This window comes from Saccostrea echinata, unplaced genomic scaffold, assembly GCF_033153115.1.
Source record: "Saccostrea echinata isolate AGI-Se365-2 ecotype Australia unplaced genomic scaffold, CSIRO_AGI_Sech_v1 ptg000020l, whole genome shotgun sequence".
NCBI classification, from domain to species: Eukaryota; Metazoa; Mollusca; class Bivalvia; order Ostreida; family Ostreidae; genus Saccostrea; species Saccostrea echinata.
The window spans coordinates 1,615,890-1,687,978 of record NW_026889769.1 but is presented as its reverse complement, the minus strand read 5'-3'; the positions used below and the strand labels follow the sequence as shown (position 1 = coordinate 1,687,978).

Below are 72,089 nucleotides of genomic sequence, written 5' to 3'. Positions count from 1 at the left end.
CATCGAACTAGTATATACCATTGCTCTCATCAACTGAGTTGATAAAGCTTTTTTATACAATTATCTTAGAGAAACACGATGTCTTCAATACTACCTTTACAAACCTTAATCTTACAAAAGTTAGATTATCTGATCAGAACTTATATATTGAAAGGGTAGATACACAAATACCAGTAGAAATGATAGTAAATGCACATTACTAGTATGTAATCTGAATGAAATAGAAGACGAATTCTACTTGATGTTACAGTGCCAAACAGGAAAATTAAAGGAAGAAATACATAAAGAAAAATTATCAAAATAGCAGTGTATTTAAATCAATCCAACTATTTAGTGTTCGAAATGTAAGGGAATTAAAGGGCCTTGTGTCTTGCGTGTGTCAATTCAATTAATGCTGCAATAAAATGGATTTAAATGATATCTTCCAAATAATTTACATATCTTGAATTATTTGCTTTTATGTTTATTTGACACTCCATAAATATTTACGCCTCTGTACATTAATTTTCTTCAACGTCCAAAAACATTTTTCATTAGTGTAATGTTATTAGATAATTTTTTAGTAAATATCTGATAACTTTTTCCTTCAGAATTAATCTCTCTCTCCAATCCTTCTGCACAAAATATAAATGAAGATAAAAACGTAGTGATAATTTCTTTTGGCAAATTAAAGACTTGTATGTCGGAAGTGTTTGATAGAGCAGATTAAACACTCATCTTAATGAGAACATGATTGTTCCAAGATTATCTACTGAAATACAACGTATATGAAACACCAAAATTTATATTTACACATGATTTTGTATTGAAACCTCTATGTTATATATTTAGAGAGATTCAGTGATATTTAATCACACCAGTGAAAGCTTAATCCCCTCCTTTCTGGGGTTCACCCTTTCTGGGCCACCTCTGTTTTTAAACTGTGTTCAGCATTCGTTTCTAATCAAATACTTAACACATTACTTATGGTGGCACAAAACATGATAATCACTGCAGATCTAATTCTAACGCTTTTTTTCCTTCCGAGAGCATTTCCTTGTATCTACTTGGTTCTTTTTTACCTGTGCTTGATTTTCATGCACGTGTACTTTAAACAACAATACTTGAAAAATATATTTAAGTTTGGAAGTTTTTGTTATCATTTTGTAAGCACAGTGCTCACAGTACCTCGTTTATTTATTGTGAATAATACGCTGTAAGAAATACTGTGCGAAATTAAAGAAATATTCTTGTTTGAAATAAACTCTTATAGATATTGATGTTTTGACATGTAATTAGTCATTAATAACTCCTCGGTATTGATCTTTGTAATTAGTTCTATCGATAACTCGTTAGATATCGATCTTTTAACCTGTAATTATTTATCGATAGCTCGTTGATATCGATATTTTGTTCTTATTAATTTTTTCGATAGGTCTCAGATATTAATCTTTGGACCTGTACTTAGTTTATTGATAGCTCTTAGAGATCGTTCTTTGCACTTCCTGTAATTATTAAATTAGAAAGAATGAATAACGGATTTCTTGTAATTCATTAATCAGTATAAATATAAATACATGTATTGTCGTTTACTAAATAATGATTGCAAGAAATTCAAATAATGAGAAAACGATAATTATAATTTTCATTTAACCATTATATTTTCTTTCTATTCATTATTTTGTAATATGAAAAGAAAACACATTATAACCGAACGAAACATGTATACAGCTGTACAGAAATTGCCGCATTGTAAGACACATTGTCAAGTATTTTAGTTCCGTTTAAATGTGTGGTAAAATCCTTAGACATGAAATTAGTCCTCTGAAAAGGAAGATTTAAGCATTTCCTTTACTAAAGCTACCAGTATTATATAAAACTTGTTATTGCTAAGAAATCAAGTGTAAGGGGTAAAAATGACTAGTCTGTGAATGCTTCTTGTAAATGGCCTTTTTTTACACAACATATAAAATTGATTTGCCAAAATTCTGTGTTAGACCCCCCACCCCCTTCTCCCCCAAAGCTCATTAACCATTTGTAGAATCTTGACTATTAAGAATAGAATTAAAGTCAAACACTCAGAAAAAAACATATTGAAAAAATACCACCAATACTAGAATTACAGATCACAGAAATCTTGACTTCTTAAAAGACTTGGTCTGTTTCATGATTTCGAGAAAAAGAACATATATTCTGTGCAAACAGACCCGAAAGAAGCAATTTCTGTTGGGAAGGGGGAGATTTAAATCTTTGACCAGCCAAGAAAATTATCATCTTATGATAAGACATTACATGAAGTGCATGTATACTGATATATGTACAGTGTATATGGGAGTTCAATAGCATGAAGCATTCAGTATTTTATTGAAATTATGAGTATATGATCCTGCTGCAAAATATCAGATTTTAAGCTCAAGGCTTTGACAAATACAGGCTTTTGTGATGTGTAAAGGTCACGTGTACTGTCTCCCAGTAATTCATATATCTTCCACTCCTATCCACAAAATCTCAACCATTAGTTCAACGGAAGCCCCACTTACGCATGTATAGCAATAGCAGGCACCTAAATGTGGATTTACAATGTAATATAGTGTTATAAGTGAAAAGAATTATTTAAAATTTAGTACTTGTTTATGAAACTGATTAGGATAAAAACATTCAGTGAACTTTCATGCTAAAATATCATTTTGGTGACCTATAAAAGACCTATATTTTCCGTTTTCACCTCACTGGAAAGGCCAATAATACGTGAAATTCCGAAACAAAGGATTACCACTTCTTGGCTGTGATTGCTTATGTGTATAGAAAAAAGTTGTTCTCTTGTTCTCTTAGTCCATACTTAACTCCTTATCATATACCATACCGTCACAGTATTGAATAGTGTATCCAAGATTAGAGATTGGGGCTTACAATGGAATAATTCAACCTTCTATATTAAATGGTGTGTTCAATTGTGGTGCTTGTATGAAGTGAGTGAATGTTCATCATGAACGATTCGTTGCTTTCTGCAAACAAGACACAAAGAATTATCGACGACCCTGTATTGCTACAAATTGGGAATGACATTGCAGTGCAAGATTACTTAATTCCAAGTCTTATTCTAACCGTTTTAATGATCATTATTGGCATTCCTGGAAATATCCTTATCATTGCAGTTTACATGAAGAGATGGCGAAAATCTACAAGCAGAATATTCATCCTTGCTCTAGCTTTCAACGATTTGTTTAATTGCTTATTCACAATGCCAGTTGAATTGTACTATATCCTAAACATTCTTCAAACTGACGATTCAAATCTTTGCAAAACTTCTCGGTTCCTTACTTTTTGGACAAATGATGGGTCTTCATTGATATTAATGGGCATTGCCTTTGATAGATTACAACGCATTTGTAAACCTTTTAAGATTCAACTGTCTATATCTACAGCAAAAAAGATTGTTGCCGTTTCAATGTTGGCGTCTTTAGCGGTAGCCTGGCCATCTCTTTTGATATATGGAACAGCAAAAGTACCTGTTACAGTTGGCGAAAATAAAATTTATGCCAAAATGTGTTTGTATTCCGATAACATTCGTATAGACCCAACAGTTTTTGTGTTTTTCATAATGACAGGGAACTCTGTGCTTGATGTGTTTTTTCTTGTTGTTTACGGAATAATCTTGTATCATGTCAAAAATGCTGGAAAAGAACTTAGGAAGATGTCTAGAGCAAATCTTTACTCAGACAGCGGATGTCGTAAAATGTCTCTGACAGACGGCAGTAACCATAATTGCTCTCATAACGTGACATCGGTAGAGAAGACCTCAAATAAAGAAATTCAAAAAACGTCCAAAGGAGAAATTAAACCTTCCACTAACAGACGGTCTTCTCCAGAAGAACCACTGACCGCTGCCACGAAACGGAAACTTTTCTCCGAGGGTCGACAAAATCACCTAAGCTACACATGTTATGGTGAAAGTCGCAGAACTATTTTCTCAACCCAAGACAATTACCGTAAGAGAAAAACAACAATTATGTTGTTTGCTGTGACACTTTTATTCATCATATCTTTTGTACCGTATACGGTACTAATGACCATTCGAAACTTCGATTCTGAATTCTACAGTCGCCTAAGTGATTCTGAAAAGACAGCTTATCATTTCTTTATTCGCTCATTTTTCCTATCAAATGCTCTGAATCCCCTTATTTACGGATTCGTAAGTGAACACTTCCGAAGTGAGTGTAAGAGCGTCCTCAAAAACATCATGTGTTGTTAAGAGATGAATGTCACTGCCCGATAAGTGTAGATAAAGAGGGTACTGAGAACTTGTACGTGTGAGTCAATTTATTTGTTCTTTTCCCCACACTTAAGGACGAGATATTATTTTGAAACATAATATAATGTTGTTAATGATGTGCACACACTAAGTGGTTTGATATGATTAATACTCAGAAAGTAGCATATATCATTTGCAGAAAGGCATTTTGTTGAAAATTTTCACACCCCCCCCCCCAACTCAAGTCATTCCAGGGATCCGTGCACATGTCTTTTCATTGTTTGTGATTAGCTAGATTTATTTTTGATAAATGATTTATTCTTCAGTACAGTATAGCTACTGTTCTAGAAAAAAAAATTCAAAATTTAAAACTTCTACTATTGCAACCCTGTTTGTTTGATTTAAGGACCCTCCTCTATATTCACTGCACACTAAAGAGTTCCAATTTTCTTGTATTTTATGCACTTAGAGTGATCTGCCCTTAGATCTAAAATCAAATTAATTGAAATCTACAGCATAATACTCTATCTTTAATCAATGTTTTCATTTTTACTTTACTTATATGTTCTTTCTAAGACCGTGGTTTAGGTAAGGTTGGAACATGTATTACTCATAAAGAAATGCATATTATGAGATATAGTTGCTGCATCTCCATAAATGTTTAAATGAAGCTGGAAACATTGAAGATCATTTGTTATACATGTATTTACATGTAGTTTATGTTTCATTACTATGAACGAAAAATACAATGTTATTGTTTGGAACAAAATCAGATTCTCGTAAATCTGTATAATCATCGCAGTTATACCCGAATATTTTCACTTTCCGTGGTTTCTACATGTATTGATACATCTACATACCATTGAGAATCGGTAATTTGGAGACAGAATGTCATCCAGTCTCCTCTAGCAATTGTAATCGTTTGTATCACATTTTTAATTCATTATGAAGATAAATTTGTGATTTACCTGCTTTTGAGGAATACTCTCTCTCTCTCTCTAAATACTAAATACTACAAGTAAGTATATTTTCATCTTTAATTAATAAATTCAGACTTTGTTTGCATAGTTACATGTATATTCATAAGATTTTTCATTCTTTTTTTGGTGACAAAAATGTAAATTTCAATGTTTTATGATGTTGAAAAAATAAATATCAATAAATGATATATATTGGTAGATTGGATCTTTAATTCGTGAACACAGAACATGCCGAGTAAGAAAGAGTACCACATGGGTGATAAACCCAATACATATTCAATGAGAACACATGTACACAAGTCATCAGAAGATTTAAACTTTCAAAAATAAGTGACGGAAATCTCAATTGCAATAGTACATGTAAGTGGATGCTTTGTAAAGATAATGGAACTAAAGATCTGGGATGAAAAAGAAGCGAAGACAGAGTGGAATCGATGTTAGCTTTGTTGTTACAATTAGTGATTATTTTTTGGTAAATTACTTTAAAGTGTGAGAAAAAGTTTGTGATTACAGAAGTTCGTTGACTTAGATGTTTACTGGCTTAATGATTTCCAGAAAAAATGCGCCTTTAATACATGTAAAAAAGAAATACGCAAAAACATCCCTAACAGTTCTAACTGAGTGAAGTACTAAAAACTAAATGAATAAAAATGAAAAAAAACAACATAAAAACCAAACCAAACAAATAAAACAACTTGTTTATCAAAAAAATTACTGTCTTTAATATCTGATAGCTATATACCAGGGTATCTATGACGTGTAAAACGTTGCATTATTATACTTTTTTGTTATTCCTATTCAAAAATTTTGCTATTCTTATTCTTAAACATATCGTTCCTATTCGATATTAAAATGTGATTCCTATTCGATAAGTTATTATTCTTATGCAAAAAATGTGTTTTCTATTCGGTAATTTATCATTCCTATTCGATAATTTGTTATTTCTATACGAAAACATGTGATTTCTATTTGATAATTTTGTCATTCCTATTACATAATTTTGTCATTCTTATTCGATGATTAAATGGTTTATATTCGATAAACATGTTATTCCTATTGAAAAACATATCATTCTTATTCGAAAACACACAATTCCTATTCGATAATCTTGTTATTCCTATTCTATAAATTGATCATTCTTATGCGACATTTTTTTTTCTTATTCTTATTCAATAATTATGTTTTCGAATAGGAATGATATGTTTTCGAAAAGGAAAAACAAGTTTATTGCAAATAAATAACACAATTATCAAATAAGAATGGTAAAATTGTCGAATAGGAATGACAAAATTATCGAATAGGAATCACATGTTTTCGAATATGAATGACATGTTATCGAAAAGAAAACACACGTTTTCGAATATGAATGATATATTTTGGAATAGAAATCACATTTCTTCCAATAGAATTAACAATTTATCGAATACGTAGATATGACAAATTATCGAATAGGAATTACATTTTTTCGAATAGAATGACATGTTTTAGAATAAAGAATAATATTTTTTTTGAATAAGAATAACAAAAAAGTATAATAATGCAACGTTTTACACGCCATATGTATCCATATGTACAGTACAGAAATACAAATATTATTGCATTTTTATAAATTACAAAATATTATATCTTGATATTTTTAGAAAAACTAAATTACTTCATTATATCTTTATTTCCACAGGTTTGGTAGATTGATTGATTGATTCTATGTTGTTTAACGTCCGAGTTGAGAGATTTTCACTCATACAGAGACATGGTTTCAGAGATACAACTGTAATTGACTTTTCAGTAATATTTTATAGCACTATTCCCTTTTTAAAATTAAAATTAAGAAAAATCTCTTAACTGTTAAACTGTCAGTGTCCTGATGGTTTGGAGTTGTTCTTGATTCTATCAACAAAACTTTCATTATTTACTGATATAACATGTAAAGAGAATGTCGTGGAGTGGTATACTGTCATTGATCAGGATCTGATTATAAACAAGAGGATAGACAGCTAAATGAGTAAAAAGTCGGATTTGAGATCGATTACTGTTCGTTATCTTCACATTTTTCATTTCATCATAACTTGCGGAGCAAAATTTGACAGAAATAGCCTTTCAGTTCGACAATTTTATAAAGGAATGATAGTCATTTATCCCAGTGAAAGTTATCTCTCTTATCAGAGGCTCAATGTACCTGAAGAATTGACAACAACAGGGTTTGCACAGAAAAGAATAATATTAGGTGTACGGGAGTGTATATATAGAAGGAGCCATAACCAGACACAGAGAGAAAGAGGATGACTGGGGAGCTAAGAAAAGGAAAGCTGATGTGATAAGGATCTGTAGCATTCTGAACTTCCATGCCGCAGTGACTGGAAAGAAGATTATGAATGATACTCCTCCAGAATTGTCATATCTTACATAGCTATGATATCTTTATCATACTGTTGTCTTTCATACTATATGATACTAGCAAGTAAAATGCTGGAGAAGTATCATCATAATCCAAAATGCCATTTATCAATCGGATCTTTATATTTAATGAAAACTAAAATTCGTTATAAGATATAAAGCCGACGTGGACGTTAAGAATGCTGGAGATCCTTATCACATAGCTATATGATCTTTATCATCCTGTAATTTAACTCTTAAATGTTCCTCATAAGTAAATGTAATTTTTAGTGTAAAACAAACGGTTTTACATCTCCAGAATTTTACTTATGAGAGACAACAGCTAGTTACAGAATGATAGAGATCAACAGCTATGTAAGAAATGAAAATTCTAGAGAAATTTTGGATGACTTAGATTTTTAAAAAAAAAAGGAAATAGTTTTTGTCTGCAGTTAATTATAGAGATAAATATCATGCTTTCTTTTAACATGTTCTCTCAGATAGTTAGAATGTCAAAACTAATATAAAATTTTTTTAGGGAAAAAAGTAGGGATATTAAGAAGAATTTATTTTTAATCAGACTGGTGGTATGTAAAAGTTGTCACTTACTTCCAGGGCATAAAACACAGACCCCTGGAAATTCCAGAGCTTTATTGACTTCAATTGCTTTGTAGACACAGGTCCGTAGGAAGCAATTTCAGTTTGGGGGGGGGGGGGGGGGCACAGCCAAACATTTTTCAGTTGACAGTTGAGGGGGCACTACCAAAAATTTTCTGACAAGCAAAAAAAAAAAAAGGGCGTCATCTGCCAACTACCAAATATTCCTCGACAAACAAAAAAAAAGGTCATCAGGAGGTTTTATTGAGGGGGCACAAGCATTTAGTATCTATGTTTACTATAGTAATCTATATATTGGCAAAATTATTGGGGGGGGGGGGGCACGGCCCCCCCTCCCCCGTGCCCCCGGTTCCTACGGCCATGAGACAAGTGAGATGATTGAAGAAAGAAATGGTGTGGGGTCTGTGAAAACAGTTGCATCAGCCAAAAAGGAATGAATAAATAAATAGATAATAAATGAGAACAATTTTTAAAAAAAATCAAAACCAAAAAGAACAGAAAAAAATAATATTGAAGTGGATTTTGAAAATAATTTGTTCTGTATTTGACATATTTTTTGAAATGCAGTCTTATTATTATTGCAGAACTACTTCTTATTCAAAGCCTTTGAAACCATGTAGAAAAAAATATTTCTGATATAATTATATATAAATATTAATATGTACATGTATATATTAATATAAATATTAATGAACTGTGCATAACCCAAGGAAGAAAAGAAAAAAATAAAAAACAGGCAACGTTACATACTTTTTTTTTATCCCGATGTTGATATCAAATTCTTTATTTCTTACAGCTCTTTACAGTCAAAATATTTATAGTTGTTTTTAATTTTGTACAATCTATTTGTTCTTTATTTTAAAAATGTATAGCGTGCTGTTGTTAATACGAATGAAATATTCTTCAACTGCAGAATACAAACTAGTGTTTGTGATTATGGATGTTGCCCATGTGCCACCATGTGTGTCGGAAGATAATCCTGACTCTACCCGTCGGTTCCTTAAACTTAAATTTGACAACAAAGAAATAGATGCTTGTGAACATAAGTAACATTCTTAATCATAATTTAAGAAGTTCAGTCTTGCATTCCACCATATTTTAAGTTGAAGTCTACACTTTGCATTTCCTACAGATATTCCCAAACTGTTGCTTCCAAATTTTTCAGATACAAAGAAACCCTACAGTGCCTGGATACCGAGCATCTAAAACAAAATTCTCTTTTAAGTGTTCTTGCTCTTCTTCTTCTTTCAACTACAGTCACGCTAGACACGTCATTACTGGTGATGTTAATAAAGTTGAAAATGAAGACATAAAATCAATCATCGTAAAGGGTCCTAAATACAGCGAGCCCCGGTCTTTCAACTGGCAACAGAACTTCATATTTATTATGAATTCGGCAGAAGATTATGCCAAACGTTTGGCTAAATATGTAAAGGAAGATCCAAACACTTTGTGAGAATGGATTAAATGTTTTAAAAATATATTAAAGAATCGTATTAGAAAGGCAAAATGCGAACCATATATCCTTCCGTTTTCACCAAAAGAATTAGAGAGACTACATGAACATTATGTTATGGTTCCAGCAGTCTAGGCTGGTAACAATATCGTCTTTGTTTGTAAGGCTCATTATTATAACTATATTTTGAAAAAATTATAGTCTGGAAATCCTACATATACTCGGGGTTTATGTCTCTCAGTTGATTTGATACGCAAGAGCATGCTCTACATATGAACAATTTCTAAAACGAGGCAAGCTATTGGTCAACAACAAACTCGACCTAATTTGCTCCTTTAAGCCTCAGTCAGATTTCCCGGCCGGTGGCCGTAGACCGGTGGTAATCGGAGGTGTGAGCGATGCCCCAACATCGGTCCTCATCGGCCAAATAGTCCTTAACGATGATCGTACGGCGAGTGACTCCAGAGGGAATCATTTTTGACCTGCGTCGCACCGATTATTGGCCGGACATCGGATAGTTTTCATCGATCATCCTACAATGTTCGGCCGGTGACGCTCATACATTGGTGAACATCATTCTTACATCGGTCGACTATGGGCCAATGTTTGGTCGAACATCGACCGATGATCGACCGAAGTCTGTTGCACACCACTCACCCCCCACCCCACCCCCCGATGACTTCAGATTCAACGGAAACTGCACGATGCTCGGCCATACATCGGCCGATCCTTGAAAGATGTGTTAATGATGGGTTGCCGATGAGGAGCGATGTGGGACATCGTTTGAGACATCGCTGATTTTTAACTACAACATATTGTCTCCCGATGACCCCCCACCGATTCGCCCGATGGCCTCAGTCACCGTCCGATTACTATGGGTGTCCGGGCCTGCAACCACGCCATTTTTATCAAAAAACGCATCGGTTGCCCATCGTATACCCCAACGCTGGATAATGTGACTGATACTCTATTAGCCGACTTGTTTTTTGTTCCTGTGAAGCAGAATTTATGCAAAAACTTCTACATAAGAAGAAGAAAACACTTGCTGTGGCCTTCATGTAGACATTCAGATATATCGACGACGTTTTAACAATTAAAGTTATAGTTATCCCCATTCATATGTCAACTTGATATATCCCAGTGAACTCGAAAGAAAAGACACCATAGAATCTGCTACATCTGTTTCATATTTGGATGTTTTACTGACTTTAGACGACAAAGGCCAACTAACAACTAAATTTTATGACAAACGAAATGACGTAAGCGTTTCCATCGCCAACTTTCCTTATTTATGTAGTTTTATTCCGCTTTCACCTGCATATGGTGTTTATATCTCCCAACTTATTCGCTGCGTACTCAAGAGCATTCTCTGAATGCAATCAATTTTTAAACCGAGGCATGCTACTCACATAAAAGTTGATGTTACAGGAGTTTCAACAACTTTTTTTAAAGTCAGCATTTAGTAAATTCTATGAGTTATTTGAATGATCCTAAGCAAATATGACCTATCACTTGGTCGTATTTTGGCTGACCTGTTTCATACAAAACACATAACATACTTGTTAGGTCTTTGTTTTTATACTAAATTTGACTACGGAATGTTCATTCTACCTGATCAATACATAGGGTTCATGGCGGGTGTCAACGGTCAACAGGGGATGCTTACTTCTCCTTGGAACCTGATCCCACCTCTGGAATCTCTGGGGGTCTGTGTTTATGCCATGTTCACAGATTTGTAGTGTTCATAGTTTTTATAAGATCGATCACTGTTCATTATCTTCACCTTATTCATTATCCCCCATCAGCCCCCCTCCCCCCAATAGGATTTTCATACCTAAGTATTCACTTGTGTAAAGTTTGTTTATTACCTGTAATTAACAACTGAGATGTAGTATTTCCCTAACACACATATCCATGATAATTTTTTTTTCAAATATCAGTGGAATAATTGAATTATAAATTAATTATTTAGTTTATTTTCACAAAATTACTCTGAAGTTGATATCAGAGGGATACGTTGTTCCTCATTGACAACATTTATGTAGTCTTTGAATACCAGTTCTTCCAATAAACTGGAATTTCGATTCGATCTAATTTGCTCCTTTATTAGCCGACCTGTTTTTATGTTCCTATGAAGCAGAATTTAAGCAAAAACTTCTACATGAGAAGAAAACACTTGCTGTAGCCGTCAACTCGACATTCAGATATATCGACATTTCATCAATTAACAATAGTTGCTTCCTCGGTTACTCGGATGTATATTTTTTTCATATTTGGCTGAATTAAAAAAAATGACCACCAAACTGAATTTTTTGGGCAAAATTCAACTACTTATAACATATTTTTCACTCATATCATCATATTGTAAATGCATTCTAGTTTAAAATCCTGAAGTGGCAATAGAATAGACAATTGGATTAAAAAGTTTCAGAATTTTTATTAGTAAAATTTCTTTTGAAAAAAGAAAATATCATTACACCTTAAAAGACTTTCTAAAATATATAATTACAAGAAATTATAGTTTTTTATGCTTCAAAATGGTAAAAGATGTATAAATGATTAAATCTAGACCTTGAATGAGTATCTTCTCTTGTACATGTGACAAAAAAGTGGCTTTTTGATGGTTATTTTAAATTTTTTTTCAATTCTGGTTTGAAAGTTTTAATAAGAAAAAAATATGAAGCAATAAAATTCCCCCAAAATTCACTTTTTTGTCCGTTCAAGTCAATTCTTTAAATCTAAGCCAAAAAAGAATTGTTATATACGAGTTCTTTTACGAAAAATACTAGATTTTGAAGTGACCCTATGTTACATTATTGTGTTGCACTCCTGACATCTGATATGTATTTTATTTAACATTGTTTTAAAAATTATAACACACAATAACCCATTCTTATTTTGTAAATCAATTTGTCATGTTGATATTTTTCATCGTTTACAGCAGGTTTTTCATATTTTGAAGACCTTAAAACATGATTATTTGCAAAGTGTAACATATATAAATTGTATTTCAAAATATATGTGAAATGATGAAAACTATTCCCTGAATTGACTGTAAAATTTCTGTAATTTGTTGATAGACATAGTGTTTTGAACATCAAATAGTATCAAGCATTTTTTTTTCAACTTATTTTTTAGTAAAGATAGTTAAAAAGCATCGGTAATTATGAAGCAGTTTTGTTGCACTCCTGACTGCAGTAAAGTTTAAAATAAAGACCATAGAACACAAAAATTCATAAAGTGTGGGCAACATCAAGTGGTAATGAAATTGTGCAATACTTATAGTCCAATACTTCATAATTAAAACAGATGAAAGTATTTAAAATTCGCATTTTATCTGGAATTATACCCTATTTTATGCCAAAAAACTAGCTTAAATGTATATTTAGAAGATAAAATATATTTTAAAGCATATTTTCCTTTAGAAGACAAACACAGTAACCCACCAGAAAAACTCTACTCATCATTTTTTCTTTATTTTTATTCTTATTGGATGATTTATAATTCTAACACATTTGTTGCACTCCTGACCAAAAGATTGGGGCCTTTAAAGTAGAATTGTGAAGTGAAAATTACATAAGAACTTGTTCTGTTGTTTCAGTGAAGTTGAGGAGGAATTACTTGAATTTTATGACAATGTTTTAGTGTGTTTATTTTTAACGTTCATTAAAAAAAATCACAAAATAGATAAAAACACATCTGAATTGATAAAATTGAAAAAGGAAGGATTTTAATAATAAAACTGTCAATAATTTAGCATTAAATTATACAAAAAGATCATTATTAATTAATGAATACTTCTAAGCATGAATAGAAGTCTTTTCGTCACACAACTTGAATCTTTAAAACAATGTGTTGTACTCCTGACCATAGAAATATGGATCTGAAGCACAGACAGATCCTGTAATTGATAAATCTATTTGGTAAAAATGTTCTTTGTGTCTTTATTTTCCAAAATAAAAATCAGAAAATCATATAATGATAACAGTTTTTTCATGCTTGGGAGCAGAGCAAAACATCAAATGTTGCACTCCTGACATTTTTGGGTATGCACATATACTTGACTCTCATTAATGCTACTTGTGATTTATATAACATTTTTAAGTTTTAAAATGTATTTCAGTTATTATTTTACACTTCCAAAATTCTTTTTTGTCTTAATTTTCTATCAGAATTTTACAATTGATGTTTTTTTGGCAACACTACATTTTTTCTGTTGCACTCCTGACATGGTATAACATTTTTTTAAACATCAGCCATGACTATAACCTGATTAAACAAAAGTTATGACAGTCCACATTTAAAGCTCAATACTTTGAATATTATCAGGAAAGTCTTTATTTTCAACATGAAGCATTATTTTTTATTTCACAGATCTCAAAAAAATATTGAAATTTCAAAATGTCGCAAAAAGGTGTTGCACTCCTGACAATTTTAGCATCATTTTTGGGCATAACTTTTTTGTTAATTGAGATATCAGTGAGATATTTGGCAGGTATTTAGACAGTATCTAAAGACATATGCTGATACATAGAAATTTGTTTTCATTGCCTGTATTTTTAGTGTGGGTTGATAAATATGCGTTTGGTCATTTATTTTGAATTCACCCATTTCAAAGTGCGTATATTTATTAAAAACTTATCAAAAATGTTATTCAAATATGCACTGTCCATGTCTATACAGTAATTAGCGTCACCTACGCTAGTTAATACCCGTTATCGCCTGTGGCTGTGTACATGTACATACAGTAATTACCGTGACCACTCACTTGGCACTGTGCACAGCTGTCCTCACCTCTTCGTGATAATTTTTGGATGGCTTTCATTATTTGATTTCAATGTTTCAATTGTTTAAATAGATCCATTAATTATTCTTAGATTATTTAATTAGCATACAGTAGCGAAATCGGACATACCTAGAAACACCTCTACCAATTCAAAAGTGAAGAATGTTTAAAAATATCCGGAGATGAAAAAAATCTTAAAAGTCAGCTGTGCATAGTAAATTTAGCGTATACGGGGGGGGGGGGGGGAGGGGGGCATGTATTTAAGGAATAACTGTCTAGTTTGTTGGGTATGCCAGAGCATCAACGGCAGTTGGAAACGTGGGATAATTTATGCATAACGGATGAAGTTGTAAATACTAGTAACAAAAATCGTCATACTTAACTTTCAGAGTTATCACAAAGAAAACATTTGGAAATGTTAATATTATAAGACTCGTGATCACGACAACGATATTCTTTTTCACTAGACTAATCATTACAAAGTTGCGTCCTTCTCTTACGTTGATCAAAATGACATGATCAATTAATACACCAATGACTACAAAATTAATGCTTTACAGTTGTTTAGGAAGACTTTTATTTTTGATACATAAATTAAGTATCAAAAAATCGGTTTCGTTGGGCTCGATGTTATCAACGAAAGAAAACATCGATAGAGTGGGTATACAGGTCAATAAAATCAACAAACTTTTACATTAATACAATTTTTTCCTATTACCCGAGTACTCGATCGGAAAATCGCCCGAGTAACCGATTATCAAATATTGACCGATTTGACATCCATAATTTTTAGGCAAGCTACTGATAGATAAATTGATCTTACAGGAGTTTCAACAACCTACTTTAATGTCAGCATTTTGTAATTTCTATGGTCGTTGTAATGACCTTGTAATGACCAGATATAACCTATAACTGGATCGTATTTTGGCTGACGTGTTTCATACCTATTGTAAGTTCTTTGTTTTGTACTATTTGACTACAGAATGTTCATTCTATCTGATCAATACACAGGGCTCATGGCGGGTGTCAACGGTCAACAGGGGATACTTACTCCTACTTGGCACCTGATCTCACCTCTGGAACTTCTGGGTACGTGTTTTATGCCATGTTCACAGAGTTGTATTGTTTGTAGATTTTTTTGTTATTTTCAATTGTTCGTTATCTCAAGGGTCAGCTGTTTTAAAGAAGATATTTATATAAATAATTTACAGTTTTATACCCAACTTGTGAAAAATAGTCAAGTTTTTTATGAATGAATGGATAGATAAATGAAAATATTAAATGAAAAAATTTTTTAAAAATTCTTCTATACTTTATGCGCAAATAATTCATACCATAATTTAATATAAATAAAATACTAAGGACTAATGAAAAATAGTATTAGGTATGAAGCGTTGCTTATTTTTTCAGAAATGATTTTTATGAGGGCAACATCTGATTTGTTGGACCTAAAGGTGAAAATGTTGCCCGATGCTGCCCTCATACCCAGTCAATAACTGTATATTCAGTTACATTGAAATTAAAAAAGAATTCCACAAGAAATTTATAAAACAAAAAATAAGACTGAATAAACAGTTAAGTAATAGTTACATATATATATAAACTGATCATGATGATACATGTATGTTTGTAGTTAAATGTTATATATGACTAGTGAAAGTAATACAGATAAAACTGTGAAAGTCTAAGAAAACCAAAACACCATTGAAATAGATGATGTAATGAATTCGTGTACAAGTTTATATACTGCAACAGTTTGGTTGTCAGTAAAACTACTGTCTCCGTTCAAATTAAGTTGTAAAGATAAAGGCATTGATAAGTATTGCTCGAGGTTCAAAATTTAAAATGTGCTTATCTTGCAAAAAAATTTCTAACTTCATTAAAATGTTAAATGCCGTTCAGAACTTCTTCCACACATGTCACAACTTAATCTTCCCTTGGAAAACAAATCACCATTCAAAGTTTACAACCAGGAATACAATACTAGTAAGCAAATGTCAAGTTGATTTATGGGAATTTTATTTTAAATTTCAACATAATTCCTGTATTTATCAACAAAAAGCAAATTTATCATTTGTAATAAGCAGAAAGGGATCGTTATTTTACATTTGTAAATTAAAACATATCTATTGACAAAAGGCAAATTTAAATAATTATATTGCAAAAAGCAAAAAAAAAAGTATGGCAATGAACAAGTAATTGACCTCTGTAACTGTCCTTATATTCCAAAATTAAAGTTTCGAGACTTTTTCTCCCATCATTGTTATATTTTAATTTGGATTTTTTTTTCTTAGTAGAGAGATGACTTCCTTGTTGTCGTGTATTATTGATGCAATATACATTGTATATTGCTAAACTTATAGTAGAGACAATCTTAAATACCTAACAGAAGCATTTTCTCTGTCTCGTCTCACGTTTATCATATCATACTGCTTCGTGCATTATTGATTTATAGAAGTATTCAGACTGAGATTAAATAATTTTGGTACCTAACAGACAATGGTGAAGAAATGGAAACAAAAGTTATAATATGTATTAATCAAAAGAGTATTTACTCTTATGTGCAAATCACATAAAAGAAATTTGGGAAAAGATCCCCAAAATATGTGTTCATTGCTTTTAATAACGTTGACATTCAATCACATAAGAATGTATTTTTGTAGCCCTAAGCCAAGTTTGACAAAGATACAGTGTCCTTAGTAAGTTTTAAAGATTTTTTTTGGGGGGGAGGGGGAGGGGGTCAGTTTTTGTTTTATATCAATGAAATATCTTTTACTGTCAGTATGTAAAGTTTTACTGTATAAGTATGCTGTGAAAAATATAGACTGAAAATTTGTGACTACATAGCGTAAATTAATCCCATGCGGAAAAAAACTACGTCTTCAGCATGTCTAATAAGATACAAAAAGAGGGAAAAAAAGAAATCTTAAAATTAACTCTTATCTAATGTAACACTGTGCAATTAGATAAACAATGCAAATAGATCATATTTATGTCATGCAAGATTTATTCATTTATTTGCTACATCTTAAAACACCTAATTTTGACATGTTGAATAACCAATTCGAATCGTGAGCAGGGCAAAAGAAATACCAGAAGTGAATCAGGTATCTAGGAGAACACATTCTCTGTCAAACTGTCACACCCAAAGTAAGTCCTCTGTCTTGATAAAGTAAACAGAGTAGTCCGTAATCAAAATGAGTATAAAGTCATATAATCGGTATAAAACATATCAGTCAATATTCGACCAAATAGTTTAGTTATATTTTCAAACAAGGTCATTGTAACAACTATAGAATTTTGCAAAATGTTGACTTTGTACAAGATTGTTGAAAGATCAATTGATTTGTCACTAGCCTGGCTTGGTTTAAAAATTAATCAGACTCAGAACTTGCTCTTACTTACTGAATCAGTTCGGAGACAAAGCACCATATGTAGATGATAGTAGAATTATTGCATAGGAAAAAGGAAAGTGGTGAATAAAAAAACCCCTTAAACATCCCGTTTATATAAATATTTAGCTTTGTTGTTCGATGGCCATTTCTGTCGAACAGATATGACAAACTCTGTCTTATATCGACTTCACTTGGCTTTATCGACATATGAATGAAAATAACTATTGTTAATTGATAAAACATCGTCGGTATACTAATATCTAAATGTCGAGCTGTATGAGGCGCCGTTTTAATATTTTTAAAGTATTTTCTGATATCAAAAATTCGTTTTCTTGATATCCAAAAATGATTTTCTGATATCATTTTTAAAATTTTTTGAAAGAATTTTTGATATCAAAAAATAAACGAGATTTCTTGATATCAATAATTCGAATTTCTGACATCAGAAATTCATTTTTTGATATCAAAAATTCGAATTTCTGATATCAAAAATCATTTTGTGATATCAGAAATTTATATAGATTTTTTGATATCACAAAATCCTTTTTTTTATATCAGAAATTCAACAAATATTAGTGTTTGGGCTCATACGGATAATCAATTCTCCCCAAGAGTATGGCTTCACTGCGTTTGGGTTTTGTACTATTCTCTAAAGAATGAGTGGAAACTCGAACTTGTATATGTTACAAAATGAGGTTTACAAGTTTCGGTGTTTATGATGTAAAGAAAACTTACTGAATGCATAAAGTGTTAATTACTTATTTAATTTCTACATTTCCTACAAATTTCTTTCCATTACAACTCAAGGGGCTTCAAGACTAATTTGGAATTCGCACATTTGAGTTACTTTTAAGCATTATGAATGCATGTATCAATTTATGTATATTCATTTTTATCTCTGCATTAATCTATACAAAAATTAAAAAAAACATTAGTGAAAACACAAATCACAGTAAACAGAACATACAATGTTGCAGCGGGATCGATATTCAGGATGACTCTAATATGAGTAAACTAACAATATGGAATAAGGGGACATTCATTAATGTAAGTTCTATTTATTTCACTCATATTTTCTGATATCAGAAAATCAATTTTTTGAACTTCATTTTCTGATATCAAAAAATCGATTTTCTGATATCAGAAAATAATTTTTTGATATCAAGAATTCGACTTTTTGATATCAGAAAATCTACATTAATTTCTGATATCAAAAATTTGATTTCCTGTTATAAAAAAATCATTTTCTGATATAAAAGAAATCGAATTTTTGATATCAGAAAATGATTTTCTGATATCAAAAATTTAAATTCTTGATATCAAGAATTAATTTTTGATATCAAGAATTTTTCTGATATCAAGAATTCGAAATATTGATATCAAGAATTCCTTTTTTGATTTAAAAATTACCTCAAAAATATGAAAATGGCGCCTCATAGAACTGAAGGTTACAGCAAACCTTTTCGTCTAGACGTTTTGAATATATTCTGCTTCATAAGAATGTAAAAACAGATCAGAACACAATTAGTACCCATCGGATTTCTAACAGAACAATACTCAAAAAAGGGGAAAAAAACTCATTTAGATATTGTCAATGAGGAACTCCAGCACCTTTTTTTCATATCAAATTCAGAGTACTTCTGTTTGCAATCAGAATGTTTATTTTACAAAATTATTTTGCAGATGAGCAATCACAAAATAGGAAATTTTCTGAATTCCATTTTTGTTGAAGAAACTGTTGTCGATGTTGTTAATAAACCTAGTCTTAAGTTATTGTGAGGAATGGCTTATTAAAGTGTGATATCATTGAGTGCTGGTGACACAAGTATAGTATTTTGTACTACTTGGTCAGCTAGAATGATATTACATACCACTCAATATGAGAGAGAGAGAGAGAGAGAGAGTATTTGAGCTATTTTGCAGTCCTTACATGTTGTTTTGTATGTACATTTTGTTTTATTGATGATTATTTTGCTGAATAACTGTCTCCAATTAATAAAAGTAGTAAATCATGAGTTCTCATTGGCCAGACACAAAATTCAGAGCAATCATCCAAACAGGCCCCATGGCAATAGCTCTTATAGATAAAATTTCAGTTCAATAAAGTCTTCAGTCTCTGATTGCTATTTGTGGTATAAAACTAAAGCATTTCTACATCATTTCGGTATTGTTATTGATTGTTCTAAGGCTTGATAACTCATTTTACACGTGTCCCAGACAGAACAGAGCTGGATTGAAGATAATTTACAAACAATCCCTCAAGAATTACAAGACTGAAAATGTTTGAAGAGTCATTGCAATCTTAGCTCTTATGGTTATTCTGTTCTACTGAAGTCTTTAGTGTACTTTGATTTCAAAGGCAGCGTATACACTTAATATTTTAATTTTTTTCAAGACATGATTTCCGACATCCTTCAGTTCGAAAAAAAATTCATGAATCACGTGTCCTTGTTTAGTATGTTTTAATGAAATCAGACGTAAACTGTCATAATTGTAGGAGGAGTGGTGTAAGAATTTCACATATTTTTTTTTATACTTCTAGTAACCATGTCAACACCTTTTGTCGAAATTAAAAAAAAAAAGATTTGATACAGAATTCTGTACTTAAGTAGGAAGTTTTATTGAAATCGGACCAACATTGAAGGAGTAGTAGCATTTTTGAAAATTTGTTTACATGCTAGCAAATATACGGACTATGGACACATAACCATCGCATATAAATAATTATGCTTTTCTGGTCTTTGACCAGTTTAGTTAAAATTAACACAACCTATGGAGGAGGAATGAAAACACATTTGTATAAGAAAAATGTTGCGATTACTATAGTAATTAATATGTTTTATTCGTAAAGAAACGATATTTTTCTTTGCATTATTTTATGCCCTTAAGATTATCAGATTGAATTTTGGCAACCATTTTAATGCTTTTTATTTTTAGATCAATTGTCAGTAAAGTGTATCAAGCATCGCAATAAGCAGCAAAGAAATTAAATTATTTAATGATATATCGAAAAATCCAGTTTAACTTATACCTTGATTTAGTAAAGTGAACAAACCCTTCCCATTCGGGATATCATCAAATGATATTGATTTAGATAAACGTACTATCTCAATAAATCCCAAGGAATCAATGAAAAGTATATGATATTTCATCTGCAGTATCAGGGCTTTCAATCAAATATTGAGGAGTACCGAACACAGGTACAATGTATATCAAGCTAGTATGTCACTGCTGCTCTATAGAATTCGATTGTCTCGCAGACATCTATTGAACGAACATTACTGGAAATATCACCATCTGAAGAGCATTTTTACACGTTTTCTATATTGATGACACATTGTTATATACACAAAAAAATTTGCACTGGCATTAAGAACCGTTAACAGGTCTAAAATATCCCCAACAGCAGAATACAATAGGAAATAAAAGAAGTGTCCCTCCGCTCTCTGTAGACCAGACAAAAAGGCTGAAATAGCTATGGGGGTCTCAGACAGCACATATATCATAACAATTGTCACAAGCATAAGAGTTGTTTTATTATATTCCATGGAAATCCTTCTGTTATTTAGATAAATGGATCTATTTGTCATCAGGTCTTTTCTCCTTTTCGCTCGACGAAGGAAGTTCACCATGCTCCCACTAAGAAGAATCATGAGGGTACACGGTACCAATTTAAATACCACACCATATAGCCATATCAGAGGCACTTGGAATTCATAGGCATGATCTTCTGTGAAATCTGTTTTTCTGATCCAAAATCCACTCAGATTTGTTGATTCAACATTCAGATCGTAAATTTCGTAATAGAAATAAAACGGCAAAGCTACCAAGATAGTTGTAATGAGACCAAGGATCGTTATAAAATTTGCTATTTTCGTTGTACATATCCTCTTTTGCGTAAAACCTCTACACACTTGAAGATAACGAACTATGGCTAAAGCCAGGGTAAGCCAGTTTGAGAACATGTGAAAGGTGAGGAAAGCATGAAAACTGATCATAACCACATACATCCCACTTTGTGAGTGATATATGCTTTTACTTGGTCCAGAGACGATGAAAAAGTAAGCACTATATATTAAATATGATAACACGGAGAAACCATCGCTCACTCCTAAGGTAGAGAGAAGGGTATCGGAGACAGCTGGAACTTTCCTAGTCCACGCTAAGAAATTAACACTGTTGAGCAGGACTCCTATTGTGCAAATTACAACACACAGGTAGCCATGGACTTTACGATATCCAGAAACGTCATGTTTGACACTTTCCGTCGTATTCTCCATTAGAATATTTTCTCTAAATTATGTGTTCTAACAAAGACCAAGTTAAAACCCCATGTTGAGGTAAAATTCCATTTTTGTTTAGTCTTAATCTCTACATGCGTGAAATTATCTCAGAAAAAATTGTATAATTCCAAATTTATATCTTTTTGTCAAATCAGAAACGCCTATGGAACAGAGCCTTTGTGAAATGACACGGATAGTATATTCTCTGATCAACAGTACAATAGTTCCGAGCAAGTAGTAGCAGAATTGTCTCCATATCTTCCCCAGATATCAATAATTTATTTAGAGTCTATTCACAATTTCTATCCATAGCGTTTTTTTACTTTACCACGCATGAAATCATAATTCAATGGGGATCATAATTAGAAACAAGGATCTTCGTCTCTGCAGCATTCCACTTTATTTGGTTTTCTCTCTTTATTAACTTAACTATTGATTGTCAGCGGATCTTTTATGAACTCATTCCTGTAATGGAATGTTTAATTCGTAAATTTGTATAAAGCGTTAATTTCAAAGAATTGATCTTTAAACTTGTGTCACAAGGATCTCAGTGGAATTGTGGAAAAGTCCAAACCCGACTGTTGAAAATATCATAGAGGGAGCCTTACGAAATCAATTTTATAAAATCTTTTGTGGGAGTAAGGGTATAGGAATAACTGGCAAATGTTAAATTTTCTGTAACCATGCCTGTTTTACAAGCTTAAAACACTCAGTGGATTCCTTGTTAATCATTCTAGGAACTTTATTTCTCAAAGATTTTTTTTTATTTTTGTGTGTAGTTTTGCAATTAATAGTTGCCTTCTTGGCAAATGAACGGAACTGATTGGGGTTTTATTGTGAAAAACTACGAAGAGGAACTCTTTACTTTTATTACAACACTGCCTACACTGACTTCAATGTATGTGCAAAGTTTCAGGAAAATCTACCAGTGTGGTATTTTTATGGACCATCTCAAAATTCAGTTACATCTACTACAGGATTGTATGGGGAAATGCTTTTTTCGCACCTCAAAAACGAATTACAGACATTGTAAATCTTACATTGATATAAGTTATGGCATCTCAGGATGCATTCTACATGTAGACATTTTGTATATGAGCCCAATGCAAACACTTAGGTTTTAACTTTCATTTCAAAGAGTAGATACTAGTTATAATATGTTTCTATAATTTTCAGCAATCAAGTTTTCAATAAATCACTGTTTAATACAATCCATGCTGTTTTTGCAGCGTTTGTATAATTATAATGACATTTTTTCCCAAGGGTATTATTAGTATTCATGCATGTTTTATTCTTATTTTCTATTCCTGTCTATTTTTCTTTGACTGACTATCGTATTAATAACATATAATAATTTATTTTTGAATTTGCACACTGAGACGACGAAAATAAATGTGATCTCGGTGTAATTCAATCGGATTGAAAACATTCATCTGGAATCAATAATTATGATTATTAAGGATGGTTTCATTTAATAAATGGATATCGCATTAAGAAAGTGCCTTAAAATAAGCTATAAATTTTTAATTGTAAATATAATGTAGGAAAAGAATATTGACATTGAAAATAATTCATTCCAAACTCAACATTTCGGTTTGTTCCTATAACTTCGAGTTGCTTTTTATATGTAAGCTTTAACATACTCCAAGATACTAACTGGATGGTTAGGAACATTTCAAATACTCCCAGTCCCAATTTAAACTGGATATATATTTTTTGTGTGTACATAATTGAATACAAATGGAAAAAAATAAACAAATAAAAGCAAAATCATAAACCTATTAAGAAGGTTTTAGGCACTTTGGGTATAATCCTGGAAATATAGGACAGCGTATAAAAAGTAAAATTTCATCAATGTCTTATTTATATTTCTTCATATTCTCAATAAAGTAAGTTTTTTTCATTTACATGATTGTAGACAAACAAAGCATTTGTTGCAAAGGTAACATATTAAAAGCTTTTTATATTCAATTCACTATGTTAACGTTATTTTATACAACTATTTGAAATATTCAATAATTTTTTTTTACCAGGAGTAGGTTCAATGGTTTGATTCTTTCCCTTTAAATAACTGAATTGATAATTTTGTGTTCGATCCTCAAATTTGATATGATTTTTTAAAATAAATTAAAAAGTGTGATACGTTGAAAATTTACAAAGGGATATACAGCTCAAAAAGTTTTTACCGAACATGCGCATGTAAACAAATTAGATGTACATTTTGGAACAAAACAATATATTGTTAATTATCAAAGACGCGAACAAAATTTATGATGATTTTTTTTTTTTTTTTTTTTTTTTTTTTTTTTTTTTTTTTTACAATTTATAGTTTTTACATCGGTTATTGATATTCTACTTATAGTATATAGTTGTTGCCTTTTTGTAAGAATGACAGCCTTATGCGATTAGGCATGCTATGAATTAAGTTTTGGCAGAAAGTTTTTGGAATTGAGCACTATTCTTGCTTTAGTCTCTCTCGCTTTAGTCTCTCTCGCATCTTTTTAATCATTGGCATATTTTAACCTCAGTCTTCTTTTTTATACCCCAAATGATTTAATCTGAGTTTAAATCATGGCTGTTTCCCGGCCACGGAAGTGTCGAAACTGTATTGCAATTGAGAAAAAAATCTTTTGTGCTCAGAAGAGAAACTGAGAGATGATAGTACCAAGTATGCTTGTTGAATATTTCCCATAGCGAGTTGTATTTAATATAAGCACCGTGCCATAGCAAAAGCAATGATATTTCTACACTTCTGTGAATTGGAAACAATCTTGTTTAAATTCATGTGAAAACAATTTGGATCCAATAAAGAAGACTGGTCATTGCTCAAAACATGCTACTGAAGGCACTAAGTAATACACAATCTGTGTAAATTAAATCATGGCTTACCCTTCTATTAAGGCTGTTATTCGTGCACAAAAGGGGATCAACTAAGTGCTAGAAAGTAAAATAGTAAATAACCAATCATTAATTTTTAGCCTAGAGAGTTTTGAGGAATTCTAAGACTATGCGTGCGCACACATCTCCTATATAAAATTTAAAGTAATTACAAAGAAAGGCTCTTAAAAACTATAATAAAATGAAAAAAAAAAATATCATATCTTCATATCTTTGTTCAGTAGCAACATTACTAACATCTTTCAATCCAAAATGGGATTAAATTTGTTAAAATGATTTTTTTTTTTTTTTAAATGTTTTTGAGCTGTAAAGTTGTGTACAAAAAAGGAAATCAATAGGTAAAAAGAAAGGACTAATTGGCAGAAATTTATTACATGTATATAAATGCAAATTCTTATTATTCTTATTACATGTATATAATTTAATTTTGTTTGTATTCTAGCCTCTGATTGGTTAATATCCAAAAAGGAACACAAATTATTTCTGTATAACCTGGTTTGGTATGGGGACACCCCCCCTTGACAACCAGCTGAATCATCTGTATCCATACAATCCTCTCATTTCCAGTCCTCGGGATTGATGGAAAATTCCAGATTTAATAAATGTACCTTTAATTTCAAACGATAACTCGATCTTACCACATGTAACCAAACAACATGGCTGCTAGGCCTATGTATCAGGTTTTACCTCCCCTCGCTTCCCATCACTTCCGTTACTTCCGTTACTACGGTTGTATTATTGAGCGGCAAATTTGAACTAATAAAAAGTAACGAAATTTTACACCCATAGTTATTTAATGATTTTAAAATTAAATTACAAGGAATGACTCTAATTCTTGGCCAAATTATTCGAGTATAACCTGGTTTGGGTCAGTTTACGCTGTTTTATAATCCGCTTCGCGGATTATAAAGCGTAAACTGACCCAAACCAGGTTATACTCGAATAATTTGGCCAAGAATTAGAGTCATTCCTAAAATAAATCCAAATTCTTATGATTTGCAAGTTGTGTACTAGTAAATAAAATTCTCATGTATAACACAGCGCATTGCAAAACACGTTTGAGACAAAGTTCTTGTGCTTGTTTATTGTTTGGTTTTGTACATATTTATATAGTCAAGCGGAATTAACCACATTTTATGTGAAAATAACAAACATATGATACAGACAAGATCAGAAAGATACTGAAACAAGCAACAGACCCTTTTAGGTAGTACAGATAAACACGGTTGTAAGCGGTTTATTTTGCAAATAAATAAATAAAGTTTGAAATTATATATGCATGTTGAATTTAAAAAAAAAACATTTCAAATTTTCAGATGAAATCTAAATAACTAAACGACATACAGAAAAAACACAGAAAAATAAGGTTGAAGTAACAAAAAGTAATAATATAAATACAGATACAGTTAGTGATATTAAAACATGTCAATACACAAGAAAATATGACACTTGCTCTATACAATTAAAGAATACAAACAAACCCATGGAGGGAGGGGGAATGTATAACATAGATATCTTACAATCTTATACTAGTATAACGCAAAAATGTGAAAATAACGAACAACGAGCAATACCACATATAAATCGTGAACAAGGCAAAACACGGACTCATTGAAACACGAGAAGTGGGATCAGGTGCCCGAGAGGAGTAAGCATCCACAACCGCTTTAAGGAAGCGATTGCAAGGCGTCACGTGATCGACTCATGTGATGTTTAAAAAAAGAAAGTTTACGGTAGCCATTTCCGGAATAAGGGGCGTGATATGATTGTGCCAATGAAAAAAAAGTCCATTATATATACATCCTTATAACCCTGATGACAATGGTTGAAATTTTCATATTATGATACCATAAACGTAAGACAAATTATATGTAAAAATTAGAAAAATTCATTGAGCGGATTTTTTTTCAGGACCCTTGCTATCGCTTCCTTAAGTCCTCTGTATTGAGCAGGTAAACGGCGTAATCCATAGTCAAAATATGTATAAAACAACCATGGCTTTAGAATTGGTATGAACCATGCCAGTCAAAATTTGAATCAATAGTAGGATGTATTTGGAAAAAAAGATTATTATAACTATCATAGAATTTGTGAAATGCTGACTTTGAACGACGTCGTTAAAAGCACTAAAACTTTAACTTAAGTTTTTTTTTCAAAAGCATATTTATGCGTGCTGAATCATATGCTAGACATAAACACCATGTGCAAGTAATGGTGGAATATTACATCTTAAAAAGGGTAAGTTTGCAATGGAAATGCTGAGGTCATTCATCACGGTTAAATTGTTAGTTGGCAATTTACGTCTACGTCCTGTAAAACATCATAGGCTGGGAAAGTACGAGAACAGAGAAGAACTTCGAATAATCTGAGGGGATTTGCTTATAACAGACCTCCTGAAATAATATTTATCAACAGGAAGTGATGTGGTTTAAGATTCAAGGTGAAAATATATTTATAAACGTTTCAAAAAGTGATGCTTTCAAAATTTAAGAAACATTTCGGTAAAATGCCATTGGATAAGTTTTGGATATTTTATTGAAAACAAGATTCTAATAGTGTGCAAAATTCGGAGGAATTGTTAATTTGTGTGCATTGGAAGTGCATTTTTAACAAGATTCTAATGCTGTGAAAAATGCGAAGTAATTGATTCCGTGTGCTTGGGAATTACCCTTTTTAGCAAAATAAATTCTAATAGTGTGGCAAATTCGGAGTAATTCTTATTTTTCATGTGTATTGGAAATACATTTTAAACCCCTTTATCTCTTTTGTCCATTGTTTAATTATGTTTAATGCACAGTTGGATATTTAGATATCCAACTGATAGGCAATTGGATATTTGTTTGAATATCCAACTGATGGACAGTTGGATCTCTAAATATCCAACTAGTGATGGTTGAAAATCGGTCAAATATACGTAGACTAATAACAATGGGTGACGTCATTGAAGTTTTTTAACTATTGTTAATTCAATTGACAAACCATCCTCGCTATCTAAATGTTGAATTAAAAGCAAGACATTTCTTCTTCTAATGTTAAGGTTTTTGAAAAAGTTATACTTCTTAAGAATTTTAAAACATGGTTAACTAATAAAGGAACATATTAAGTGCCAATCACTATCAGTATTCCAAAGGTGGTTGGGAAGTATATTAATTGGTGTTTCATACCAATTCTAAGGTCATTGTATTTATACTAATTTAGAGGACTCACTGTGGGTATGACCAGGTCGACGGGGGTACTTACTCCTTCTAGGCACCTGATTCCGCATCTGGTATTTCCAGTGGTCCATTATTTCCTTATTAATAATTCGTATTGTATACAGGATCTACGGGATTGATCAATGTTCGTTATCCTTAATTTCTTAAAGACTTGCTCTCTAAAGATTACACAAATAGTGTGAATGAGAAATGCCGGCATCTTATTAATATAAATAAAAAGTTACAAATTTATATCATTAAAGAACAAATTTCTAAAGTGATTTTTTCAGTGTTAAACATTTTCATACATTGGTTTTGTTCATTTCCTTACTTTTATTTAAGTTTTGACAGAACAAATCTCAAAACACCTCTTTGATGATTGGATTATTGTCAATCAAAAATTATATATATATGATACTGATTGCCTGTGAAACTCCAGAAAAAAATCGAAACACGCAGGATCTAAACTGATCGATCCCTTGCAATTTGATGCAGAAATGTTAGTAATTCAAATTATTAAACGTTAATCGTACTCAAAATATACTATTTTCACCTCTTTCCGGTGAACACATGGTGTATACAAATGGGGTATTATAATTCTAACTGAGGAGGCTGCATATGTCATATGAATGTTTGGAAAAGACATTATTTGGGGGAAAAAATAACATCGAGAACATATTTGAAAGCAGATTTTTAGCTTGCCCTATTAGCTTGTCTCCAAATTGCAGTTGTATGGTACATGTACATTATTTTTATTCATTTATTTGTAAAATTGTCAATAAAAATTGTTTAAACTCTCAGTAATCAGAAAAAATGTGTAAACAACTGAAAAGATACATCCACAAACAATCTTATCATCATGGAAAAATATGAATCAATTAAAAATACTAGAATTTAATCGATAAAGAAAAATCTTTCTAAGTCTTTCAAAACTTTTCAAAAAGTGGACTCTCTTTCTTCCTGGTTTTGAATGATAAATTAGTAAGCTGAGCCTTGTTTGAAAACGGAATAAATCCAACATGATCATATAATTCCTTGCATTCGCTGTCTATAACTTGCACAGCCTCCCACTTCATGCGCATGCGCCATGTTATAGATGTCACTGTAGAGTTTCCTCGGACCGTGTTGTAATATTTCCTATTTTTTCGACCAGCCATCGTATGATTATACACATATTTCTTCATAGAAGGTAAAACTTTTGTATTTGTAAAGTTATGTAGATCGTACATTGATTCCAAGGGATTTTCAGCCAGATATTCATACAGTTGTGTTTTTATTCTGTGAGGAAATTTTAACTTTAAATAATAACTTCGCATGATATCCATCAGCATTCTATTACAAAATGACTTAGCACTTATTCTTAAGTTTGTATCATTCACAAAACGTCCTCGATAACGAGAAAACATAACCCCTCGTGGATCCCTTATAAGGTGTATGACCTTCAGATCTGGAATTAGTTCAAGGAGAAGAGCGACGACTTCCATAGCGAGGCGAATTGTTTTTATAAAAACACTCTTGTTGACACACATCTCTTGCATTTTCATTGTACACACATCAGTTTTATTAGTGATATTTTTACTTTTTAAGCAATCAGCATATTGATCTTGTGTGTTGCTCATAGATGGTATGGTCATGACTTGTAGAATGTGCTTATCAACGTGCTGAAAGTCGCATAAGAATAAGTTTAAAATATTCCGCACTATATAACTTCCATCTTCAAGTTTTGTTTTTGGTAATCTAAAAAAAAGAATATTGTAGTTTAACAAAGCTGTGGAAATATCTTCCTTCATTTTGCTGGGTATCATGCATATAATGATTATGCTGTTCTATTCCAAAGAAGACAGATAAGTATTTTGCACTGGAACATCAAGATTAATCTTTAGCTTTGTGTCTTTTATAAAATTGTATTATATTCTTGATATGTGATATTCTTTCGTGCTTTATAATCAAATGATATAAGTATTTATTACATTTTCAACAGTAAAATACTGTGAATTATTTATTGAATAAGTGATATTCTGTCACAGCGTGAAAGGATACCAAAGTGATATTCTGTCACAGTGTGAAAGGATATCAAAGTAAATAAAAAAAATAAATTCTGGTTTGTCATATGATGGAGATAGTAACTAAACCATCTTAATAGAGACTAAAACTGCCAATTTCTTCCAAAAAATGTTGCTAAAATTCATGCTACAATGTTTTCAATCTCAAAATTGCTAAGCTATGATGCCTCAACAGCTCAACTATGACGTCACAACCTACATGCATGACACTGATTAAAAAAAGTCAGAGGCAATCGGAAATCAAAGAAATTGTAATAAACAGAAAATTATGTTTTCTAGTTGGATACGATAGATTTTTTGATATTTTCATGCGTGCTTCGCACGAAAATATCAAAAAATACTGTCCCACTCTTGAAATGAATTCCATATCCAACTACAAAACATTGAGTGTCCTCTATATATTTAACTTTTTATTTTAAACTGCACTTTAAGTTTATAATGAATTAAGTTTTCTCGTCATAGAAAGAAGGTCATGAATGTGTTGGTTTTAAAATAGGGAAAACCCTTTAGTAGTTTAAAATGCATACACTTCTCTGATTCGTTCATAAATAAAATAACCCGCAAATTACCTGCATCCTTTGTTTGTAAAAGAACATAATTTTGACTGAGTAAAATAAAACTGGTCTGTGAAAGCTTTGAGAGGTTCATATAAATAAAACACATCCGGGGATTGTTGTATGACATCAGCTGTAAATGTTGACCCACTGCGCAAGTAAGTCAGGAGCAAGATTGGGGCTCTCCTGTTTAATGGAGGATCTGTTATATAAAATAATAAAACATGACATAAAGAAGCTAAAACGAGATACAATTAAGATCTACGTACGCATTTTATTTTCGTTTCTCTGAATAAATTGCGCATATCATATGAAAAGATCGCCGATGCTTGTAAGCATATTTAATTTTGAAAAAATAAATTTCAATCATAAAATAGATTCAGGGCAAAAGTAATGCACAAAGCACTTGAATAAAGAAATCAGTTAACTTATGAAACATTGAATATAAATCATTTATTTTCTTTGCAGGAATCATTGTTTGTGGTGCCTTTGAAAAGAGGAACCAGATGCCTAGATATAGTTTCACTTTATTTGTTGCTCTTTGTTAACTTAATCACGCATTTTAAGGATAGAGTAGTTTATAGTATTTGCTATGAACTTAGAGTATTTCCAGATGGCCTACAGAAAATCTTCAAAATGACTATCATTATTGGTATCAAAGACGGGGATAATATTGATAAATGATTAAAGTTTGAAGTAATCTTTACCAAAATCTCCCAAAAGAAATAGTTTAAAGTATCCATGACAGTGTAACTCATGATTTAAACCTACGCGAACCAATCTTGTACACAACTTGAAAATGTTTATGAGCCATCAAGAGCAACCTATTTGTAACTTGGAAAAAATTGACGAAACTAGAAAATGCCTTTACGGAACAAATACATTTTTAAAAGGCACAGTTGACCCGTCCTTGCTGAAACAAAGTAGACTCAGGATCGTAGTAAGCTACCCTTTTTCAGTATAAACTTCTAAACATTCTTTGAAAATTATAACATTTTGGGCCTGACATGAAGTAAAACGAATGCATGTTAGAATTTATAGGTTTGAATTGGAGTCCTAAATAAATAAATTCTCCTAGAATGTCTAAATACGTTGTCATCTTACGAGCTCATAGAGTTCATTTGCAGGCAGATAGATCTATGTAAAAATTCAGTCATTTTCTGAATAAAAGAAATGTAACAGTGTAGGACAAATCCTGATAATACATGTGTAGTGCCAGCTGGCTCGGGGTTCAGGAAACAAAATCTTTATGCTGTAATATTTACATTTTCCAATGTCTTTGTCCGAGATAAACTACAAATATACAAATAAGGTAATAGCTTTATAACCTCATGAAGAGATTTGCTCAGCATGTCACAGAACTGCATACTTTCTCGCTGTCTGTTGCTTAGTAATACACATGGCGGGGATGCTTAGATTTCTTATTATTGAATAAAATAGTTTTTTTTTATTGAATCAAGGATCATGAAAAAATGTAAACATAAGGAAAAACTGTCTGGTTTTTAGCTCTACTGGTCAGAGACCAGAACAGCTTATGCAATAGTAAGGTGTCCGTCGTCCGTCCGTCCGTCTGTCTGTCCGTCTGTAAACAATTTTTCAAAACGCTACTCCTCCTACAGTTTTAGTCTGATTTCAATATAACTTGGCACACAAGTAGACTACACTAAGATACATACATGTAATTCTATGTATGGGTTATGATTTCGATGAACGGTGTTGCCATGGTTATTAAAAATAGAAATTTCCTTGAAATACTTTCAAAACGCTACTCCTCCTACAGTTTTGACCAGATTTCATTATAACTTGGCACACAAGTAGACTAGACTATCATACATAATTCTGTGTATCGGTTTTTGATTTCGATGAACGGTGTTGTCATGGTTACTAAAATTAGAAATTTCTGCGAAACTCTTTTAAAACCCTACTCCTCCTACAGTTTTGGGCTGATTTCAGTATAACTTGGCACACAAGTAGACTATACTAAGATACATAATTCTGTGTATCGGTTTTTCATTTCGATGAATGTTGTTGCCATTGTTACTAAAAATAGAAATTTCCTTGAAATACTTTCAAAATGCTACTCTTCCTAAAGTTTTGATCTGATTTCAGTATAACTTGGCACACAGGTAGACAACACTATGATACAAAATTGTCTTTATTGTTTTTTGACTTTGTTGAATGATGTTGTCATGGTTACTAAAATTGAAATTTCTGTAAAATTCTTTTAAAAGGCTACTCATCCTAGAGATTTATTCTGATTGCAATAAATCTTAATGATACAAAAATCTCAATAAAACAAAAAGAGACTACACCAAGGATCATTATTCTATGTATTGCTGTTGCAAAGTTTCAAGTCCAAGTGCTACTTTTAAATACAAACCAGTAGAGCTACAGTCTCGTCAGAGACTTCTGGTTTGGTTTTATGATGATCAATCAATTTTACACAGGCAAACTGATTGATCTCATCATAAAACAAAAACAAAATACAAAACAAAACAAAACAAAACAAAAACAAACAAACAAAAAACAAACAAACAAACAAAAACAAAAAAACAGACAGTTATTCCTTATTTAAGTATTTTGTAGAATCAAGCAGACCAAATTTAAAATATTTTTTCAAATATCGCCATACAAAAGTGTTATTTAGAGATTAATTCAATAATTAATTCAGTCAAAGTCTGTTTCATGATCTTAGGGACTGATGTACTTACCCTTTGGTATTGTAATATATGGCACTGTTGGTAATGGTTCAAGTCTCAGGTGGGAAAGTACGTGCTTTGTTATGACCCTTGTGGATACAGTTGATAAAATATTTTCTGTTTTACTATCTGCAATTTAAAAGTTCTTAATTAATTTGATAATTTGATGAACAGTACAATCAAGGTACCACATGTACTGAGAAGAGCAAATCCTGTACGACAACAGTAGATATAAAAATCATTATATGTTTTAAGTTTAGAGTAAAATATTAACTTTTTTAAGTGATTTTTTTTATTGAATAACTATTTGAATGTATCCTATTTGAGACGACTAGCAACTTTAGGATATAATAAAAGGTACATATGTATTGAGAGACCTGGTCTTGTCGAATGCTGCTTTACAAGCACGGCGAATGAGTTCTTGATCAGCAATGACTTAAGACCACCAATGCAGGCGAGGGAGAGGGGAAGGGAGGAGGCAAACATAACAAATCTTTTTCGATAGCATGTGCTATTTCAGAAAGATGTTTCATATATTTTAGTATAGGTAATATATTTTCCTTTAATATTCATTTAATAACACATATCTCAGAACTATAGAACTTTTAAGGCCGGAAGAGAGGGATTATGTAAAAGTACAGGTATTTGTACTGATTTGCAACTTGTTTTATTCATATTTTCTATGATAAACTGAGACAAACTGAATTGTCGACGGATTTTACCGTTATTTCCCGATCATGACAAGGAGTACACGGCCGATGTAACCGGTCGGCAGGGGATGCTCACTCCTCCATGGCACCTGATACCACCTCCGATGTTTTGGAGGTCTGTGTTTGCTCTGCTCCTATTTTGTATTGTTTAATGGACTTTTGAGCTTGAATACTGTTCGTTATCTCCTATATTTCATTCTAGATGTTGAGCATGAAGAGCTGAAAATAACTTTAATTTTTAATTTGGTACACGGGATTTAGATTTGTTCAAATGAAGGGCCACGTCTCTTTCTAGGGGAAATGATGAAGAAACTGCGAATTCATAAGTCTTCTGATGAAGAACCGCTTATATAGAATATAGAAAAAAATCTTTAAAGAACTTCTCAAGAACTGCATTAACTGGGCCATGATAAATTATATTAATGGCCTGTCCATTAAGATTATTAAAGCAATGATATGAAATGTTGTATGAAATGTTTCGATCAAGTTCTTGAGGAGGCTGTTATCTAAGCATTCTCTCCAATGCATTCATTTCTTTTCAACTCGTTGAATTATATTCTACAAGTCTCCCGTGTGGGACCGTATAGACCGAGGTCCAATGTTGCAGTAGGTGCTCGTACGAAAAAGATCCCTCGCTGCTCAATGACCCTGAGTGCCCAGTATAGGTTTTAATTTGCAGCCCTCCACCGGCAAGTGGTGGCGTCTCTACATGAGAGAAAAATTCTCGAGAGGGACGTTAAACAACAAAGAAATAAACAAATATATTCTATCGTTACAACGCTTTTGAAAACAAACGATATTCTGCCTAGGTGCCAAAAGTCGTGCAAAGAAAACTAATACATGTATATGTATTTGAGACTTATCAAACCTTTTATGCTTGAATCCCTAATTGCCTCTGTATTTTGTCTGAGTACATCATAAACTTTGATTTCTTAGCATCAATTTCATACCATAAAGTCCTTATTGATCATTCTCATTTAGTTAACTAATCGATGTTACCTTTATATTTAGATACATTGTTCATCAATGCACTTGCAATGTACTTAAAGCATCATTTATAAAGCACTCATAAATATTATAATAGTCGCAGGCCTTTAGGATTTCTCGTTCAAAATGCAGATTACCAAATCTTTAATATTGATTTTACATATACTGATCGAAATACAAAAGGTCTTAAAAACGCTTTACATGATCTGTACATTTACAGGCACATGTTTTATATCATCGATTTTGAATTTTGATGATGAAAAAATCCATTCTTGGGATATAAAGATTCTAGTTATTTATAATGTAGCTAAGTCTTTACAATAGTGCATATGCATGCATAAACTATAGCGCAAAATACTTAACTATTTAACTCAAGATCGTAAAACTTATATGCGTTGCTTAATTGTATGTGCATCTTAGGCATCGATGAGATTTTACATCTGCCTTCCATGAAGCAATGATCAAATACAAGTCCAAAGGGGAGTTCTATGCAGATTACATTAAGTTAAATTGGTAATAAATCAAGGTTCAAAAATTACATTACTCGTCAGCTAAGGATCCGGATTACAGCGGTTGTTCAAATTATTTACATCCCACATCTACTATCCATATAAACAACGATCTTTTATGCAAAAAGAGACTTTTTAAACTGTTTCTATAATGCTTATCATATCATGAAGGGTGTTGAACTGATATTAAGCACAGATAAAGAAGAAAAAATATATTTCTACACACATTTGCTGACTTTAATTATTCATATCAAAAAAATCTTCTTTCACATTCAATCACAATTAAGTTCATTCAAGTCAATTCTGATTCTATCTCAAAATATATTGTATTGAACAATCAGAATGATTATGATAATATGTTGAACAGATTTTCATTTTTCGCTAGCTACAGAATTCCCATACTAAATTGAAACTAAAAAATTTGAATGTTTGAAGATTGAAAACGCCAAGATATAATTGCTTGAAACGTTTGGAAACGCTACAAATTTAATCTTTATTTGATGCTTTATCTTTAATGTGTGCAGCTTGGCGCACAAAAACTAAGTCTTTAACTATTTCTTGTGTTATTTTGTGTAATAAAATTGAAACGTGGAGATAACGAACAGTATTTAAGCTCAAAAGTCCATTAAACAATACAAAATAGGAGTAGAGCAAACAAGGACCTCCAAAAACATCAGAGATGGGATCAGGTGCCATGGAGGAGTGAGCATCCCCTGCCGACCTCTCACACCGGCCATGTGCTCCTTGTCTTGATCGGGAAATAACGGAAAAACCTGTCGACAATTCAGTGTGTAAACAAGGGCCTAACAATTAGTATGAAAAACGTCAGTCAGCATATGACTTAATGGTAGACTGTATTTGCTGACAAGGTCATTGTATCGACCATAGAACTTAAAAAATGATTACTTTAAATGAGACTATTGATACATGTATTATTTTTTCATCAGCTTGTTTGTCAATAACTCACCTCGTTTTAGAAATTGTTCATGCGTAGAGCATGTTCTTGTGTATAGAACTAACTGAGAGATATACACCCCATATGCAGGTGATAAGGGTATATTGCTACATAAGGACGTTGACGATTGAAAAGTTTAAGTCATCACGTTTATCATAAAGCTTTGTTGTTATATTACCATTAATGTCTTTTTCTAGTAAAATATCCAAATATGAAACAGATGTGTCAAAAACGACCCTTTTAAAAATTAATTTCAGTGAGGGTTCCAATTACCATAAATGACAACTAACAAATGCAGTTCTGAAAAAGAAGACATTTTTTGTTTGTTATTGGTTTTTTGGTTTTGTTTTGTTTCTTTCTTTGTTTTGTTTGGTTTTTTAACTCAATTTGCACCGATCTTATTCAATTAAAATGAAATTACTCCCATTTAAACTAGTTATGCTTGGTATTGTGGGGCAGAGATGATTCATATTCATTGCCTTTTTTTGCTGTTATGTAATTCAGAATAAAGAGAAAAGATTATAATTTATCTTCATAAAAGCAAGGCCTTATTACGTAAGAGGTAGGGATATACTACAAGTCATTTTGTCAACAGTCTTACCTTTTGAAAACAGAGTAAAGAAAATGACAATTGCTACCAGAAAGAAAACATATATTCCCTGGCGTCTTCTGAATGGTGTAAGCACTGTACATACGGGCTTCATGTTGTCAGGTGCCTGAAAATGCATATATTCTTGTAACACTTATGACGAATCGAGAGGAAAACTTTGCTTGTTCAAGTTTTGTTGATAAGTTGGTAAAATTTGTATCTTTAATTTAATGAATTAATATTTTTATTGTATCACTAACTTTTTTCTTAGTCCATGGTGTGTTCAGATCCATGCATTTCAGGGATTAGCCTCAACATAATCAATACGCATGAAACTGATTTTTCCTGCCCATGGAACACACGTTAAATGTCACGAATGAATGTAGTAGTACATCCTTTTTACTGAAGAGAAAAAGATGGAGTTCTGAGGACAGGACAAGAGGAAACTTAAAGAGAGGTCAAAAGTGCTCGCCCTACCAAGAAAGCATTTAATTCATATTTTCAACAACAAACGCAACCACAAGCCAAAAAAATGTCATCTATTCGTGCATTTTCATATCAGTTTTAAATTTATGACATTTAATATACAAGAAGAATGTAATGTTGCACATCTTGTTGAATCTTGACAATTAAAGAGCTTTGGTACGATATTCAGTCCGCAGGTGCTCATATACATGTACACCCAGACAATTATACCGTTTTTAAGAGTCCGATTATCTATTTCATATTCACTTTCTTGATATAAAATGTAATACAGTAAAAAACACATAAAAGCTCTCTAACTGTGTAAAACATATGTCAATTGTTTTGAAGTGTATTATGCAATCAAAAATGCTGTTGATTTTAAAATATTTTGATCATAATAGATAACATTAAAATCTGAAGGGGAAGTGCTCGTATTCCGAAAAAGTTGAGAAACTGATGATTCAGAATTTGGCATTCTTTTACTCTGTGCAGTTTTAAATTTTTGTCAACGATTTTTTTTTTTTTTTTTTGATGGGAAGATTTTCCTCAGTCAAAATGATTTGTGAATAAAGGATGCTGTATTCATCATAGACAATATTTATGTAGTCTTTGTAGACTATGTCTTCCAAAAATCTGCTGGAATTCTGATGGACATGATTGTGATCCTTAATTAGTCTACTTGTTTTCATATTCTTATGAAGCAGAACATACTCATAAACTTCTTCCTGAGAGGAAGAAAAGTCTAGTTATAGCCTTCAATTCAATGTTTAGAAATATCGACGAGTTTTTATTAACAAAAGTTAGAATAATTCATATATCAATATATCACAGTGAACTAGAAATATAAGATACAACAGAGGCTGTCCCATCTATTTCAATATACCTGCAGGCGTGACCGTAGGACAGGGGATGCTTACTCCTCCTAGGCACCTGATCCCACCTCTGGATTTTCCTTGGTTCCGACCTGGTTCTTTTGGTTTATATGATTTCATTATCAAATTTACATGGTTATGTCAATGATTGCTGTATAAAGGCATTAGACTAAATTCAAGAAGTGTCTAAATTTGGCAACTCTAATTTCAATTCAGTAATCAATTGATAGACAACCTTTATCCAAACTGATACTGTTTGTTAAATTAGGATCAGTTGTTAACTGGACAAGAAAAAATGCCTTCGATACGTGCGCGTCGCAAACAATGAATTGCTTCCCTTACAACAGAAAGCCAATTGGTAGCTCAGTGCAGTCCAAAAAATACTAAATCTGGTAAAATTATTCAAAATAAACCAAATATTGCCATTATTCAAAGTAGAGTTTTTCTCAATTTAATTTTCCCTTCATTATGGTTGGCACCAACTGATTTTAATTGACTGGACAGAGTACGAATAATGCTAAAAATTGAACCATCGATTTCAACAACTTTTTTCATTAATACTAAAATTTCTTAGGCAGATTATGCTGCAATCATTCATGATCAAAATATTTTAAACAAAAAAAATATAATTATTATTATTAAAAAAAATCATCGCTTTTTTTATATATGTATAATTAAAACAGCTCAATATTTGAGGCAATTCTTATAGTTTAAATCACGGAAATTAATGTAAAATATGTCCAGATGATAGGGCCCTTAAATACGATATGTTAAACCTCACTCAATTTGTATTGGCAAAAGCTGACTGTAAATTGTTCTGAATCTCTTTAATTTGTCAAAATTCATCCAGATTTTAGTCTTTAATTGCAGTTTTATTCAACTTTTGCAAATATTTTAAACACGTTGATTTTACTTTAAGGAAAATGATAATTTAGGTAAAACACTAATAGAAATATAATATTCACAAGTTTCCTTTTTTAAAAACCGCAATAAAATGATTGGGTAGTTACCATGTTGTTATTGAAAGTTACTAGATGTAATGTAACGTTGAATAGTGCATATTTACTGTCATGAAATAAATATAAAAATGAAATTAAAAAAAACATCGCTTGAGGGTTTTTATTTACTTGTTAAAATTACGTAGAAAAAAAATCCAAAAGGTATAATATCCTTAATTTTCAAAATGAACTTTAAGTTAGTTTCTGAATTTACTGCTTTTTCTTTCTTATGTTATTTAACAAAGTTGAGTATACTTTTGTACAGCATTGATTTCATAAATTTGAACAATCGAAAAAATAGCGTAATTTAGCGATTTAATTTAAAATATGGTTCCTATGGCATTGATCTGAAAAAAGCACGGCGTACTCACAGTTATAAAACAAAAAGAAAAAGATTCCTTTTTTAAAATAAAAGGCTTCAGAAGAAATAAAGGTAAATTATGTGACATTATCGAAATGTGTTTGATTTTCATTCTTTGAATTCAATAGGTTTATTCCTACTTAAAAAAATATAAATGTAACTATTTTTCCTTAAATTAGAAAGTGGCTAATTGTCTGTAAAAGGAAATCATGGCATTGGAAAGTTGCATATTTGAGTCACTAATTTACTGCAAAAATAAGTTTAAGTTCTTTGTATTCAGAACTAATTGCTAATTATCGAACACATTCTTGTAATTACCATGCTTTGATTCAGAAAAGTAAAATTTGATACAGTCATGTTTGCACATTTACCATAGTCCACAATTTGCCTCGAGGTGCACATGCATTCATAAATCCACTTTAATTTATGCTAAAAGTAAAGATTATAAATCAAATCATGAAGTGCTGTGTGAGGTTAAGAGCAGCTGTTACTGTGAAAACAAATAATCTAATATAAATTGCTTTTTAAAGCCGAGGTTAAAAATTAAAAAAGAAGTATATGAATAAGGGCAACTCTTGTTTCAATTTAGCAATTGTTTGATTGAATTAATTAATCATAACCTTTTCCAGAACTGATACTTGGGTCAAAAGAGGAGTCTGAAACTAAGACAGTTGTTAACTGGAGAAAAGAACTGCATGCTTTTAGTACGTGACGCTTCCCTCACAATGGAAAAACAGTTTGTTGGTCAATGTAGCTAGTCTCCAAAACTAGTGAATATTATTTTTTCATTTGTATCAGATTTTTTGTTTTCATAGTAATAGCTTTCAACAACTACACATTATACTTCATGATTCGACTTATAATCCTTTACCGTTAGCATAAAATATGATGGATTAATTTACACTTGCAGCTTGAGTAAAATGCTTACAATGATAATTGTTCATTTATGACATATCTGCACTTTACTTACGTAAATCAAAGTATGGTAATTACAAAAAATTGCAAATCATATCGACATATCGATAGCTTTCCATTACATCTTACCACAATGAACCTAATACACTTTTTGTAGTGACTTGAAATGAAATTTTCTTTCTTACTCTCATTATTTCATTTCAAAGATACAATGGAACCAATAAAGAATGATAACATCTGTACTCTTTTTTTTAAAGTAATCATCCTTATACTGTAGTTATAAAGATTTATACTTACTATGAGAAAACTCAGAGAAAATATCCTAATCAAGCACTTACTTAAGATTAACAGATGTTCTCTAATTAATCACTCCTTGTGAAGTTACAACACTGTTAATTAAAATTCAAGTGTCGGATATTTATACCTAAACAGTATACGCGTTCATTGATTAACCAAGCGAAACGCCAAGAAATGTAAACAAGACTAACGTGGCTATTACTATCACTGGCAGAAGAAAGTCGTCCTGAATGCATTGAAATATTACCTAATGAAATATCTATTGGCCGGTGAATGATTTAGCACGGATGACATTTGAGTGTGTGAATAAAAAATGACCCACTATATATTATATTTTTTACGATAATTTTTTTTTGGTGTTTACAAACAAAGCATTTGTTTCGTATTTTATTTAAAGTGATTTTTTTTTGTCTTTTGTTTTTAATATTGACATATTCTAATTGTTCCTTTTTTTAACTATGAAAAGTCGAATGTGTTTCCGATTCTAAAACAAAAAGACAAGATTCAGTTCAAATGCAACTCTTTTGTATTAATAACCTGGGCATTATTTTCTAATGTAAGCTAATTTATCTGTGACCCTGTTCACAGATAACTGTAATCCTTAATGAAAGCTTATAGCTAATTGATTCATTCATTCTAAACCTATAATTTTGTGTATTTTAATGCAAGTACTAAAAAAACAAACTATTTTCAAAAAATCGAAATGACTCAATATTTATTTATATCATCGTATGAAAAGTGAAGATAACGTACAGTAATTGTAGTCAAAGGTCAATCAAAACAATATAAATTATGCGAAGAGCAAACACGGACCTCTGAAAACTGAGATAGGATCGTCACTTTAAAGGAGATTGTTGATATCCTTACATCATCAACTTATTTGTCAATAGCCTGTCTCATTTAAGAAATTGTTCGTATGTAGAACATGCTCTTACATATTGAATTATCTGGGAGACATAGGGAGACATAAACTTCATATGCAGTGATAGTATACTGCTACATAAATAAGGGAAGTTGACGAAAAGAAAGTTGAAATCACCTTCTTCACAAAGTTTAGTTGTCAGTTTGCCATCAATGTCTTTCTCTAGTAAAACAATCAAAGATAAAACAGATGTGTCGAAACTGTGTGTGGTTTGTGTTACTTCGAGTTCAATGGATATATCGAATCAACGTATGGATGACACTTGATATGATTTATTATAAAATGTCGTCGATATATCTTAATGTTGAATTGAAGGACACAGAAAAAGACTTCTTCTTTTCATGTAGACTGTTTTTTAATAAATTCTGCTTGATATGAATACAAAAACAGAAATGCTATTGACAAGGCACAATTAGTACCCATGAGAATTTAAACAGATTGTTTGATGACCTGGTCTCCAAAACCTACATAGCTATTGTCAATCAGAAACTCAAGCATCTTTTTAATATCAAACTCGGAATGCTTGTGTGTAGAATCAGAATGTTTTTGTAACAAAATAAGTTTGCAGGCGACCAATGACAAGGTATGCAAAATTACGAGTTATTTCATTGACTGTGAAGAATAAAATATGTGAAGATAAAGAACAGTGATCGATCGAAAAAAAAGACAAACAATACAAACTTGTGAACAGGCATAAAACAATGACCCCTGGAAATTCCAGAGGTGGGATCAGCTGCCTAAGAGGAGTAAGCACCCCCTGTCGACAGGTCACTCCCGCCGTGAGCCCTTATGTATTGATCAGGGGGACGGAGTAATCCGTAATCAAATTTAATATAAAAAACAAAGGCCTAACAATGGGTATGTAATATTCAGTCATAATACGACCCAATGATAGGTTGTATTTGCTAACAAGATCATTGTAACGACCATAAAATTTGCAAATTTCTTATATTAAACGAGGCTGTTGAAATCCCTGTAATATCAACTCATTTGTCTGTAATCTGCCTCGGATTAAAAATTGATTGTACTCAGAGCATGCTCATGAGTATCGAATAAATGGGAGACATAAACACCACATACAGATGACAGTGGGACATGGAAAGATGACGAGGGAAAAGCTGAAATCTCATTTGTCATATAGTTTAGTTATTTGTTATTTGGCCCTTATCTTCTATAGTCAGTTAAACATCCAAATATAAAACAGATGTGGCAGACTCTGTTTACTGGGATATGTCGAGTCGACATATAAATGGAAGTAACTGTTGTTAACTGATAAAACGTCATCGATATATCTGAATGTCGAGTTGAAAGACACAGCACTTTTTTACTCATGTAGAAGGTTTTGAATAAATTCTGCTTCATAGACATATAAAACAGTTTGGCTAATAAAGGAACACAATTAATGCCCAGCAGATTGTTGGAAAACCTGGTCTCCAAAGACTATAAAGATGTTGTCAATGAGGAATTCCAGCATCTTTTTATATCGATTCCAGAGTACTTATGTTTTTAATCAGAGTGATGTTTTACAAAGTAATTCTATAGACGATCTATCATAAGGTATGAAAATTTCATTGTGTATTTTAATGCACGTAGTAAAAAAAAAGATTCCATTTTTATTGAAGAATCAGTTGTCTATATGATATAAATATATAAAGTTTTTAATTTTTCGAGAGAAATAGTTGTATAAAGTGTAGAATGAAATACAGAGATAACGAACAGAATTCAAGTTCCAAAGTCCATTCATACAATTCAAATCAGGAGCAGAGCAAACACGGACCTCTAAAACATCAGAGGTGGGATCAGGTGCCATGGAGGAGTGAGCATCCCCTGCCTGCCGATCACATCCGCCGTGTACTCCTTGTCATGATCGAGGAAAACGAAGAAATCTATGGATAATTCAGTGGGCAAATAATGGTCTAACAATTGATATTCTTCTTTCATCAAATTGTTTGTGAATAGTCAAACGTTTAATGTTACTGACTTAAGAAAAAATTGTGATTTTAAAAGTTCTTTGGAATTTTTTAGGATCCACATTTGATTTAAATTACTTCTCGATTATGGTGTAGCACAGTTAGTCTGAAGTTTCGCCTTTAGCAGTTAATATTTTTATGAGGAGTAGAGATAGGGGCTTGGTAGAGCACTTGCTGGACCCGACAATGAAACTTAATTTGTTTGTAAGGATTTAATGAAATTTAGGAATCCCGTATACATAGGGTAGATCGAACTCACTTTCGTTGACTGGAATGTTAAAAGTTTTAAAGACTGAAATGTGATTTTGAAGAATATCATCTTAAGAAAGTGAACTCCGGGTGTAAATTGGATTTCCAGATGTAGAATTAAAACCAAGTTCTTCTAAAACAGTTGTAAAAATGAGTCTAACAAAGACGGTATGCTACAAGCATTTTCTGCTGGACATAACATATTGTTCATGTAGTCTTTTTAATTCTTCTATCACTTTTGATTTAATGAAAACGGAAGGATATATAATTTGCATATTGAATTAATCATAACTTCCTAGTCCGATTATTCAATACATATTTTAAAACGCTTAATTCATTCTGATAAAATGTTCTCATCTACCGCTTCATATTTCGCATATCGTCTGGCATAATCATCAACAGAATTCATAATTGAAATTAAGTTCTGATTAGAGCTTTCTGTATTTAGGTACTTTTAAAATTATTGCTTTTAGGTCGTCATTTTCAGCAACATTTACCTCACCAGTAATGACGTGTTCAGCGTGACTATATTTGAAAGAAGAGGAAGAGCAAAAACACCTAAGAGATTTTGTTTTAGATGTTCACGATCTAGGCACTGTTAGGTTTGTTTATAATTGAAAAGTTTGGAAGCAACAATTGGGGAATATATTTAGAAACTGCAGGGTGTCGACTTCAGCTTGAATTATGATGGAATACAAGATTGAACTTTTTCATGATTAAGAACGTTTCTGATTTTCACAGCATCTATTCCTTTATTGAAAGGAAATATTTTGTTTTGAAGTAAGTATTATTTTTAAGAATATACTAGTATTGCTTTCTGATTGCAATTCAATATTGACTGAGCTAGTTTTTATCGACACTCAAACAAAGAGTCCAAAAAAGGATGTAGTCATCAAAAATATACTTTCTCCAGAACATCTGTGTCAGAAAAGACAAATTTTCATGAAAAGTTCTGTTTTGAATTAAGATTCACGTTTATTCAAATAGGACAAGATTGAGGTCACAATAAGGCTTTAGTTTTACGTGGGAAAATGGAACGATACAATATTTTTTTTCTTTTCAGTGATACCGCTAATCACATTAAGCATCAAAAATAGTAATCAATCGATAACATCATCTTTATCATCAATTTTCATCTATTATATATATCTTATTAAATTACAACTACATTCCAAAACATACATGATTGCACCCAGGAGAAAAGGGCCTTATGGCAATTTTTACACATTTTAAGTTCTTCATGGATATTAATAGAGCAAGGTTAGAAGTTGCCAAATCTGAATTTTTATGGCCCTACGTCAACTCTAAGTAGGTTTTTTCTTCATTTATATCAATGATACTTTAACAGGTAAACAATGACGTCACGTTACTTTCGCACCAACGTCAAAAGTTTTCAGAGTGAATATGACTTTCACTTTGCATTGTAATGTTACTACGGTAATAAATGTATGTTATTGAGCATTTCCAGAAACATTTTTGAGTCATTGTCTCTTTTAATAATTGTATAATATGATAATAAATAGTTGTATTAACTATTATCCATCATGCAGTGGTGTATAGAATTATGAGTGTTTGTTCGTTTGTTTGTTTTACATTTCACTATGCTGAAATGTCAGGAAAACCCGAGAAGCAAGTGGCTTCTGTTCAATATCAATTTCTTCTCTCAAAACCAAAGTATTTATCTCGTGTAATAATCGTTTGAGAAACCTGTAGAATTCATTTGAAAATCATCTCATTTTAAGCACGGCTTTCGATAGGACAAGATGTCAATTTTTCTTTCTTTCTTTTTTTTTTTGGGGGGGGGGGGGGGTTGAATCCAGTATAAACGATATCTCTTTCAAAATGTGAAGTTAAAAAATATTTCAAAAAAATTCTCGGGAACAACAATAAAATAGATGCTGCTGGGTAGTGAAAATTTGTTGCTTTTTTGTTTTTGTTTTCTAAATATAATTAGACAGAAAATTTGTGAAATGTAGTGAGTTACCGTATACGCTGTACAACAATTTAAGGACATTAAGTTGATACACAGCATGTTAAGCAATATTCAATAAAAAAAATTTCAAACAAAAAATCAGAAGGACTTCTGCCCGCATGTGGTAACAAAACTTCTTTTTTTAAAATTGAAATGATACACATTTTTTTCAGTCATAGCAAGGAAATTTTTTGAATAATTAATTTTAAGTAAGCAAGTTGATAAATTATAAACAAATGGATGAATAATAATTCACATGCATTAATGAAAGGAACAGATCCAGGATGACCAGTAGTTGGATTGTTTGGGGGGGGGGGGTTAAATGACAGAAACATGCAATACTTGTAGTTAACATGAGTTTAATAGCATACGAGGGTTGTCGTATTTTTAAAATCTTCCTACATTTTAGGTGTGCAGGGGGGATGCCTTCCCACCACCAACCCCATAACCTCCAAATAGGTCATTTGGTTAGGTTTGAAATACTATTGAAATAATTCCTCAATCAGTTTTTGCACCTTGAACTCTCTCCTTACTTACATGTATATGAGCAGGGTCAAATTCAAAACATACAGCGATCATGAGCTCCTCATACCTGGATCTGGAAACTTAACTGCTATCAAATCTAGTTAATTATGAGAAAAATTGCGTCCTAGAATAACGATTTTGTTTGATTTTGTAAAATTAAATGGTTTCAGAAAAACATGTATACACTGGGTATTAATAGATATCGGGTATTTTATTATCATTTCAACAAATTTTATCCGAACTTTGAATGAAATCAATATGTCATTTTTTAAAATTAATATCAAATAGATTTTTCTAAGAAATAAATCATAAATAATTATATATATATGTTGTTGTTATGAATCAATGACGTGCAGATTAATTAATAGAATTTTTTCGGCTGGGGGGGGGATGTAAAAATTAATTGAAAGTTTTATATATCCAGTCAGTTAAATGCGACTGGTTCATAATATTCCTCGACTGGCTGAGTTTTTAAATGACAAATTTTTACGATGTTGCACACATTAAGTACATGTAAATATTGTTATGTGATGGTGTGTGTAGACCCCCCCCCCCCCATTTCTCGCGGCTTCTTTATCGTATGAAATTCCAATGTTATTGTTTTCAATTGTTATTGTATATGAAGTTTTACAATATAAGAATTCCATTCTGGCCCCATGCCAGAGACTTGGATATGCTTATCCTTGTAAAGCTTTACAGATACACTGTACAGGAGTTAGGTCACGGTAATATATAATGACCCTGGCCCTCTTCCCCGGTCTCCTGCACTGCCACAAAAATAAAAACTTGCAAAAATATTCTTAGTCTTTTGTGCAGTATATTTTTAGCATTTAATTTAATTTGTACAGTGCATGTTTAAATACAATTTGATCTTAACAAAATTTATTTCAATAAATCCAAATAACAAAATCAGTCCGTTTACATAATTCAACGGCAAGTTAAGCAATATCATACTAAACCGATAACTGAGATTATTATTTCAATAAGAAAACGAGTTTTAGATTGATAATAGAACTGTAATGACATACAATGCTGAGATTCCATGAATGACAAGGATTACATATATTACATATATTTGACTTTTAAGTAACTAAAAACTGCAGATAAAGCTAAAACCTTTGAACTTTTTTTATGCACACCAACATGTTATATTTTCGAGTTACTGAAAATAAATAGACAGCAAAAGAAAAAAAGATAGAGATTTCTTTTCATAATACGATATTGTTGTGTTTTTGAAAAGTCGCCTTTTCATTAAAGTTTCACATTTCACATTGTATTAATAAACTGGATTTAATGTAACATCTCTCTCTCACTCTCTCTCTCACACAAACACACACACACACATCAGGTATACATACATGTAAACTTTTTTTTAAGCTAGAACAATTAGAACAATTTTATTTCATTCGGTAGTTTTTGTTTGTTTTCAAGTACTTACATCGGAAGTGGCAACAACAAAAATAAGACGAAACAATTTTTTTTTAAATTTCATTTTATTTTATTTTATTTAAATCTATGATCATTATTACCGGAAAAAAAAAATAAAATTCAAGTTATTTTAAAAATTAATTTCATGTTAAAATAAATAGATGCACATGTAACAGATTTAAAAAATAAATGAAAGTCTGGTTCAATGTAGCATCTATTTCTTATTCTATATTTTTCTTCTCTTTCACTTTGACAGCAGCTAGTTCCATGAGCTTTCAAAAATACTTTTAAAGAAAGTATAAATATAATACTTACAATTAAAACGTTTTTTACGGGAGCAAATTTGTATGAGTATGTTGATTTTGAATGGTGTTAAAAAAAAGAAAAAGAAAATCCCTCTCTGGTACCTCTCTAGTATCTCGCTTGTCAGAGTTACCCCTCTTCTTTTTATTTATAGTTCTTAAAAATAATATCACGTCTCTTTTGCTAGATTTTTTGAAAACTTACAAGAATACTTTTCTTAATTTTCTGTTGAAAGAAGTGTGATCAGTTTCAAATTTTGGCAATTAAAGCATTTTACAACAAAAATTTATGCACGATGTACTAATGCTTCAATGTTTACCTGATCGATGTGTTGAGAATGGTGGGGCGGATCTTACACAGGAAAACGATTTCCTCTGCAATATTTTGATAATATACCCGTGTCTAACAAATAACTTCAATTTGTCTGTATATCAAAATCGCATTCGTTCATCCATATTCAATTATCCAGAAAATCGCCTTGTCTGAAGCTTCTATACATGTATAGGAAATGCATACTCCAACATGCTAGAGGTTCACGGCGAGATACTTTTTGACTTGGCGCTGAGGTATATAAGGAGCGTAGGGACGTTAACCGAGGCTCTTACTTGTAGGAGTAAGGAAATGCATAGCCCAGATCAGAGACGTATAAAGGTACAATAACATGCAGTAAAGAAACGGGTCTCTAATAAAATTCTAAATAATTAATTAATATCAGTGGACTAGAAGATCAAGACGTGAATTAAAGATATAAATGAAAATAAATAATTATTTCAAAGTTGAGAACAACGACAAAAGTGAGCTAGACGTGTCAAAACGTAAAACACCCGGATAAAAAAAATCTGCGTCGACGCTCACCGTCTGCAACGTCATATCTTTATGACGTTATTTCTCTGTTTTAGCAAAATTGCCATAAGGCCCTTTTGTCATGGGCTCAATCATATGTTATTAATTAAATTGCAAATTACTGTCATTATTTTTGATAAACATTCAACCACATAAAGTTTTTGTAAAATACATGTTATGCTTTTCATGAACGTATATATCTGGTATTAATTATAATTTTCTGTTTACTACATTTTTCTGTTTGGTCTCCAATACTGTCTTTTTGTAACATCATATCATAAAACGGTGACTCATAGCTGAGCGGTTGAGACCCATAGCTAAGAGATTGTGAGATCGAAAACAATGTAAACAGAGATTTCAACCACATATATGGAAAAACTTCGACAGATTTTGTCTCTGTCAGGATGGTTTATTTACCCCCCTCGCCCCCCCCCCCACACACACACACACACAACAGGCCAGGGAATATTTTTAACGACACTCTTTGTGAATGGAAGAAAAATCGAGATATTCTGATATTCTTTCACACAGCGACAAAATATCACTTTCATTTAATAAACAATTAGCAGTATTTCACTGTTGAAAATGTGATAAATAGCGGGATCCAGTCGATGTTCTATCAAAAAATAACCTTTCCTTCTCACGAAAAAGTTACAACAGTGAGGAGAAACTTCAGAAGTTCTGTACAATACATTCGAGAAGATGTGGTGTTCATTAAATGTAGGTACTGAAATTTGAAATGGTAAAAAGCTCTCCAAAATCAGCCAAATGCAAACTTATTTCTTCCTATTTCATACAACCATCCCCCATGAAAACATTTATTGATAATATTTTTGTTGTCTTTAATGACCAGGTCTTCTAATGTTCTGGGTTTTTTTAACCTGTAGGTACTTATTGTGCCCAATTTTAGTCGAAATGTTTTTATGTTACGAAACAGAATTTTATTTAAAAACATACTGAAAAGAAGAAGTTTTCTATATTCTTTAGTTTGGCATGAACATTAATGAATTAAGAATATTAATTTTCAACAATTTCGACAAACAAACAAACAATTTCTAAAACGAGGCAATCTATTGACAAACAAGTTGATGAAATAAAGATATCAACAGTCTCGTTTAAAATCATCATTTCGCAAGTTCTATGGTCAGTACAATGACCTTGTCAGCAAATACTATTTATCATTAGGTTGAAATCTGACTGACATTTTTTCATACTAATTGTTAGGCCATTATTTAAAATCGAATTGTCTATGAATTTTTCCGTTTGTTCGATCATGACAATGAGCACACGGCGGGTGTGACCTGTCGACAGGGGATGTTTGCTCCTTCATGACACCTGATCCCACCTCTGAGGTATGATTTTTCTTCTTTCTGTATAGATTGACTGCAATTGTGTGCTGTTGTCTGAAATTCTAGGACACTGATAAACATCTTCAGAATTCTTAACAAACGCAGACATACAGTTGTTATGTCTCTGTTTTGTGTTCACTAAATGACTTTAAAAGTTATTTTAACTACAGCAAATCATAATAACTTAGTTCAACAACCTCATCTCTGGCAAGCTTCTTCATGTTCATGTAATTTTTTTTTTTTTTTTTACATCTTAGCTCCAGGTCACAATTTCATCTTCACATTTTCATAGACATATGAATTGAAGTTTATTCAAATCAGGATCCCTTATGTTACATATAACGCAAGGGTCTCATTACAGGCATATCATTTAACATACTTGTAGGAACATATAAAGGAGATCTCTTTAAAAAAAATAGTCAAAACGGATTCTTTTTTGATGTATGTAAATTGTAACTTGTATGAGATGAAATTTAAAAACAAATATGTCTTCTCATATGAGATTTGCCATTCTTAAAATTAGAAAAGCTCAAGAAGCAGTTTTTTTTTAATATTCATATTTTCAATCTGTCATAGTATTCCCTGTTAACCTTTACATATGTCTAAATTCTTTGTACCCATGGTCAGAACACCTCAGCATTCTCTTTTTCAGAGATGCAGAAAAGACACTGATGAATAGCACTCTCGATGACCTACCTAAAATTGTAAAGTCCTCCTTTTGATTGTTTTCTTAAGATTTTGGAATAAAAAAAATCTCACAATGACTGAAATCTAGCAAATGCGGAGGAAGGCAAAGCTCTGTAAACGTTCATTTCTTCAAAATTCCCTTTACAGCTCTTTGTTATTTGCAGCAGCGTTGTAAGACACAAGGAAATTAACCCGGGGATCGGTATTTGGACTTCCCTCACAGAATATAACCTGCTGAACTTTCCTCAAAGTCCTTTTAACATAAAAACTACCACTAATGGTCCTTCCTTTCGGTGTAGCTTCATTTATTACAAGACCTCTCGACAAAACAGAAAACTTATTTAAGACATGTTTGGAACTCTGGCTTCTCTTTGCGATGATAAGACGGCAACTTTCTCCCTGATTCCACTTTTAATTATTGTTCTTCCTTTTATGCAATTAAAAGTGAACCAATGTTTTGACAAACACTACACAAGTTTATCACATCTTCTTTTGTAATAATGTATATTTTTGATAGACCATCGGCGCATTTAACGTAACTATGTTTTCTCTTAGGCAAGTTAAGGAAAAATATGCACCCTTTGATATAGAAATATTTTTAGATTCATATTTTCCTTGTCAGAACTATGGTTTTGAATTATTTAGTGTATTAGAACTCTATAAACTTTTGTGGTGATAAAATTTTAAGTGTCTTGGCAATGTCTTTCACTGTAAATCTGGTATTTACAGATATCATATGTTGCTCACAGCATCGACATTTTTTAGGTCCCTACAGATTTTTATTGACCACTTCAACAGCAATCTTGTCACACTTCTTTTTCATTTTTTGGATTTCTTAATCCATCTGAAGACTGTGCAGCTTGAAAGGCTTGTCTTTCCAGATATCAAAATTACATCGTTCATATTGGTTCCTGAGCGATTTTTTAATGAAGCACATATTTTACATACGCCCCCATTTTCATCTTCTTGGCAGAGACCATATTTAATTAAACAGTTCTCACCTCAGTGTAGTGACCATGCTTACTTTAAAAGTGAATTTCTTTGCGAAGACTGTAGGAAAAAGCATACGGTTTTCGGTGATAATGAGTTCTTAAATAGTACTTCTCGAGTGTGAAATAATAAAATTAAGTACTTCTACATTTACTATGATAAACCGTTATTGTGCATTACTTATTGAACGAGACAGTTCCGTTTCCTGATTTGAGTACGACGTTTTATTTTGTGAAACGAAATGAAATTTTTTATTATAACTACCTAATCGTGTTCTGTTTTAATAATTCAGTATTGAAATATAATAATTTCATATTCGTTGTTATTTTGTAAAGAACATTCCTTTATTTATTTTTTTTAAAGAAAAGGAATAATCTTTTGTTAAACACCATTAACTCTTACCAAAAAACAAGATTTGAAAAGAAATGTATAAATATGTTTAATCCTCCCCTTCATAGCATACGTAGTATTGTATTATTCTATAATGTATAGATAGTGATTATATATATATATATATATATATATATATATATATATATATATATATATATATATATATATATATATATATATATATATATATATATATATATATCGGTATACGAGGAAACATAATTGACAGTTTAAAACCTGCAATTGTATACTCCCACTGCCTTAAGTTTAAAAAATAAAATAAACTCGTGCTGTCACGCACTGAACAGTATTACAATCATTGTCCTTTGATATAATCAAGTACTTAAGGAGGCTACGTCTATGTATTATAAATTTTACTGGGGAAGTGTAAAAAGACTCATATGTGATTTTGAAAAACTCTGAGGGCCTGAAAAACGTCACATCCTGCCAATAATGAACACTTTACCTAAATCCTCTCTTTCATTATTGATGTTTTTCTCAATATGAAAAAGAGAACTGATCTGATTTTAAAAAAGACACTTCTTTGGGAAAAATCACATATTTGTTAACATTTTTTCTGCTTACATGCATCCGTTTTACAGCAAATTTCAACCTATAATCTAGACTGGAAGGAAGAACGGATGTTAAAAATCTGCTTGAATGTATAAGTGATTTAAGTGATGCATACAAGAAAAGAGGTTATTTCACCATGGAGGTAGCAAAAATGGAACCAGCAAGGTTTATCTATCTTATTCTTTTTCTTGGGACTTCATACGGAGAGCGCAATGACAGTTCTTTATGTCCAACAAACGAGTAAGTAACTTAACAATCATTTATGTTTGATATTATAAAGGACAAGATAGGCTAAGACCCCTTTTTGGCTCCCGGTTTGGGGTGTCTTTCAGAATGATGCAACAGTTTATCAATAAAAACCTGTTGTCACCAATGCCACAAAATAAGTAATGGTTCTAAGTTATGGAATACACAGAGGTCACAGGAAGGTCAGAAAATATGCCATTTTCCGAATTTTCTTATTTTTATGCAAATTTTCATCGATTTTACAACACATTTTGTTTCAGAAAACATAGAGCACAAGCTTGCCTATCTGCCAAATTTATATATTTCATACACTAGCATCAGATGCATCTTATGTATAAAAATCTTAGATAGGCAAGCTGGTGCTCTTTGTGAAAAGTATCTCAAATTTGACGAAATTCCACCAGAACTGAGGAAATTTGGGAGATTGGCCTACTTCCGCACCCTCTTGTGGCCTTCTTGTAAGCTTTAAATCAAAATTAGTGCTGGTTTTAAAACAAGCATCATTTTAAGTTCCTAACTACAAACTATCACAATTTTAACTGTGTTCTGATTTTTACATCAAATAAGGGGCCAGATTGGGCCGTTACCATATCTTGTCCTTTGCGGACGAATGACTCTCTGACATTTTTATTTTTAGAAACCAAGAAAAATGTTGTTCTGGATACAGAAAAATAAACAAAACTTGTACAGGTAAGGATCTTTATTTTTTTTTTTTTTATCTATTTGACATGTTTTGTAAGGAATTAAAAAGATCTTTTTCAAAGGTGTCTATGTACTGAAAAAGAACACATACAAAATAAAATTAATACATGTAAGTAATTTCATTTAGCAACTACTTATAGCATGCAATCCTGTCCTAAACAACATATTTATTTTTGATAACTAATGAAAAAACTTAAACTTTATGTACTTATGTCAGAACAAAACGGGGAGTTCTTTTTATTTGCCAGAGTGTGTTGGTTTTATTGGAGAAAACTGCATGACCCCGTGTCCATCCAATTATTACGGTGTGAAGTGTGATTCGATGTGTAATTGCACAGAGGATGAAGAATGTAATCCATACGTTGGATGTCTCCAAATTATATGTAAAATATTTATTATGTAATGTAATAATGTCATCCATATTTGGATATCTCCAAATTATGTGTAAGATATTTATTATGAATTATGAACACTCTAGTAATTTTACTGACATAATTATAACTTACCTTCTCATTACTCAACCAGTCTTTACAATATATTATATGTATATATATATATATATATATATATATATATATATATATATATATATATATATATATATATATATATGGGGGAGGGTCAGCAAGAATTGTTTCATAACCAGTAAAAGTTCATTTTTTGTTTTTTGTTAAAAAGTTCTTTGTTAGAAGTAAAACTTTTGGTAGAAGGAAGTTAATATTTAATATGATATATCGCCACATCACATGAGTACTACTTACTGTTTTTATAATCATTAGCTAAAAAGGAACATCTGAATACCAGCTATAAGCATAAAAATGTATTCATTTATAACGGAAACCAGAAATCAAAGTCCTGATGAATGTCATGTAAAAATATAATAAAAAATAAGAAACAAATTTAATTGTTTACTCTGCAGATACTAGGAATAATGATACCCAGACTGTTCTGGATTTTCCAATACACCACGAAAGCTGTACACTTCTACTAAAGCTGGTGTTAATCCTTGGAGGATCTCAGATTCTACTCCTCGTTTTCTGTTTTACAGTACTTTTGTTGAAGTGGTATGTTCCGTTGATGCAAGTGTAACGTAATTGATGCATCCTGCTCTTAAAACTTATTATTTGTCCTCCTCTACATTAAATGCACAAAAATTAAATGAATGTTTTTGTACATTAGTCAGAAAGTGTCATTATCATATCAATATACCAGATTTCTCATTGAGACAGAGTCATCCAAACAGAGAATTTCAAGCTTTAATTCTCTTTGATACTTTATTAAGATGTCTTTTTGAAGATTCTGTTCAAACAAAAACACTGTTTTGCCTCTAACCTAACAAATTTGTAAATTTGATTCCCGATTTGTTACCCTCCACAGTAAAAGACAAGTTATGTCCAGCGAACACATTGATAATGAATTCACGCTCACAGAAGAATATAAAGAAAAGAAGTCATTCTTAAAAAGCAGACAAAAAATTGAAGCAATATTTGGTCATGAATTGCGTAAACATATCATCTGATAAAAATTGTATGCAGAGTAAAACGGTTTCTAAGAAAAGTGAAAAAGAAGTATGCTATATAAGATTGTTATGTTTAAAACTGATTCATAAAAAATGCATTTTACTAAAACTGTGAAGTACCCAAATAAATAATAATTGTAAATAATAGTACAAAATATAGTACATATAAACTTGTTATCCTTAATTTATCTTTATCTTTTTTATTTTCAAACAAATGTGATATAACAATTAAACTTGCCATTCATATTTAGTTGCAGACTTCCACCTCAGCATCCTAAACTAAAGACAGAAAACAATGAGATCAGCAGCACTACACATCAAACCGAAATACTCACGAACCATTCAACTGTAGAAAACAGAAGTTGGAACAATACTAACACGCGTTCGAACTCTCGAGTGATGAGTGCAAATAATCATCATTACGATAGTGTTTGCTTGACAGAGGAAGAAAAATGGAAATTAAAAACAAATCCTGAAAGTATTGACCAGAACACGTACTTTACATTGCAACCGATGAGATAAAGTTCTCTGTTTCCGTTTGCCGACCACGTTGTGCTTTCAAAGTGGATTTTTGACCTTTGGTTTATTTGTGATTCTGAAATTACAATTGTATTTATCTATCAAAAAAATCACCGGTTTGTGTTGTGAATAAGTGGCTTGTTTCTTTCAAATGTAAATCTGTATATTATGCACAGTGCTCGTGATTTTAATTATGTTGTACTATACTGATATAAACCAATCTCTCGATGGGAGTGTAAATTTAAAATCAGCATAATGTACCTGTTACATATCCGTAGGTGTTTAAACTGAATGTCTTTATTGATTTTAACTTATGACAACATATCATATAGTCTACCTTTTGCCTCCACTAAATTCCTTTAAAAAACTTGTGAATAATCTTTAAGAATATGGTTTCAAGGAAGCGAGTCAAAAAGTTCTTTATGTCTTATACTGTTTTCCTTACAAACAGCTCACCGAAGCTTGCTTTTGCTTAAACTGACATATACAACAGGAAAAATTGTCTGGGAATGTAATATGTCATTTATTTCAAATAACAAATGACGAACTATTGGATTCACAAAAAAGAGGGAAATCAACAAACATCAAACATTTTGTCATCTCGTTACATAAAATTTCATCACATTTATCCTGCTCCCCCCCCCCAAAAAAAAAACAATATTTTTACAAATAATAATAATAATAATAATACAGATAAGTTCAATCACAAACTTCGAAAAATTGTTCAAAAGCTTATAAAAGCAAAAAGATGGCGAACAACAGGGCCAAGCAATGCATTGCAAATCATAGAATGTTACAAACAATATTATTAGATTTCAAAATAATGTAACAAGTTGAATCAAAATAAATAATAGAAAGTAGCTGAGATCTCATGGTGGATATACAAGATTTGGGGAGGTGATGGGTAAGATGTGGCAACACACTTTGAGAAAATGACGCACTTTGAAAAATATTTTCAAAGTGCGTTAAAATTGGAACAAAATCAACACATTTTGAAAAAAAATTTCAAGGTGCGTTAAATTTGGGACTCTTGCGTTAAAAGTGTACATCAACATTTTGTTACCGTGGACACACTTAAGGCACTTTGAAAAATATGTATAAAACAAAAATTCTGAACTTAAATTTTAGTAATAGACAGCATTATTTTGTTATATTTCTTTCGAAAAAATGATGAATTGATATACCCTCATCGAGAACTAGGAGAAGACAGGTAGAAGTCCCTCAGCCCAACTCTTTATCTTTCCTACCCAAGTATATATAATTACATACCTGGTATGACATTGATATACTTTCTCTCAATAAATTTGAGTTAATGTAAAATAAATGAAAAATTGAGATAAGCTTTCCTATAAAAAATAATAACGCACCTTATTATATTAAAGAAGAGAGGTTCATGGACCATATCACTGATCTAAGCAACAATAGCCAACTGACTATACTTTGGCCAAAGTAGCTTTACAAATTAATTCAAATACAACACAAATCCAATATATATATATATATATATATATATATATATATATATATATATATATATATATATATATATAAAGTATAAATACATAAATAATTTTTTTCATACCTCTTAAACCTATTCATCAAACATTTTTTTTTAAAAAAAAAATCATATTGTGCGAGAATAAACATTTTTTCATACCTCTACATTTAAATACTTAGTAAATAATTATAAAAGGATCATCACATTGTGCGGGAAAATTATTTTCAATGAGCATACAAACTTGGACCTCTTTTTTTTCTCGCATTTCTCCTACCCCTAAGGGGAATATTTAAAAAAAAAAAAAAGAAACTTCTGAATATAGTAAAATGTATAAGGAAGTCCTTAGTACATTGAATTTTTATAAAATTCTGCTATTAAACAATCATTCCTCCATTATTTCTAAAAGACCCATTTGCCTTTTATAATATTTACGAGTACAGTGAGAACAAGACAACCCCTAAATATCTTTAAAACGTCTAAATCTCAGATCCTGTAGTGACGTCATCACCAAAAAGTTGGATCACCAAAAAGTTATCCAACCAGGCTGAAATAATTATTTATCATACTTAAAAGCAAGAATATTGAACAAGCAGTGCTCATTCGTTTTCAAAGTGAGTTTATATGGTCGATATTAAAGCACTTTGAAAAGATTTCTTTCTGTTCAAAGTGCGTTAACTTGGTCCCAAATTTAATGCATTTTGAAAAAAAATTTCAAAGTGCGTAATTTTTCAAAGTACGTTGTAACAATTGGAACATATAAGAAGATTCTTTAAAAATCTTTTTTTTTCTATGACAAGAGGACAAATATAACCCAAATCAAAAACGAACAACCCAATATAATTCTTTTCCTATCATTTTGTCCTTGCGGCTAGAGTGGAATTATACCAGGAGATCAAAATAAGCCTGTACGATTTGTATATCAGGGAGTAATTAGTGCTGTAAGATAAAGTTACGTTTAGGTCAACATAAAACATCTTTGTCAGGTGGAGAATCTTCCACTAATGTGAGTGTAATGGTCCTTTGGTCTCTTGTTTATCATTTTTCCTCCATCAACTGAAAGATATTTCTAGTTATAATGAAGTACATTCATTGAAAAAAAAAAATGACCCAAAACAGGAGATCTTGCAAAGACACTATCTCAAAACCTTTGTGTATACTATTCAACAAATCCCTAACACTAAAAACTTTTCCAGACAGCTGGAAATTAGCACATGTTCTTCCACTATTTAAGAAAGATTACCCTTCCATCACTTCAAATTATAGACCAGCCTCTTTGCTGAGTTGTATAAGCAAAATTTTTGAAAGAATCATTTTTAAACATGTATACAATTTCTTGTATTCACATAATATATTTTATAAATATCAAGCAGGTTTTTTACCAGGTCATTCCACAGTATATCAACTTTTAGAAACATACCATTCTATAGTAAAAAGTATTGATGAAGGTAAATTCTGTTGTATGGTGTTTTGTGATTTATCCAAGGCATTTGATAGAGTCTGGCATAAAGGCTTAATTTACAAACTAAAAATGTATGGAATCAATGGTGATATGCTAGATTGGTTTGATAGTTATTTAAGCAATAGAACACAACAAATCATGTATAGAAATCACTTTTCCTCTGTAGGACATGTAAAAGCTGGAGTTCCTCAGGGCTCAGTACTTGGTCCCTTGTTATTTTTATTGTATATAAATGATGTGACTGAAAATATGATATCTGTTTGTAGATTATATGCTGACGATAATTCCTTACAACAATATTCAGATAATATCAATCATATTGAACAAAATCTTAATCATGGTCTTAAAATACTAGATGAATGGTCAAAGAAATGGTTATTGAAATTTAACCCACAGAAAACCAAAGCTGTATTTTTTAATTCAAAAAATGTGCAGCAGTTTCCTAAAATATTTTTGACAATTGCCAATTGGAATATGTTACAGAACACAAACATCTTGGAATACTTCTGTCGTCCAACTTAGGATGGTCTGATCATATTGATATCATTATACAGAAAGCATACAAAAAAAACTGGGGCTTCTTAAAAAACTAAAATTTACTGTGTCAAGAGATATTCTATCCCAGATGTATATATCTTTTATTAGACCACAGCTTGAATATGCTGTTGAAGTTTGGTCTGGATGCACAAAAACAGACATTGAGAATCTTGAAAAAGTACAATTATTTGCTGCAAGAATAGTTACTGGGCTTACAATTATTGCTTCAAGAAATTCATTATATTTGGAAACAGGTTGGGAACCATTGGAATACAGAAGAAACAGAGCAAAACTAATAACAATGTATAAAATGCACAATAATTTAGTACCTAATTATTTACAAAATCTAGTACCTGATACAAGAGGCAATATTTCAGGATACACTACGAGGAATTCCTTAAATTATTCTTTGCCAAAATACAGATTAGAACTATATAATAAATCATTTATTCCTGATACTGTTAGAAAGTGGAATTCCCTTAGTCTTAAAACAAGGGAGGCAACTTCTATCAAAATTTTTAAAAACTATCTGCACAACAGTATTGTAAAACCTCAAAAATATTTTCCATATGGAAAAAGGTTTTTGAACATAATTCATACAAGATTAAGACATAATTTACGAGAAAAAATGGATTTTAAATTCTGACTTATATCGCTGTAACCTAATAATCAGTCCTAATTGTTCTTGTGGACTACTAGAAGATGCATATCATTTGTTTTTTGCTTGTAAATATTATGTAAAAGCAAGGAATTCCTTAATGAATAAGCTATTGTCATTTAATTATTTATATGTTATAGATGTACATTTAATGCTATGGGGCGATGAATCTCTTACTATTGAACAAAATGCTGAACTTTTCAAGACTATTCAAACTTTCTTAAATGAATGTGGTCGTTTTTCAAAATAACCTTCATTTTTTTTCTTCTTCTTACCAATTCAAATTATACTTGTACACTTAAAGAACTTTTTTTTCTTTCTATTACTACGATGTATATGTAGTAGACCATATGTATACATGTTTTTTTTGATTTGGCAATTTTACAAAATGTTGTATTAGGAGAAGACTATCTAAGTTTCTGAACTTGTGTCCGATCCTTTTGACTTTGTCAATAAAATATGTTCAATTCACAGGAGATAAGTTTAGGTTTTGAGTGCAATATTCAATAAAGGGCCGGTGGTTGCCGTTTTTATTTTACGAGAAAGGTTGGATTGGAGCAAGCACGCTTTCCGTGAGCGTCCTGCAGATAAGGAGCCGCGTCACTTCTCTCCATTTTTTCTCGTAAATGACTATTAGAGGTTATTCAGGTCCTGGGTTGGCTTCATATTGCAGCAGACCAACCGCATTGGTTCAGTAAGCTACTTGCAGATGTTGTGTAGCCAGAAAACTGTTGTTTGGGCGACGTATTTTTCTGTCTGGTTATCTTCCCAATTAGACATAATGACTGAAATAATTTTATGTCCCTGCTTCCAGTTTTCATTAGTAGTGCTATCTTTTGCAGATCTTGCATGTTTTTCATTTGCTCAAATCAAATGTTTATTTGATATAACTGATTTAAACCGATTTAAAATCTACTCTAGTTCCCTTTTTCTATATATATATATATATATATATATATTTTTTTTGTTTTCTGTTGTTTTTTTTTTTGTTTTTTTTGTTTTTTTTCCATTCTTTTTTTCTTATTTAAAATAAGGATTTCAGCTAATCACTTTTTATCTTCCTGCTTTAAGTTCTCTATCTGTTGCATCCCCCCCCCCCCCCCCAGTCTCCACTTTTGTTTTAAATCTGTTGGTAGGTCGGTTTTTGTGTAATGAATGAATCTAATAACTATGTTATTTTCCTGCTTTTTGTCTTGTGTCTCTTGCATTATGACCCAGTCTCCACCTTTGTTTTAAATCGGTTGGTTGGTTGAGTTTTTCCCCTCGTAACGATTGAATCTGCACTAGACAAAATTGCTAACGCACCACTAAATATTCTCATTTGTTTATTGGACATTTGCCTAATCGGCTCTTGTATATCTAATATGCCTTTTTGTCAAATGCAGTCGAACTGGCAAATGTCTTGGTGTTATGAAAATACCCTCAAATGACCTTCTTGACCGAAAACCAATTTCGGAAAGTCCACTGCGCACCGTTTTGCACTGATATGAAGTTAGTGATATGAAGTTACCAATGGTGATCAGTAATGTTGCAAAAGAAACGATCTCCCGGTCAAAAATCAAATAATGTAGAACGATTTGACTATCATATCTCCTAGGAGTCACCCATTGCTTTGGAGTCCATACCCCGTCCACCATACTTCCGGTTGCATCTGTTTTGTGGAACAATCTTGCAATTGTCGTATGATGACATCGGAAAGCTGTTGCCATCTGTAATTAACATTCTAATGTTTGTTAATCTATTTGCAACAATTTTTCACTAGAAAAAAAAAATCTTTAAAATATTCTCATTTTTACAAACCTTTCCAAAGGAACACCCTGCAGACACCACACAGACTATTTTAGCTGCAAACATTGATAATTTTTTTTCTTATTTTTTTTTCATAAAAAAATATTTTTGATGTAATATATTTGCGTCATTAACGACATCATTTTTAGATACGATGCCATGATGTCCTAAATTTAAAATTTCAATTATTTTTTACGATCAGAACATCAATCACCCTTTTCCGTCGAAGCGAGATAAAAAAATTCTCGACTTACGGGAAAAAACGAGTAATGCTCTGATTGTGATTTTTAGAAAAAAATGAGTATTTAAGAAATAGATAACAAAATATTTCACTGGGAAATGAACAAGATTGGTCACATGATCAAATACTGTAAAAGATATTCCATCCCTAACAGCCTCAGATTCAATGAAATTGTATACATAAGAGATATGTAAGGGTTCCAATTTATAATTATCACTATGTAAAAGCAAAATGTGTCCTAATTTAGGACCTTGAGTTGTCCTTGAAGATTTATTTTCTTTTGTTTTTAATAAATAAAAATCAATTGAAAAAAATCTATCTGGTAAAAAAATCGCTAAATCGTTGTTTTTCTATTCTTAATGATTTAATAATTGATACATCTTTCCATCGAAGAATTTTTTTTTTTTTTGGTATTCTTAAAATTTGATTTTTTAAAAATATGCTTATTCCCAAAGACCTCAGTTCAATCTTCGTTGAGCAATTACTGCTAATGTAATTCTATTTTTGAAGAGCCTTTTCTATTCTAAAATGCTTGAAATTAATATCAGCCTATTTTATACATTATGGATTTTTAAAGAGAGAGAATCAAATCCTAGTAGGGTGGAATATCTTATTTTCTAATCATTATTGATAAGGTTTAAATTTTTTGACTTTTTTCTCCGATTTTGCAAAATAATGTATCTCAAGTCAAACACAATAATAGTGACCCTTCTATTCTAAATGCATATTCTTCGAGTGTGCTAATACAGTTTCTTGAAAAATTCGTATGCTTTGAGTTTAAAGAACTAAAGCCACAAAGTACCTAAAGCATGTACATTTTAATCTTGACATAAATAAAAACTCACTCTTTTGTTGAATATCATACAAAGAATGGGCTTCACACTAGCTATTTTAAACTGAGTGTTCATAATTCTCTCTCTTCAGTGCTTTTCATTTACAATGTAACCTTCTTATCTTTAAGTGTTTTAATAGTCCAGTGACCCATTTTGTTTACAATCAATGTCAAAGTGTCGGATTTATTTTTTATCGCTTTTCAAATTAAACTTACTCACCAGCATTCTCCTACATTTTACGGAACGCTTTAGAGATGTCAGAGGTCTAGGTGGTGCGCGTTCGATTTCTTTCTTTTAGGAACTGTTATCGTTTACTTAGCTTATAAAAGTTTAAACCTTGTTCATCGAGGAAAAATTGACAGCAAAACCTCAAATGCAGTTTTTTGCCAGAACAATATTGTTTAATATCGTCAGTCCTTTTCCAGCAACGTATTTGATCAATCAGGTTTTGAAATGAAGGCAAATTGAACAGTATTTTATTTTAAAATTGAATAGAATTTTAATTGCCTCATAATTGGATGAGTACCATCTCATATGCATCGAAGGTACTTAACTCTAATGTTATTATGTGTTTTATTCGTGGTACTTTTATCACAAAGTTCAGACTTAAATACAAAATAAATTAGTGCTCAATGTTTCGTTTGATTCTTTTATTTCTCGTTGTTTACACTCCTATCTATTAGTGACTTTTTGTTCAATCAATTATTTATATTAGTTCTAGCTTTGTGTCCATATTAAGTTACAAGTAGCAAATTAATTAAATTCTCTGTCGTTATATATCTAATCTTTTATATGAAAAAATGAAGATAACAACCAGGAATAAAGCTCAAAAGTCCTTTGAAAGAAAACAAATTAGGAGCAGAGCAAACACGGACGCCTAAAAACATCAGAAGTGTATGGAAGGCCAAATTAACATATATTCAAATATTTGTACTATATTCAAATCAATTTAACCTATCTCCAAAGGATTGAAGATAGGCTCGATTCAATTATACCTATCTTTAATTCATTTATAGATAGGTTCAAATGTTTTGAAGATTATAATTGAATTGAAAATAGGTACAAATACTAAGAATTGAAGATAGGTGTAATTGATTTAAAGATAAGTGTAATTGAATTGAGTCTAGATATAACTGATTTATACCTATCTTCAAAGTCTTTGTGAGATGTATCAATTGCACCTATCTTTAATTGAATTGTGCCTATCTTTAAATCAATTGTACTTATCTTCAAATAATTTAGAGATGGAAATGAAGATAGGTTTAAGTCATTTGAATGTAGGTTCGATTATTTAAAGATAGGTGTAATTATTTACATCTATAATTCATTTTGACCTATCTTCAATTCAGTTGTACTTATCTTCAATTTATTTGGAAATAGGTTCTTTTATTTGAAGACAGGTACATTTATTTGATTTGAACCTATCTTGAAATATTTGTTCAAATCAATTGTACCTATCTCAAATAAATTGAAGATAGGTTTAATTCTTTCCATCTTTAATTTATTTGGAGATAGGTACAACGGATTGGAAGATAGGTATTATAGAATAGAAGATAGGTATTATTGATTTAAAGATAGGTGCAGTTGAATTGATCCTAGGTATAAGTGATCTGTACCTATCTTCAAATAATTAGAGATATTTTAATTGTAACTATTTTTATATCAATTGTACCTGTCTTCAAATGATTTAAAGATAGGTATAATTCAATTGGATCTATCTGTAATTCATTTGAACCTAATTTTAATTATTTAAAGATAGATGTAATTTTTTACACTTATTTTAATTCACTTAGACCTATCTTTAATTGGTTGTACTTATTCATTTGAAGATAGCTTCAATTATTTGAAGATAGCTTCAAATATTTGAATATATGTTAATTTAGTGTGCCATAGAGGTGGGATCAGTGTCATATATCAAATATCACTTATGAATTATAAAATTAAAAATATATGGAAAATGCTCCCAACGGGATTCATAGTGCGTGTAACATCTAACCTTGTTAATTAGCGTAATTCTGATCAACTCATTTCTGACTGCTAGTAATCCTTTGGTTATGAAATCTGCACTTAATCCAAACTGATGTAACAGGCTGTGATTTGGGATTTTTTTTTATTTATAGCTCTTCCAGCACTATGTTCAAACAATACAAAAAATTATCTTTGTGTAAAATCTTTTACAAATTTACTTTACAGCCCCTTCTTTAAGGATATTTTGACCAAAAGTGATTTTGACATGAAAAATTTCTATTTCTCTATTCATGGGGTATCGCTCTTGTTTCGACACACAGATGGATGGTAGACAGAAATGTTACCTCTGTCTTCCATCAGTAGATTTATAAATACGAAACTTGTTAAAAAAATCAAATTATACCCGCCTCCTTCCATTTACAGGAATTCTTTATGCAGTGAGCATCAAAGTCAGGATTAATGACGAACAATTTTTTTAGCCACTCATTTCTGACATACTGATTTTCTTTCTGACTATACTCATCTTCATTTTGGAGAAATGAATTGGTCAAATATTTAAGAAAATATATTCTTAATTTTTTTTTTTCTGAAGGAAAATAACAGTTGGCGATTAAACCTAGAAAAATACTGGATAAACAAACATAATTTAAAAAATCAAAATTCAATCAGTATCAGGCGGGGAGAGGGAGTGTAGGTTCCAACTTTCCGACGAGGAGTGGCAACCGTGCGATCAATGAAGATTTCCATACTAACAGCAAAGTTTTCATATCGAAAAAGTGGGGAGGGGTGGGGGCTACTTGTCTCTTTAGTTTTTAACACAAATACATGAAACAACACGAGTAATCGGAATTACAATGCCTTAATTTTCAGAAAACTCTTTCTAAAGGTCATGACACTGATGTTGTTTAGATTAATCTATAAATATCTGACGTTGCTTTATCTGCCCTTGTTTTGAAAGAGCAGTGGCACATTAACTGTGACTTAAACTTGTTAATATTTTGTCGGAGAACTGGAATATTCCGACAATAAATGATAGGATTTGAGAGAGAGTGCGCTACAACTACTATACTGATAATTGGACTATCTCCGATAAAGCTCGATAAAACTAAAGGAACTCTGAAAATGATTAATGTTACTAAAAGCACGCTTATTAGTCGGAGAGATGAAAACAGTTTCTTTCTGCGAATAATTGCAAGATTATTAATAAAGTTGTCAAAAGGTTGCTTCGAGTTCTTCGTTAACTTTGTTCTTTTGAAGACAGAATGAATAGTAAGAAAATAGAAGAAAAATATTGCCAACAAAAGAACAAAATTAATAACACCTGCAACTGAAGTTGGGCTTGAAATACAAACGGATGATGAAGAGGTAGACACAACAACAACATATACAATAGTGATGAATACCCAAGCAAAAATGAAATAACAGTAATCCAGTTGATTGGAGAATAATTAACGTTGGAGCCAATGAATTCCAAGTAACAACTATGTATCTTTGAAAACTTATAAGTAACATTTGAATGAGAGACACATTGATACTAACGGCAATGCCATATCTTGCTGCACATAAAATAAATATTGAATCGGCGTTGGAAAGAATATATCGAAAACTTCTAATGACCACCATAACACCAACTGAAACATCACAAAAAGAGAGGAGCATGACAAGAGTGTGGTAAATGTTTTGGTGCAGTGACTTGTTTTTACACAAGGTGACAATCACTGTCATGTTAATAAGGATAATGAGGATACCCATCAATTGGGTCAATAAACCTCCGAAAAAGCCCGTTTCCATTTCTAATTCTACGATGTCACCAGAAGTTCCATTAAGATATCCAGAAACATTTGGTGTCTTCGATACATCCCCGTGATGCAGTATTTCCGCAGATTGGATTTATCTGTTATCCATTGTAATCTACCAGTAGAAGATAATATTGGTATTAACCACATTAAAAAAAAAAGTGAAAGCCAAATGCCTCTAACAAATTAAGTGATGAAACAATGTAACGATTAACTGTCATTATTATAGACAACATATCTGAAATATTTTTCATTACTTCTAAATTATGAAAGCATATTGCTCTTTTCCGATAAGTCTTTTTTTTTCAAATTAAAATTAGAAAAAAAAATGTTACAACTTCAACTATTCTAGACTACATTAAAATAAGTTCAAACCACTAGAGCTATACAATCTCTTCAGTCTTCTGTTTAGCAAAGTATTTCTGATTTGTTTATTTTGTTATCCATTGATTCTACAGTAGCATCCGTTTCTCCCTTTTACAAATATATAATTATCTTATTTGATATTTAACTATACCTCATAACACTTGCAGAAAACACGATAGAGTACGAAGAAAATTATATAAACCTCACTTATTGGTGAATATAAATATTCCAATAAATTGCAAATAAAACCATGCAGTAAGTTATCCATTTTAGCGCCTTATATACTTTTGTCCTTTGCTTGACCAAATAATGCTTTCGGACTAGTGGGTCCCCCTGTTTAGAGAACCTCCGTACTAGTGTTTATGCAGTATTTTTTTTTTACTCTGAGCTAATTTGAACCTTAAGGTTAATCCATTAAAACAAGGTAATACAGTGTTCTGAATACCTTAGCTTAGGAGAAGGAAGCCTGTGTTAATTCTTGCGTGGTTCGCAAATTATCACGGGGCTCCCAAATTGATTTTTGACTCATACACGACAAAAACTAGTCATTTATTCCTGTATTAATCACATTAAAAAAACTTACTTTAAATCAATGCCCCCGCAGTTGTAATAAAAATCATGGATATAAAGTCTGAATCTATGGTTTTGACCGCAGTGAAAACTTAATGTTCTGGCAAATCTTTTATATGCAGTTCCACTCAAGTAAACTACTGTATATATTAAACAGAATCGATAATCAGGTGGGTGGCTTCAAGATTGGAGGGGCTGTGACGATACATATTGTAAGTCTGTACATATTGTCGTCGGCAACAATATGTACCTACCCTCACTGCACGTATTGTTGTCCATCGGTGCATATTGTCACCGGTGACAATATGTGCCGAGACGAGTCTTTTTTTCCCTCCTGTCGTCGGCAACAATATGTATTGTGAACAATTGCACATTTTGTCGCCCAATATATTATTGTGACCGAATATTGACTAAGGTCATGAAATGAGAGATTGACACACACACACGGGGAGAGAGAGAGAGAGAGACAGACAGAAGGAGACAAAATCCATGGCAGATAGATAAGAAAACAAATTGTATATATTTATTTAGCACTTTTTTCTCGCTATATATACCTGGAGATTGAATGTTAGATTTGTGTTAAGTAGTAATGATTATCTTTTTTATCTTATTTTTGCTTTATTTTTTTTACATGTGTCGATATAATTGGGGTTGGGGGTTGTCATTTTTAGCTCATTGAGCTGAAAGCTCAAGTGAGCTTATCTGATCATATTTTGTCTGTCATCCGTCTGTAAACTTTTCACATTTTCAGCTTCTTCTCAAGAACTTTACTCGGCCAGTTTCAACGAAACGTACAACAAAGCATTCGTGAATAAAACGGGATTCAAACTCAAGGGGGGATAATTGAGAATTAGTGCACATTTAGTGACATTTTAAAAAAAATCTTTTTCTCAAGAATTACTGTGCAGGAAAAGTTAAAACTTATGTGAAAGCTTCATTATATAAAGTGTAGATTCAATTTCGTTCAAATCATGACCCCAAAGGGAAGGGTAGGGCTTCAATAGATGATCAAAATTTTACACAGGAAAAAATCTTTCAAAATCTACTTCTCAAGAACTACTGGGCCAGAAGAGTTGATACTTATGTGAAAGCTTCATTAATAATATTCATTCAAATTTGTTCAGATCATGAGCCCCAAAGGGTAGGGTGGATTACAATGGGTGATCAAAGTTTTACATAGGTATACATACAGAAAATCTTTAAAAAAAAAAAAATTTCTTCTCAAGAAAAGCAAGCCCAGGATAAGTCATATTTATAATGAAGCATCAAGCATCCTCAGGTAGTGTAGATTTAAGTTTGTTCAAATCATGACCACTGGGGCTAGGGGGTGGGGGTGACGGTACATATTGTCGTTCTGTACATATTGTCGTCAGCGATAATATGTACCTACTCTCATTACATATATCGTCGTCCATCGGTACATATTGTCGCCGGCGACAATGTGTCGAGACGAGCCTTTTTTTCTTCCTGCATTATGGACGACAAAATGTAAAATTATGCATCGGCGCCTATTGTAGTCGGCGACAATATGTACTGTGAACATTTGCACATTTTATCGCCGATATATTGTTTTGACGAATATTTACTAGGGTCATGAAGAGAAAGATAGAGACAAACAGAAGAATAGACAAAATAGATGAGTAAACATCTTGTTTTCATTTATTTTAACTTGCAATACTGTAAGGAGAAAAGGTTTTGGACTGAAAATTGAATCCAGGACGACAATATGTACTGTTACAATCTAGCTGCATGAAATAGCATACGAATCACGTCAGTGTGATTTACACACCAATTACATTCACAAACCTACAAAAAAAATATTAAGCAACAATATCTGTTGGGCGACAATGTGTGCAGTGAGGGTAGGCACATAATGTCGCCAGCGACAATATGTACATGGGTAACTTTTCAGCCGGGGAAAATACGTACCGATGGACGACAATATGTGCAGTGAAGGTGGGTACATATTACATAAAACATACTTAAGTCTGAAACAATTTTCAAAACGTTTTGGCGACAAAATGTACAGATGATCACAGTACGTATTGTCGCCGATAACAGTATGTGCTGATGTGTGACTGTACATTTTGTCGTCCATTCTGCAGGAGGAAAAAAAGGCTCTGACGGTACATATTGTAGCTCTGTACATATTGTTGCCGATGACAATATGTACAGATAGACGACAATATGTGCAGTGAGGGTGGGTACATATTATCGCCGGCGACAGTATGTACCGTCATAAACCCTGTGGGGCGTCAATATGTGCATTCAAGGTAGGCACATGTCGTCAGTGACAATATATACAATTTTTCAGCCGGTGACAACACGTGTCGATGGATGCCAATATGTGCAGTGAAAATATATGCATATTATCGCCGACGACAGTATGTACTTAACGACAGTATGTACCGTCGCAACCGTTTCATAGCTATTCCATCAATGCACTGTACGGATCAATATTACAACATTTCAAGTGGTACTTTCATCAATTTAAAGAAGGTTTAAGCACATAGAATAAATGTCTTTGCTCAATAAATGCTGTGTTACATGGAATATGATGGCTGCAATGATTTTAGAAAAAATTACATACAGGTAATCAGCTTACAGAGTGATTTTTTTTTCCTGCTATGTTGCAACCATTATGAGAAAGTATTTAATGTTTAAATAAGTTTTTCTGGGTTAGTTTTTAAACAGAAATTAACTTTCAGCAAGTCACGGTGTTGCTCAATTACTTGGACAAGCCCATTTGTGTCATTACCAATAAAAATTTTCTTTTTAAAAATTGTCCAACATCACAACATTCATATTTGATTTCTAAATTATGATAACAAAGAAAAAATAGGTTATATCTGTTTATTTCCTATATTTACACTGTATCCATACTCTGTACATTTTGAGTTGCCTCCCCCTATTGACTTGGAGTCGTCTATCTATATGGTTCTGTTCTTCTGTTAACCCTGCTTTTTTCATCATATCTCTGAGCTCCGCTAAAAACAGCAATATTTTTATCAAGAATTGTAACATGAGGTTATATAGGCAAAAACAACTACATTTAAAATACATGTACGAGGCCTTTTGAGAATATACAAAAATCTTAGGGGCCCTGATGGTGACCAACCTCATATGCCTGATATTAAACAAAATATTACCAACTTGCCCTCACTGGGGACTTGGTCAAACAGACCATGAATTTTAAAATTTTAGTAAAGGCTAAATATGCTAATTATAATCATGCAAAGAGTTTTCCTGCTAGATGTCCAGGGTGAAGAAGAAGAATTTGAAGATTGCATGAATTTTGATGGTTTTGGCCTTATTTCTCACTGACTCAGGCACCATGGAAATAAGACCATGAAATTTGGAGTTTTTGTTTCCCTTCATCTCATTACTGGTATGTACATGTTTTTATTGGCCAGTGAGGGAGTGAATTGTAACTCAGGTGAACATTGTGTTCATCAATTTGAATAAATGCACAAGGCTACAAATCATAACATTCCAACATATTGTTTAATCAAGTTTTGATAAAGTTGGCCCAGTCATTCTGGAGAAAATAACAAAATGATAGTTTATATCAGACAAACATATCAATATACATGAAAGACAAACTTTGATCAGAAATTTTTACTTGAACCACTGGCTCTGTTTAGCTTAATAGCTTTATTACATTTTCAACAGTGAAATACTGTAATTTATTGATTGAATAAAAGTGATATTTTCAGAGTGAAAATATATTGAAAGTGCAGCAAAACTGAAGATTTTCCTTTTTATCTCAAAGGATATAAAAAATACTCCCTAGCCTGATATGAGATGGTGAGAGTAAATTATCCATCCTGACAGAGACTAATATCAAAGTTTCTCCATGTTGTTGTTAAAATCCATATTTAAAATTTAAAAATCATACAATTGCTTATCTATGATGTCTCAACTGCTCAATTATCAAGACACAGCCTACAACACTGCATTAGGAAAAGACAGAGGCAAAATGAAAATAAAAAAAAAA

At 31.7% G+C, this 72,089-nt stretch overlaps 4 protein-coding genes across 5 annotated transcripts in view; 2 read left to right on the top strand and 2 right to left on the bottom strand.

The window, feature by feature from the left end:
• Positions 1–2,764: 2,764 nt before the first annotated feature.
• Positions 2,765–4,779, top strand: LOC133190045 (cholecystokinin receptor type A-like). The gene has a single exon (XM_061325514.1). It carries the CDS (start codon positions 2,957–2,959, stop codon positions 4,229–4,231), a length of 1,275 nt encoding a protein of 424 aa, XP_061181498.1. The 5' UTR covers positions 2,765–2,956; the 3' UTR covers positions 4,232–4,779.
• Positions 4,780–27,905: 23,126 nt separating this feature from the next.
• LOC133189895 (carbohydrate sulfotransferase 1-like) lies at positions 27,906–41,257 on the bottom strand. Its single transcript, XM_061325309.1, has 6 exons — positions 41,189–41,257; positions 37,541–37,682; positions 37,293–37,407; positions 33,543–33,659; positions 30,847–31,033; positions 27,906–29,951 (listed from the first exon to the last, which is right to left on the bottom strand). The coding sequence occupies exons 2-6, from the start codon at positions 37,571–37,573 to the stop codon at positions 29,141–29,143; spliced, it is 1,263 nt and encodes a 420-aa protein (XP_061181293.1). The 5' UTR covers positions 37,574–37,682; positions 41,189–41,257; the 3' UTR covers positions 27,906–29,140.
• An 11,944-nt stretch (positions 41,258–53,201) lies between these two features.
• LOC133190044 (multiple epidermal growth factor-like domains protein 10) lies at positions 53,202–57,616 on the top strand. Of its 2 annotated transcripts, none has more exons than XM_061325513.1 (5): positions 53,202–53,632; positions 54,276–54,328; positions 54,589–54,690; positions 55,260–55,404; positions 56,111–57,616. In XM_061325513.1, exons 1-5 carry the CDS (start codon positions 53,529–53,531, stop codon positions 56,379–56,381), a joined length of 675 nt encoding a protein of 224 aa, XP_061181497.1. In that variant the 5' UTR covers positions 53,202–53,528; the 3' UTR covers positions 56,382–57,616. The 2 variants fall into 2 exon arrangements, with proteins under 2 accessions (XP_061181497.1, XP_061181496.1); XM_061325512.1 differs by having other exon boundaries at positions 53,204–53,632; positions 54,589–54,723.
• Positions 57,617–70,931: 13,315 nt separating this feature from the next.
• LOC133189886 (tRNA N(3)-methylcytidine methyltransferase METTL2-like) overlaps positions 70,932–72,089 on the bottom strand; it is a 10,748-nt gene continuing 9,590 nt past the window's right edge. The window contains exon 10 of the mRNA XM_061325293.1: positions 70,932–71,079. Coding sequence (XP_061181277.1) covers positions 70,946–71,079 — 134 coding nt within the window. The 3' untranslated portion in view covers positions 70,932–70,945. The remainder of the gene's footprint in view (positions 71,080–72,089) is intronic.

Coding starts and splice junctions, on each gene's coding strand:
- LOC133190045 (XM_061325514.1), top strand. CDS start 2,957: ATGTTCATCATGAACGATTCGTTGCTTTCTGCAAACAAGACACAAAGA.
- LOC133189895 (XM_061325309.1), bottom strand. CDS start 37,573: ATGGATCTGAACACACCATGGACTAAGAAAAAA. Junction 37,408..37,540: donor CACCATGGACTAAGAAAAAA/GTTAGTGATACA, acceptor ATGCATTTTCAG/GCACCTGACAACATGAAGCC. Junction 31,034..33,542: donor ATATATTACAATACCAAAGG/GTAAGTACATCA, acceptor TTTATATAACAG/ATCCTCCATTAAACAGGAGA.
- LOC133190044 (XM_061325512.1), top strand. CDS start 53,529: ATGGAGGTAGCAAAAATGGAACCAGCAAGGTTTATCTATCTTATTCTT. Junction 54,329..54,588: donor AATAAACAAAACTTGTACAG/GTAAGGATCTTT, acceptor TTTATTTGCCAG/AGTGTGTTGGTTTTATTGGA. Junction 54,724..55,259: donor TGGATGTCTCCAAATTATAT/GTAAAATATTTA, acceptor TTTACTCTGCAG/ATACTAGGAATAATGATACC.